General features: G+C 37.5%; 1 protein-coding gene and 1 pseudogene across 2 annotated transcripts; one reads left to right on the top strand and one right to left on the bottom strand.

The window, feature by feature from the left end:
• Positions 1-12,717: 12,717 nt before the first annotated feature.
• On the bottom strand, positions 12,718-13,248 carry LOC143580759 (uncharacterized). The gene has a single exon (XM_077063702.1). The coding sequence runs from the start codon at positions 13,246-13,248 to the stop codon at positions 12,718-12,720; it is 531 nt and encodes a 176-aa protein (XP_076919817.1).
• A 4,975-nt stretch (positions 13,249-18,223) lies between these two features.
• Positions 18,224-39,068, top strand: LOC143580758 (ATP-dependent DNA helicase Q-like SIM; annotated as a pseudogene). Its single transcript, XR_013143717.1, has 15 exons — positions 18,224-18,243; positions 21,093-21,470; positions 22,623-22,733; positions 22,800-22,989; positions 23,643-23,937; positions 24,007-24,176; positions 24,275-24,331; positions 25,290-25,387; positions 28,278-28,339; positions 35,658-35,757; positions 35,843-35,926; positions 36,026-36,113; positions 37,063-37,179; positions 37,405-37,497; positions 38,790-39,068. The product of XR_013143717.1 is annotated as an ATP-dependent DNA helicase Q-like SIM (transcript).
• Positions 39,069-72,089: the final 33,021 nt, after the last annotated feature.

Raw genomic sequence — 72,089 nt, 5'->3', positions numbered from 1 at the left:
GCGCTGGGGATGATAGTCCAGTCGAACCTTTCGGACCTGATTCGAGTCGCTCAACGTGAGGCGTTGAAAGAAGAACAATTGGAAAAAGGAGGGACTTTTCGGCAATGAGAAGAATTTCGAACAGCGCGTGGACGAAATTCTCTATTTCAAAAATCGGGTTTGGATCCCGACCCTCCATGACCTTCGTGATTTAATCATGGACGAAACGCATAGATCGAAATATTCCATACATCCGGGATCGGATTGGACTATTGATGATACGAATATCTGAAAGGATTTTATTAATGACCGAGTTTGGAGAAAGATATGGTTACGTATGTTGGTGAATATTTAAATTATGCAAGACATAAGATTGCACACCGAAAACCCTAGGGAACGCCACAACGACAGAAAATTCGCCAATGATAGTGGGAATAAAATTACAATGGATTTCGGGACGCAAATTCCCAAGATATATCCAAGGCATGAGGTAAATTGGGTAATCGCGGATCGATTAACCAATCCTCGCATTTCATCCCAATCCATGACGATTACCACAATGAATTCTCGCCCAAATTCATGATGGTGAAATGGTATCTCGTCGTGGAGTACCATTTTCAATTATCTCAGATCGAAATAGTCATCCTACTTCCATTATTAGAAGGCGGGGAAGGAAGCATCGAGAGCTTGAAGCTTTCTATGGGTGAAGTAATTATCACCAATTTGTTAAATTGAAAATGGGCGTCACTCAAGCCGTAAGATTTGAATTGATTCGAGAAACAACCAATCGGATCCATAATATTTAGGATAAGTTGAAAGCAGCGCGAGAGTGGCAAAGGATTTATGCCAACATTCAAAGGAAACCATTGTCTCCGGAAAGAGGTGACAAGGCATTTTTAAGGCATCACCTTAGAGAGGTGATATGAGGTTTGGCAAAACCGAAAATGGCTCCTTAATATATTGGACCTTATGAGACTATCTCCATGATTGGTCATTTAGTTTATCGATTAAAGTACTCCAGGGGCTAAGTACTATACATGATGTTTTGCCATGTATATGGATTGAAAAGTACCTAAGCGATGAGGCAACGAGAGTACTAGTAATGGAGGTACTCATAGAAGACATGCTTGATACCATAAATAATTCCGTAGAGTTGGTAGACGGGAAAACTAAACATTTTGGACACACCAAGCTTTATTGATTAAGATTAAGTGGAATTCACAGCGAGGACCAGATTATACCTGGTAACGCGAGGGTGAATTCTGAAGGAAAAACCTCCACCTTTCTCTCGGAAGGGGATAGTGGGCGTGTAAAATTTCGAGGACGAAATTTCTTAACGGGGGGAGAATGTAACGATTCCGACGAAACCAGGTATACCCTAGCCGGTAGACAATAGTTACATTATATTTAATGTCGGGTACATGAATTACCATAGTAATTATACGAGAATACAGGGTTCACTGTATTGATTGTACGTGAATATATAATTCATCGTATTGAATATGCGATTAATCGATCGATAGTTATTGAAACCCGAAAGAATCGAGGGTTCAATTATAGACGATATCTATAATATTTAGTGATTTTACGAAGTATTAAAGCTTCGGGATAAGTGAATTAAAGCACAGAAAAAGAATTTTCGATTTAATGGTACGTCGGTACATTAAACGAAACCTTCAATACCAAACCGAGCAAGAGACGATCAATCAAGCTGAAAAAGATGCGCAATTATTAATAATATGATGTTTTAAGTTAATAAATGTCATGGTTTAAGTTTTTAAAGTTTTTAAATCGGTTTTATATAAATTTCATTTTTTAAGCCGAAAACGACCATTTTAGCCTCGTTTTAAGCCGAATTAAACATTTAACCGAAAAACGAACTGAATCAGATTATCCAAAACATTATCCGGATTTCTGAAATCTAAATATGTGGCTAAGAATGAAAAGGTGGGTCTCACCCCACCCCTCCATGAGACCGATCGGACATAAGGGGGAATTATACCCCATTGTCTCATTTTTTTTATACAACCATGGCATGATTCTTCAATTCTCTCCACAATTTCACTCAAAAACCCGAGTTTGTGGCAAGAAAAGTAAGGTAAAAATCGAGTTATTTATGTTTCCATCTTCGTTTCTTGAGTTTATTTGCAAGAAAATGAGGTTTCAAAGATGAAAACCGATTCTTGCATAATCAAGTGATGTATACGGGTTATACAAGGGATCTTGGTCCAAGAAAGGAGTTAAACGAACCAAAAACGAATTTTTACGGTTTAAACTTTAGTTTTGAAACAATAACCGAAACTATAGTGTAAGAGGCTTGATTGTGAGTGTAACTTGCTTGGTATTGTGGTATGTTGGTTGTAGGATCTGTGTTTAGTGGTATATAAGGCGGAAAGACGAGTTTGTAGCTTGTAGTGGCGGAAAACGAAAGGTATATTCGGTTTATGTTCGGTTATGGATTTTTGGACAGATTGTGAACGTTTAGAGTTAGGTCATGAAATTTTACAGAGGTGTTAAATACATGAAAATAAGAGTTCTTTGAACTTTTGGTAATTTTTAAACAAAGGATGAATATTTGGTGAATTTAATGCTCGGTTTTGGCTAAAAATGGTGAAAAATAGTTAAATATCATGAAAAATTATGGAAAATTTCAGATAAGCTTTTTATATCATGTAAAAGTCACACACAAAATTTTAGGTCAGTTGAAGAAGTCTAAGTAGGCTTTTCGGTTAAACGAGTTCTAGGGTTTTCTAGATCGGTTTTAGTGAAAATGGCATGTAAAAAGAGATTTTGGTTTTGGAAATATTACAGGGGACTATGTGGATGGCAGGGGACATCCAGGAAAAATTTGGGATTTTTCTAAGGTCGTTTGATATTTACGACATATTTAGTGTTTAAATGGTGTTTAAAAATAGATAAATAAATTTTAAATATAAAAATTAATTCTGGAAATATTTTTATAAAATCCCCCACTGTCAAAAAGTGATTTGTGCAAAATTTCAAGATCCGAGGCAAAACGGATAATTATTTATGCAAAAACAAACTTTTAAAGTTTAAAACGCGTAAACCGGTAAAGTTCGCCTAAACGAGCTGACCGGTGTATAAAAACCCTAAAAATGAACTATTTTCATATAACTGAGTTAAACAAGTAAAAATAAATCATCCGAAAATAATTCGGATGATTTGGGTAATCTTAAACGATTTAACAGTTTCCGGTGTACTAAAGACGGAAACGGGTCCCGCAGCCAATCGGGGCGTCTAAACCGAGCTCTAATTTCACAACTACAATTAAATTATCAGTCAACCACTATTTTCGGGTCGTGTGTGACCAAACTCATTTTTGAAACGTAAAAACGGATAACCGTGCTAGGCACGCAAAACGGGAAAAACGACTAATAGAAATTTGACTAGTGAACTCGAAACGATATCACAATCTGAGTCCGGAGAAGTGTTTCTGGGTTAACATTGCCCCCGGAACGGGTACAGTATTGGGTTAACAGTGTCCCCAGATGTACCGGTTAACACGGTTAAAGCTATATTAATAGTGATTGTATAGTAACGATCGTAGGGATCATATTACAGATTGGACGTGTTAACTGATAATAACTGTTGTTACCTGCTTGCATGTGCTAAGGTGAGTTTCATGAGCCCCTTTTTCTGAATTGTTTTTAAATATTTTCCCTGGGCGGAAAGCATGTTACTATTGAAATGTTTAAGTACATACTGAACGCATGGATTTGCGTGTATTTATAAATATTTGATTGTACGGGAATCGAACGGAATGGGTACAGTACTGGGTTAACAGTGTCCCCGGATGTCCCTAGAAGTGTTTCTGGGTTAACATTGCCCCCGGAATGGGTACAGTACTGGGTTAACAGTGTCCCCAGATGTCCCTAGAAGTGTTTCTGGGTTAACATTGACCCCGGAATGGGTACTGTACTGGGTTAACAGTGTCCCCAGATGTCCCTAGAAGTGTTTCTGGGTTAACATTGCCCCCGGAACGGGTACAGTACTGGGTTAACAGAGGTTTCACTTGTGGGCTCAGCGTAATTACATCGATAATATTATATTTTGATAATGATTTATCATGGTTTACTCGAATTGTGAAACTCACCAACTATTCGTAGTTGACCCGTTTTCTCACATGCTTTTCAGGTACAATTAAGATGAAGTGATTGCTTATGTGCTAAGTGCTTGATGTGTGTAAGATTTGCGTGCGGGATGTTAGGATACATTATAATAAATAGAATTATGTATCGTATTGTATGATGTGTGTATCACCTAGACGGTAATGAAATACGAGATAATATAATTTGAAGTATATTAATGTATTCAGTTTTCTTTATAAACAATGTGGTTGATGTCAGAGGTGTCTGTTGCATCCCGTTTACGTTTCCGCTGCGGTTGCGGGGTGTTACAATATTCATGTGATTGCTCAATCTATAATTCTGCAATCACATTTGCATCAACACTAGCAGTGATCTGTGATACGACATTCGGTATCATCATCTGCTATCTTTGAGCAATCAACTGAATCATATCAATCTCCATCATTGGAGTTACTCTTTTTATGTCATTCTGCCGTACCCATCCCGTACGCAGTAATCAATACTAATCTCACCGTATAACTCGTTACCAGATTAATCATAACAGCAGGTACACATACACACCAAATATTATCATACATATTACACATACCAGTATCTAGTATATATGTCCCACAAATATAATAACATATGGACTTATCCTGACGTTGGTTAACGTTTAAATATGTTTCATAACCCTTGTCACCAACTGACATATAGATCTTTCTCAACAAAGATTAATGTTTAATATGCTTGATTTCAATATCCTTCTACATGTCAGCATAACCGATACATGCTCACCGTGAGCACCAAACGATTACGTACCACGGAGTTATAATATCCGTGTCTATTTGTATATCCGGCATCCGGCATACATGGTATACCACCTAAGAACGAACAACCAACTATGCTATAATGATTCCAACACCTCTTTGTGCATGGGTAATCATTCTATTCGAGTATACATGGGTATAGGCATCTAACGGATGTAAGGATAACATAGGGAGTTGCAAGGTTCAAGGTAATCGCGCAACCCATGTTGCCTTCAAATAGTATCAATTACTATTATGGGAAACTCTATCACTTGCTCAGTCAATGTCCTCAGGCGTTCTAGGTTCGCTAAAATCGGTAACTCTCGATCTGGAGGTGGTATGTCTCATATGTTTGAGAGTGAGAAATACACATATATATTTCTATATATTATTTTTATCTGCTCATTTATTATCAAATTTATTATTATTATTATTATTATTTATACCTTAATGGAATAAGAATGGGTTCAGGTACAGGTCCGTCCGTACGTGAGGGTCGGCGGTTCGGGTGAACATAGGGGGTTATTAAGATATACGGTACCGGTGTTGGTAGGGTAAGGGATTTATCAATTTTGGTCGGGAGTGACGGTTACTAGATATTTCTGGTTAATGTCAAACGGGAGATCTAACTTGGTACTATCATAACTATGGCCCGATAAGTCAGACTTATCACCAACTGATGGTCTAGAAATTTCAGCATCCTCGGTACTTTTATTATTTCATCCCCCGGTTCCTTATCCGGGTCCTATTTCTCAATACATGTACCCACAAGATATGTACATATATATATATATACACATTAGCACGCATAAATAATATTATATACTTTACACATATGTTGCCATTTTTACCTATTAATGTACCCAGCGACTTCCCCTGAATTCCCTCATGCAGACAAGTCTGTTATTATGTTCCGGACCATAGTAACTCACTTGTCCATCCAAGTTCATCCAGATCTCGTCACTATAAATTATTAGTTGATATTCAGATCCTATAATACTTGAGCTACTGGTTATATTTTAGGTATCTTTTAAAGACATCCTAATTCTTTATAACCTGGCTCTGATACCAAGTTCTGTAACACCCCGTAACCACAGCGGAAACGTAAACGGGATGCAACAGACACCTCTGATATCAACCACATTGTTTATAAAGAAAACTGAATACATTAATATACTTCAAATTACATTATCTCATATTTCATTACCGTCTAGGTGATACACACATCATACAATACGATACATAATTCTATTTAATATAATGTATCATAACATCCCGCACACAAATCTTACACACATCAAGAACTTAGAACGTAAGCAATCACTTCATCTTAATCGTACCTGAAAAGCATGTGAGAAAACGGGTCAACTACGAATAGCTGGTGAGTTTCACAATTCGAGTAAACCATGATAAATCAATATCATAATATAATATTATCGATGTAATTGTGCTGAGCCCACAAGTGAAACCTCTGACTATCCACATACAACCCCGTGGCATACTCCGCCCACGGACCTGCCCCAAACCGCTATGCCTAACATTACATAGCAAAAATATATAACAACAAAATAGACATGTGCAACTGGCTGGGAAACATCAGCAAATCCATGCCGGACCAGTTGGGTTTGTCAGACCAATAGTACTATTCACACTCTACCGGCTTTTAGCTAATCACTCGTGTTGCGGGGCCTTTCAATGTTAGCAACTCAGACAATTACCATCTTAGTACATTTCCGTACGATTCCCGTACAATAAAACATATATAAATACACGCAAATCCATGCGTTCCGTATGTACTTAATCATTTTAATAACAACATGCTTTCCGCCCCGGGAAAATATTTAAAAACAATTCAGAAAAAGGGGCTCGTGAAACTCACCTTATCGCAAGTGAGTAGGTATCACAGTACACCAGCTATTAGTCCGGATCTGTAATACGATCCCTAAGTTCGTTACTATACAATCACTATTAATATAACTTTAACCGTGTTAACCGGTATATCTGGGGACACTGTTAACCCAGTACTGTAACCGTTCTGGGGGCAATGTTAACCCAGAAACACTTCTCCGGACTCAGATTGTGATATCGTTTAGAGTTCAACAGTTAAAATTACTATTAGTTTGTTTTCCCCGTTTTGCGTGCCTAGCACGGTTATCCGTTTTCACGTTTCAAAAATGAGTTTGGTCACATACGACCCGAAAATAGTGGTTGACTGATAATTTAATTAAAGTTGTGAAATTAGAGCTCGGTTTAGACGCCCCGATTGGCCGCGGGACCCGTTTCCGTCTTTAGTGTACCGGAAAGTGTTAAATCGTATAAAATTACTCAAATCATCCGAATTATTTTCGGATGATTTATTTTTACATTTTAACTCAATTATATGAAAATAGTTCATTTTTAGGGTTTTTATACACCAGTCAGCTCGTTTAGGCGAACTTTACCGGTTTACGAGTTTTAAACTTTAAAAGTTTGTTTTTATTTTCTTTTTAGCACAAATAATTATCCGTTTAATCTCGGATCTTGAAATTTTGCACAAATCACTTTTCGACAGTGGGGAATTTTATAAAAATATTTCCAGAATTAATTTTTATATTTAAAATTTATTTATCTATTTTTAAACACCATTTAAACACTAAATATGTCGTAAATACCAAACGATCTTAGAAAAATCCCAAATTTTTCTTGGATGACCCCTGCCATCCCCATAGTCCCCTGTAATTTTTCCAGAACCAAAATACCTTTTTACATGCCATTTTCACTAAAACCGAGCTAGAAAACCCTAGAACTCGTTTAACCGAAAAGCTTACTTAGACTTCTCCAACTGACCTAAAATTTTGTGTGTGACTTATAAATGCTATATGAAGCTTTTCTGGAATTTTACAGAATTTTTCATGATATTTAACTATTTTTCACCATTTTTAGCCAAAACCGAGCATTAAATTCACCAAATATTCATCCTTTGTCCAAAAATTACCAAATTTTCACAGATCTCATATTTTCATGTGTAGATCATCTCTGTGAAATTTCGTAGCCAAACTCTAAATGTACCATAATCTGTCCAAAACACTCATAACCGAACATAAACCGAATATACCTTTTGTTTTCCGCCACTACAAGCTACAAACTCGTCTTTCCGCCTTATCTACCACTAAATACAGTACCTACAACCAACATACCACAATACCAAGCAAGTTACACTCACCATCAAGCCTCTTACACTATATTTTCGGTTATTGTTTCAAAACTAAAGTTTAAACCGTAAAAATTCGTTTTTGGTTCGTTAAACTCCTTTCTTGGACCAAGATCCCTTGTATAACCCGTATACATCACTTGATCATGCAAGAATCGGTTTCATCTCGGGTTTTCATCCTTTTTCACTTGAAACCTCATTTTCTTGCAAATAAACTCAAGAAAAGAATATGAACACGTACATAACTCGATTTTTACCTCGGTTTTCTTGCTAAAATTTTGGATCTTTAGATCATAGAATGGAGAGAGTTGAAGATCATGGAGATGTTTGTTTTAAAAAAAATAACAAAGTAAGGGGTGTTACCCCCTTATCCAATCGGACCAAAGAGGGGGGTGGGGTGGGACCCACTTCTCCATTTCTAGCCATTCATTCAGATTTTGGGAATCCGGATAATGTTTTGGATAATCTGGTTCAGTTCGTTTTTCGGTTAAATGTTTAATTTAGCTTAAAACGAGGCTAAAACGGTCGTTTTCGGCTTAAAAAATGAAATTTATATAAAACCGATTTAAAAACTTTAAAAACTTAAACCATGACATTTATTAACTTAAAACATCATATTATTAATAAATGCGCATCTTTTTCGGCTTGATCGATCGTCTCTTGCTTGTTTTGGTATTGAAGGTTTCATTTAATGTACCGACGTACCATTAAATCGAAAATTCTTTTTCTGTGCTTTAATTCACTTATCCCGAAGCTTTAATACTTCGTAAACATCATTAAATATCATATATCTCGTCTATAATGTAATCCTCGATTCGTTCGGGCTTCAATAACCGTTAATCGGTTAATCGTATTTCCAATACGATTAACTGTATAATCGAGTATAATCCGTAATGTGAATCATACATACTCGTATGAACGCATTATAATTCATATATTCATTATTAAATAACACATAAATAGTATATACCGGCTATGGTATACCTGGTTTCGTCGGAATCGTTACAAACAATCTCTGATACCACTTGCCGGTCCCCAATATATCGCTCACACTCACAATCAAGTCATAACCCACACAATAAATGTGTCGACAAGAGGGTTAATGACGGGTTGCTAATTTGGGTAAGAAATCTGTTTGTTAACGGTGGAATCAGAAACAAACAGAGTAGTTTCTAAAGAGGTTAATAAATGTAATAGACACAAACAATAACTCAAAAGATTTCCATTAACAGAAATGATTCGTACAAATATAAATCGATTAGGGTTTCTTGTAGGGAATGTATTATCAATAATAACCTAGGACATCTGTCACACTTAGTCAGGAATATTCGAATAGGTCTGAAAAGTGTAAAGTGGCAAATCCGTATCTCTTGTCGCTGGAGGCGTGCCCTAAATTATTCTATTTATAGGCCTGCCACCTCCTGACAGTTGTCATTCCTTCTAGAAACCCTAATGATTAGTACATAATCAAATTTCATATTCAAAACTGTACTAAGTGTAAAAACAGGTCTTCCAAGTAGACTTTGTAGCATTTGTCTTCTCCGAGTAGGCTTTGTGCCTTTTTGTTCTTTACGAGTAGACCTGGTAACATTGAAGTGTGCTCTGGAACAGTTCTCCGGGTAGACTTTACTTAGAGTATTTTCCTAAGAAAATACTCACCTAGCAAACTTCAATCTTCTTAACCATATCAAACTTTGCCCAATATGATCTAACGAGCAAACTTGTTCTTCAGAGGTCCATCAACTCTTTGCTAGAGAATAACTTATTGGCAAATCAAGGTGTGCTTGGAAACACTATAGCTTGCTCGGAGTTGAACCTTGCCCAATGAGTCCTTAGGATAATTCTTTTACTTCCATCAAGCATGCTCGGACCACTGTTTATTAATGAATACCTTGCTAGATCATCCAAGTACTTGGCTTCAAAAGCTTGGTTTAGCCAAGAGTTTGCTAGTGAGCAAACTGTGCTCGGCTATGAAGAACAATCTTGCTAGACATAGTGAAACCTGCTCGGATATACACTAAAGAAGACTTCATGAAGATAACCTTGCCCGATAGGCAAAATATCATGCTCGGCCAAGTAAAATCCTGCTCGGATGTCCAAGTGTGCTCGGTTCGATACTTAGCGATTTCTGAGGAGGTTGAGAAGATTCCAATCTTCCTTATACTTCTTTTAGGTCAAATCTTTGACTCAACATTACTTTTAACCTTTGCCACCCAGTTCTGACCAACAGAACCTTTCTTTTTATAAAAACTATCATTTTTCTTGGCATTCGAAGATTCACCCACTTCGAAACTCTTTTTGACAAGTTCCTTGTCTACACCTCTCTTTAAAATCTTTACAGGTGGAGGTGTATGTTTCACCACAAGAACTTTAACATATGGTTTTTATTCACCACATGTTTTTCTTCTTGAAAAAATATTTTAGGACACGAATAGAACAAATATCCTTCTTCATTACAACAGAAACAATTCCTTCTATCAACAAATCTGTTAACAAAATGAATATGATTCTCTTGACTCTCTCTTTCAGCTTTGAGTTTGTAAAACTCATCATTTGATTGCCTTGTAAAGATAGCCTCTTTTTGTGCTTCAGAGGTCTCAGCTTTCACAAACACAATATTTTGAACCATTTTGTGGTTTTTCAGGATTTTGGTTATCCACTTTGAAACCAATACCCTTTCGTTTATAATAAAAACTAGTTTTTAGCAAATCTTGAGTTATGATTATCATTTCTACCAGTTTTACCATTTGATTTGGGTTTTGTTTTCTCAGATTGATTACCACGTCTGAAACTTTCTTTAGATGAACTTTCAGATTCATCCAACACAACTTCAGCAGCCTTTTTTTCCAATTTCACTATCACACTTAGAACTATGAACAACTTGAACCGCTTGTTCATCACATGCATTATCATGGTGTGGTGAATCAGACACCACATTCAACGCCTTAAAAAAATCCTTCGGGTTCTTTTGGAACATAAGAAGTCCAAATTGGAGGCGGAACAACATGATATTTGGAACCTCTTTTGGAACAATATGATCCAAAACATATTTAGAAGCTGAATAACTTGTCAGTTTTGTTTCAACATGTTCAACTTCAATTTTAATCAATTCCAATTCTCTTTTTAGTTCTGCCTTTTCATCCACGTGTCTATTAATGGAAATTTGCTTATCTTTAACCATGTGAGTGAGCATAGTAATCGTTTTTTCATCTTGCAAAATTTTGTTCCACAAATTTTTCTCACACGATTGAAGCTTATTATAAGCCTCTTTCACATTTTGAAAATCAAGAAGCATTTTGTTATAATCTTTTTTAAGCAAGTTAAAATCTATTATCAACGAATTAATAACAAATTCTTTTTCTTCACGCGTTGAATTTCATAAGGAGAAAATTTTACCTGACCGACCATGTTAGCTTGAAGAATATAACATCATCCTCAGCAGGAATTCCTTCTTGATCAGCCATTTTAGAATTGTCACTAGATTCACTCTTTGATGCAACATCAGTCTCATTAGTTTCCTCCTCTAGCTCATCATCACTTCCAAAATCTATCTTCCCATGTGGCACTTCTTCATCATTGAACCAACCTACAAAACTTTCAAAGGCATCAGGTGGCAAAAATGATTTAAAAAATTCATTGGGAATTGATTCAAAACTTTTTGGAGAATCCTCAGTAGAAATTTCTTCTTCAGCATCATTCAATCCTTCATTTACATCTCTAATTTCTTCATCAATCTTGTCCTCTTGTTCTTGAGAACATTCACCAACTATCTCTGCCACATTAGCTTTGTGAACCACTGAATTCCAGTTGAACCCGTCATCAAGTTGAGCATGAGAAGCCTTCGAAGATGAGGCTTCTTGTTTCTTTTCAGCTTGTGTTGGTGAGCTTTGATGATAAATTTCTTGTCGATTGTAGTCTCGGCCAAACGGATTAGGAGTTGAATCCCCAACTTCAGGATTGGTACACTCCCTCTTGAAATGTCCTTTTTCTTTGCATCTACAGCATCTGACCGTCGACTTGTCAAACCCGAGCTTAGCAGTAGTTCAATCCAGAAAATTTTTTCCAGTGATTTCCCTAAACCTCTGAGCCCTCCTAACCACACTTGCCATGCACTAACGGATGTCCAGCATCTCCATCTCTTTTGGGTCAATCTGGTCATAATCTTCTTTTGTCATATTATAGTTGTCAGTACGACAAGTGATTAAACATTCATATGACTCCAAAACAGAACCCAAAAATGCCATGTGCTCTTGAACATCCTCCACAAATAATCTATTATCTTTCTTGAGATTCACAACAATATTGCATTGAAAAACATCAGATGTTGGACTAGTGGGTTTTGGTGATTGATCAGGAGCAGATGATGTTGTTGAACTGGTTCCAACATAAGAGCTTGTAAAGTGAGGTATGTTAGCTGGTTGACTTGATTGAGAATTTCCTCCAAAACCACTATTGGTAACATAAGCAGTTTGGATCTTCTGACTTGGGGGAATCACAGATTGTGAAGAGTTGAAATACAAACCAATGTCTTGAACATCAGATGAATTCTTCATTTTCTATTTCTTTCTCAACTCAAGTTCGTGTGCCTCTAGCTTCTCAATTAATCGAGCCAAAGTGAGTCTTGCATAAGCGACTGCATTTGATTGTTGAATCAATATAAAGTATTCTGATCATTAGGCAAAGCATCAGCCAGCTTATCAATATATTCAAAATATTCTTTGTTAATCCCTAATCTCTTCATCTCGTTCACAAGATGACAATATCTTTCAATCATTTGAGGCATCGTTTCACCTTTGAACATGGTGAATATATCAAACTCCTTTTTGATCAAATTCATCTTTGACTTTCTCATGTCAGCATTACCACGATCTTTGTTCATAAGAGCCTCCCATATTGAATAACAAGATCCATTATGTTGCAGGAGTTGAAAGATCTCAGATTTGATAGATTGCTTAAATAAGTTCATCATCTTTTTCTCACGCATGAAAGTAGCCTTGTCATCATCGGGTATTTGTGATAAATTATGACATGTGCCATTTTCATTCTTCTGTATGATGTACTCAAATTCAACGGCCTCCCACGCATCATAGTTCACGGCTTGCATATACGTTTCAAACTTATTGGCCCAGTTAGGATAATCTTCCATCCAAAGCAGCTTCGGTGGCTTGTTTGACGTCCCCATTTCATTTTCCAAGTTTATGCTCTAAATAATCAGTGAAGTATGTGTAACAAACGCGTTTAAATCGTCCATTTTTTAAAAGAACGATATCAAACGTATAACTTCACTCGTATAACCCTGAACCAGCGTATAACACTAGAACCAATGTATAACCCTCAAGAACGTATAACCATGCTACCCGTATAACCTTGATTCAAAGGATAACCTTCAAAACTTGTAACACCAACGTATAAGTTGAAACCAACGTGTAAACACAAACAGATAACCTCTTATACGTCGTAACAACATATGCGCTGTAACGCCTTATGCATTCAAACTTATACGTATGTGTAACTGCCTAACAGAAAACATATACGCCAGACGAAACTGTTGACCATGTTTGAATCTGAAACTTGAATTTGAACCAGAGATAATCTAATTCACTCTTGTAGAAACATCAAGTATAATCACGATCACAATGACCAATCGAATTGCAATATCTTCCTTTAATCAATGAATAATTGATGAATATGTGTTCGGTTTACTCGTTGACTTTGAAAACTTCAAAAATTCATCAAAATAACTTTGAATGTGCTGTAATCAGTAGTAAATATGAGCCAAATGCTCTTATACCACTTGTAGGAAATGATCTTTATCATGTTAAACATCATGTACGTTAAATCGTAATGATTAGGACCGATTCGTTTATATTTACTATACGATATGATATAGCAGAATTATATAATAAAGCAATCACAACATAATCACTCTTAAGCTTCACTTATATCGATATAACAATGAGAGTACACAACTGAATAATAGTCACAACTATAAAGAAATCTAAACATGAAAGCCTTATATACATATGATCAGTGCCAACGTATAAGGTCAGGCTCCGTATAAGCTTATACGGGCGTATAAGCTTATATGTCCCCTTACTTATACGGTTCACTTGACATGCTTTCATCTATTGACAGTTTAGCCCCTTACAAAATACAAATGACACATTTAGCCCACTAGACCTAGCATTAGACAAAAATGCTCTAACTGAAAGCTGTAAGATCGAAACTACCATCCTTGGGTAACCATAACCCAATGTCATGATTACCTCTCAGATAGTGGAAAATACGCTTCACAGCCGCCAGATGAGTCACTCGGGGACTCGCTTGATACCTAGCATAAAGACAAACAGCAAACATTATTATACGGACGCTATGCAGTTAAATACATTAACGAACAAATCATCGCTCGGTAAAGGGTCGGATCAATGGTATCCTCCAATTCGTCCTATGACAAATTGTGACCCACGGGAAGAGGAGTAGAAGGGACTTTTACGGCAGTTATCTTGAATCGGATCAAGACATCGTTCACATACTTCGTCTAATGATGAAGATCCCGTCATCAGCTGATGAACATGCAACTCCAAGAAGAAAGACATCTCTCCCATTGGGCTCATTTCGAACTTTGTCTGCATCAACTTCTCAAAGTCCTTACATAACTTGTCATTTATTGAGCCAAATGTGATGTCATCAACATAAATCTAGACAAGGAGTAAATCTTCTTCGATCGTCTTGTAAAAGAGAGTACAATCAGCAGTCCCTCATTTGAAGTCACTATCGATCAAATGGTCATAAAGTGTGCTATAACAAGCTCTTGGGGCTTGGTGAAGGCCATAAAGAGCCTTGTTTAATCAGTAAACATGCTCATGATAGTCAGGATCTTCATAACCAGGAGGTTGTTTCACATACATCTCTTCATGAAGTTCCTCGTTAAGAAATGCACTATTAATATCCAGTTGATAAACTTTGAAATTCTTAAAGGCCACGTAGGCTAAGAAAATACGTATACCCTCCAGTCTCGCTACCGGAGCATATACTTCCGTGTAATCCATGCACTCTTGCTGATTAAAGCCATGAACAACTAATCGTGCTTTGTTTCTAACAATGTCCCCATGATCATCCTTATTACATTTAAAAACCCATTTTGTCAGGATAGGCTTTTAACCTGATTGGGTTTATCAATGAGATCCCAAACACCTTGCCGCAAAAACTGCCGCAACTCTTCTTGCACTGCTTCTACCCACAAAGAATCTTCTAGGGCCATAGGAACACTTGTCGGTTCAACTTGAGATAAAAAGCATGTGTATCGAGTGATACTCATGAAACTCGAAGCATGCATATCCGCATATGCACATAATACCTTATCTTCGCATACATTAGCAACTTGTCGTCCCGTGCGAACACCGTCATTAACATTACCAATGACGTTGTCCTAAGGATGATACGAATTAATCCGAAAGGTCGGATTCTCATGAACTACAACGTTTTCTTGTATATTGGTGACATTTTCTTCAGCCAATTGATCATTCAAAGGTTGAGAAGATTCTCCGACATGTAACTCAAGAATGTCTTGTATATTAGTGACATTTTCTTTAGTTCCTTTTTTTTTACCAGTCACTTCGATGATCTCATTTAATAAAATGAATAATTTCTAAATTTTTCAAGTTTATTTTTCAACTTAAGAACCTCATTTTCGAGTTCAGTGATCTTAGTTCTAAATTTCAAGATCTTCTGAAAGTGTCAATCAATAATTACCCCTGAAACCTCAGCTTTGAGAACGTGATTACGATTACGATTACACAAAGCCTCAATTTTTACTTTATATCTTTGTTCAAGATCAGTGGCTTGTGTATAGTTATCACGAACTATAGCTAAATCTTTCACCAATGTCTCATAGTGATGATGAATCAATTCAAGTTTAGACTTGCTTTCATCACATTGAGAGCATTGTGAAATCACAGTTTCATTCACAACATCTTGAATTACATTAACAGGTTCAACTATAGCAGGAGTAGAAGAGTTAGAACTAACCTTTTTAATTTTAGCTATACAAGCAAAAGAATCCTGTGGCCCCTGGCTCAAAATATAAGAATCAGTCTTAGTCTCTGATTCATCATTTTCTTCAGTTAGCCCATCACCGCTCGCATCCTCAAATTGTTCAATTGTCTCAAACATGGCCAGATTCGCTTGATTACCATTAGGTACCTAACAACCTTTGATTCTAATCAATACTATCAGCAGCAACCAAAGCTTGTGACCCACCAACTGGTTCACCCTAGAAGTCTTCTCTTTTAACTTAGTAAAATTTTTGCTTGCCATTCTGTCTTGAGTTCGGGGTCTCGAATACTTTTCCTATAGCTTGTCACATTCTTTAGCAAAGTGACCATATTCTTAAAAATTAAAACATCGGCCCATTAACTTATCGAATCCAACACTCTTGTTTAAAGTTGGCAAGTCCTTCCCCGTTTTCTGCATAAACTTCTTCACTTTTCTTACAACCATAGCCATATTCCACTTTAGATACACTAATTCCCTTTCATTAGGATCAATCTGGTCATAACCTTCATCAGTAAACTCACTTGTAGCAATTTTGCTACCCACCAACTGTTCATAGGACATCATAAAAGCACTCGTGAAAGCAAATTGTTATTCTGCTTCTTTCATATTTATTTGTGGTGATGGTTGAGATATATGAGAACTTGACCTAGCAGAAGAATTACTAGAACCATATGACATAAAGCATAAATTAGGCATGGAATCCCCATCTTGTGGAATCTCTTGGCTATTTTGGGAATAGAAAACAGTGATAGGAACTGAATTGCTACTCATGGCAAGTGAACCACCATACAACATATGATCTTGATTATCCTTTGATGAGTTTTGACACCACATGTCATATTCTCTTTCTTCAATCTTTTTCATGAACTCCATGGTAGTAAGATCATCATTCATGAAGAATTATTCTCTTTTAGTATAAGCAGGAAAGTAGAATATGAACTTGGTAAATCATTCTTAATAGTTTAAAACTGATCGCATTGACTTGGTTCCATCTTTTGATTTGTCATCTCAGCTGTTAACTGGCAAAACCTCGTCAACATCTCTTCAACAGTTTCCCTTTTCAATAAACTAAAGTTTCGAAACTGCAAGTTAAGCATGACTTTGTTGCTCCCTTGAGTATTTTCCATACTCACTCTCAAATGCTGAAACAATGCAGCACAGATCTTAATACTCGCCACTTGATGAAAAATATTCTCGGCTAAAGCCATAGTCAAGTTTGAGTAAGCTCTTGTCTCAATTTCCAAAGCTTTCTTTTCATCATTTGAATAAGATTCAAACGATTTCTCGGCATTGCTTGTAATAGGATCACCAAGCATTGGAGTTAAGCATGGTAACTGATTTGATCGGATTAACAAGAAACCGTTATTGTAGTTTTCTCATATTAAACCCTTGATTTCTTCCATAAAAAAGTTAGCTAAAATGATTTATTACTTGATAAGAAAACTTTTAATTTTGAAAATTTTACTGATTTATATTTAAGGGAGAATGAAAAATTTACTGATTGAGCGTGTGAAGATGGAGATTCTCTTCCCGCTCCCTTTAAACACAATAAATATTACCATTAACAGCTATTGACCATGAAAAATTAATACCAATAACAAGATAATATGGAGACATAAACAAAGTTGAAGGAAACACAATCCATACATTTTGTTTTTGTTCCCTTTTGCCAACTCTTTTCGTAGATTATTGTTGGAAACGGTTATCAAGTCCAACCACATTAAAACTACCATAAGCTCGTAAATTGGTCAAGGCCTAGAAACATTACAATTAAAACTTCAGAGTTGATTTACAAAGCCATATAACGTCTTTCTAACAATGTGAACACAGAAAACCGTTTAAAAAATACCCGACATAAACACAATCAGTACCAAGTTACTTTACATGAGATAATAGGCTCGAGAATATGCCATATATCATTAGTTGTATACTTGGAACCAAAAAATGTATAAAAATAGTCTAATCAAAATGGGTCTATTTATTTTGATATTTACATCAATAAAGTCTGATAAAACAATATGAATGTGGATAGACTAAAACGAAATCACAAAACATAAGTCTAAAACACGTACTGGTGAATAAGATCACTACTTATGTAGATGATGGTTGACCAAAAACTGAGGTATATCCATTGTAGAAATAGTTTCCCATCCAAAAGGCTCCTTGAGCTTTTCATCACATATAACCATCATTGAATATGAGGAGCTATCAATGACACACAAAATAAAAGAAAAAAATGTTATAAAGCATAGGGCAACATAAAGAACAATAAACCAACTTTATAGTATATTTTACAAATGGCATAAATAAAATCAACAATAATTAAGAGTAAAAGTAGACTCAATTGTCCTCATCATCTTGACCGTTCTACTTATTATCCTAACTAGCTATAAACAATTTTGATAAAATGGTGAAATCACCAATCATGTCAAATTAAGTTCATAAATGCTAAAGATCCATACGAACCAAGAACATAGAGAAAATGATCAACCTTTAATTAGAAATTATAATGTGTAATTATATATATCAAGAAAACCATGGTCTTGGTCAAAAGTATTTATTTAAGAGCATAAATTTTAAGTAGTTATATATATATATATATATATTTGCCACAAACCAACATTTGTTCTTGCAGATAGGCCTAAAAATACCATTACTTTGCAAATCGGATAAAAATGGAACACTTGAACTGAATCAGTAAACTTAATAATCAAATAAATATCAACCCTAATTCAAATCACAAAAGGCAATAGACTTCAATCTCAAGCCACAATCGATAATAAGACAAACCTAGTTCAATATACCTAACAAGTTGTACAATTTCAAACCGAATTTGATTAAGAGCTATTTGGTACCTGATATGAAGAAGATCCTTTGGCTTCTGCAACAACTTCGAGGGATCAATCAACTCAATCTCTATTTCATCTACGTGGTAAAAGAAATGGAGCGGTGAAGTAATCATCGTTGGAGGTGTTTGGGATGAACCTAGGGTTAAAATTATGTTGAAACAAAAACAAACAAGGTTATTTCTGTATAGATCTGAATAATGTTGTTTTGGGTCGGGTGACCTCACCACGCGGTATCCAAATAACAAATGGGTTTAAAAAATGTGAGGGCTAAGAGAGTGACGTGTGGCATAGTGATATGTAAAAGTATGTATATCACGCGTTTTGGCTCGGCACGGGTCCATTATTTGGGTCGGAAAAGGTTTGGTGTTTAATCCAATGTTTTGAAACCCGGCCCAGCCCGGCCGGTCGGACCAGTCTGACCGGGACCCGGCACTAATATCGGTCCTTTCGTGGTGTATAACCCGTTTTCTAATGGGCCGGCCGGTCTTCACGGGCGCTGGTCATACCGGACTCGGTGACCCGATAGCCGGAGCGACAATTTTGCTTTTTTGTTGTTTTTTAAAGATAATATCAGATCGGACATGCATATTTTCACTAAACACACATATTAAACCCCATTCCCCTCCACCTACCTTCATCCAAACGATGAGTCGCCCGAATAGAGTTGTCAAGGTGTGTGTGTATCATCCGTTGATCTCCCTCATATCCTTTCTTCCTATCGATTAATGACCTTGAGGGCAGATATTGAAGGAGACCTCCGACGAATCGTTGCATATATGAATTTCCGGTGAATATTGAATGTGTGAGAGTTAAGCAGAGAGAAGAGAAGATAATCTGTAGTAGAAAAAGAGAGAGAGAGAGAGAGGTAAGAGATAATTGAGGGCAAGTAACTAAATATTCAGTTAGTTTTCCAATAAATCCTAAATTGGTCTCAAAATAAATGTTAAATTTATTATTCTCTCTATTAGTTGCAAAGTAATTTAGTTGTAAAAATGGTAACAAAGTTAATTTGATTTTATTTTCATTCCCCGTGTGTAAATAAAGTTGTGGCATTAGCTTATCCTTTATATTTATTAAATTAATTAATTAATTATATTAAATATAATCGATATGACGTGGCAGTTGACTAGTTAGTTAAGGGCATTTACGGGCGCCCTTAGCATTGGAGATAATTTAAGGGATTTTAAGAGTTTGTAAGGATATGATGTGGCGATGATATGACACCTGAGGGCTCCTAAGGGCACCCATAGCATTGTGGATAGTTTAACACGCGACCTTATTACGTTTTGGATTGTTGGATTGTGATGTTTGATTTGGAAGATTTATTTATGTTTTTAAGACTTATGTTTATATATAAGTAATTATATATATATTATTTACGACGTCATCCGGATCAACACCGGTCCCCCTTTTGTGTCGATCCGACCTTTGACCTGGTAAGATGTCCAAGTCAACGTTCGGGCCGGGTATGAAAACATTGGTTCAATCGGGTTTGGGGCCTAACAATGTAAGTCTTTTTTTATTTTATGGATGCTTCCATTTCATTTTATTTCCGATTCAAATTTGAAAACCTGAAATCGTGTTCTCAACGAAAGAAAGAAAGAAAGCAGTCTCCCGATCTTGTAAGCTTTCTTTCATACCTCAATTTACTTATACTTTTAATTACTAAAATAATAATGTTTATAATGTGTATATATATCATCATTGTTCGATTCTAAAACCTCCTTGCTTGGATGAACTAATTAATCATATTTCTGTCGACATTGCTTTGCTGTTGTTGGTTACTTCCTTGAAAAAAAAACCCTAATTAATTAATAACCAATTTGGAATTAATATATCATCGTTTAAATCTATTTGTATAGATATATATAATCATGAAGGGGCCCATTTAACTTCTAAATATTTATATATTTACTTGCTTATTTTTTTATTCACAAATATAAATCATTCACTAAAATTTGTATTTAAGTTTGTTTGTTTATGTTCGTGAACTGTTTGTTTAGGTTTTAAACGAACGAAAACGAACATCAATAAAAAAATTTGTTCGATTATATGTTTGTGTTCGGTCTGTTTACAGGAGCCATGGATGGGAGCAATTTAGCTTCTGATCTAGTGATTGCAGAAGCTCAATATCATACTCTAACGAAGATTGGGAAGTAAAAGCTGATGTGTTGCTGCAAAAGCATTTCGGTTATCACTCGTTAAAAAGATTCCAAAAGGAAGCTTTGGGAGCTTGGGTAGCACAAAAAGACTGTCTTGTCCTTGCTGCAACGGGATCGGGAAAATCTTTATGTTTTCAATTACCAGCGTTGTTAACCGGGAAAGTTGTGGTGGTGATTTCGCCTTTGATTAGTTTGATGCATGATCAATGTTTGAAACTAGCAAAACATGGTGTGTCTGCGTGTTTTCTTGTATCGGGGCAGATTGATCAGAGTGTTCAGCAGAAAGCTATGAGAGGGATGTATGACATCATCTATGTGTGCCCCGAGACAATCTTGAGGTTTGATCATTTGTTTTTGTAAATTTTATATGAGGTAACTTTGTATAATGGTATAGTAACCAAGTTTTCCTACTGTCTCACTAAAGTCACTAAACTTTAATTTTAGTTTTGAAATGCTTGCATCACGGTTAATCAGGCATCATGTAGTGGCGTTGATAGCTGAAAGATAAGGGTACATGCACCGATCAGCCGGTGTCCCGATGATTGAGTGCTATGTGCCTTATGTCCAAGGCTTGATGCAAAACTACTATCGAGCCGGGGGTCTCACCGGAAGCAGCCTCTCTATCCCTATGGGGTAGAGGTAAGGCTGCCTACATCTTACCCTCCTCAGACCCTACCATAGCTTTGCTATTGGTGGGATATACTGAGTACGATGATATGATTTGAAATGCTTGCATCATGAGCGCATAATGCGTGCTGCGCTGATGAGATTGCATCAGGTGGAGCGATGCACTGTGATTCTATGATGCGCTCTAAATCGCATAATGCGCAATGCAGTCTGATGCACACTTTTTTGAGTTAAAGTGAGTTCTTGCACTTGTACCTTATGCATAGACTAGCTGCACAGATAAGACTTATATTGGTTATGCATAAAACTTCTTCGGTGGTATTATGTTTTTTTAGAAGTTAATTTATTTTTATCTTTTATTGTAGTGTTTAAAAGTTAATCTATAAATATTTTTTTAGTGTTTTTTTGAATAACTAATGCATCAGATACGTGATGTATGCACATCGCACATCAACTTTTTAGATCAAGACCCATCAGAGCACATGTGCTTAAAACCAAACTTTCATTAGGTGTTCTAGTTTTATGTAATTTTTTTTATAAATGTTAAAAAAAATTCTAAAAGTTTACAATTAACTAAGGCAAATGTAATATACATGAATATTAATTACTGTTTAGTGATTATTTTTTCTCTTTTGACTTGAATTTAACAATTATGAAACTTGGTTATATTTAACTAAATCTTTTTTCTTTCACTATTGCCTCCTACTTCAAGTTAACTGGAAAACAATTATCACTTATTAATAACTAAGATTCATATATGTTTCATTTCCCTCACTTGATTTTTAAAAGTTCAAATATTTGTAAAATGTTACGTATGATTGGTGTATCAGTTTTCTGTTTTCAAATATTTCTTGTCTTTGCAGATTAATACAACCACTTGAAAGCCTTGCCGAAAATCGTGCAATTGCTTTATTTGCAGTTGATGAAGTTCACTGTGTCTCAAAGTGGGGTCATGATTTTCGACCTGATTACAGGTTTGATTTCTAAATGTTTTTTACATGAATCTTTTCTGTTGATAATAATGATATTATGGATTTCAGGCGATTGTCTGCACTTAGAGACAACTTCAATGCAAAAAAGTTGCCATTTCTGAAGTTTGATATACCCATAATGGCGTTGACCGCTACTGCCACAACACGTGTTCGTGAAGATATTCTTAAATCATTGCATATGTCAGAGGATCCAATCATTGTTCTCACCTCATTTTTCCGTCCAAATCTTCGATTTTCAGTTACTTCATTTCATTCTAGGCCTTACATATTATGTTCGTTAAATTTTGTTTTAAACATTGTTGTTTTATTATCCAACCACCAAATGTACACTTTGTAGCAGGGCTGCAAGTGAATTTACTTTGACAAAAACTAGGGGTGTAAACGAGCCAAGTTGCTCTTGAGCTACTCGAGATCGGCTCAAGAGCAACTTACTGAGCTTGAGTTGGCTCGCGAGCCCCAATTTTTTATATAATTTTTATTTAATGTATCAAGTATACATTTTTATAATTATTACTTTTGTATAAAAAGTTTATAATAAAAATAACTAAATAATAATCAATTTGTATAACAAATAATTACAAATTAATTAATAAAATAATAATCATTTAGAGCTAGGTTTTGGGCTCAAACTGAACCAAAAACCAAAAGTATGGTTTTTGAAAACCATTCAGTTTCTGTGCTTTTGGTATTTGGTTCACAATGGGTTTGATTCAGTTTTAGTTTTTTCGGTTTTACCATCTGGGCTTGAAAATTTTGTGCTGGAAAAAAAGGCTTAACATAATGCATTTGGTCCTGAAGCTTTGGATCTAATTTTTTGTTAAATAATGTTTAATTGATTATTACACATTTGGACTTAAAATGTTTTTCTTATTTGATTTCTGTTATTTGTAGGTGAAGCATAGTAGATCACGTTCATCCTCATATGAGAAGGACTTCTGTGAGTTGATTGAAGCATACAGCAAAACTAGACACCAGAAGTACAGTAAAAAGACTAGCCTGCCCCTGGAAAACATGTCCGTTGGTACATCGAGTCGAGATGAAATACACAACTGGGAGGAAAGGGCTTCTGAAAGTGAAGATGACGACGACGATGACAATGATGTAACTCTACCAAAGAAAAAAAAATTGTCGGTTGAATATCTTGAAGATGATAATGATTTGTTGATAGATGTTGATGACTTTGATGGTAACTTTTGTCATTAATGAGTCAAAACCTATATTTTGTCTGTGATTACATAAACCGTCATTAATGCAGTTACGTGTGGAGAATTTGATGGGCAATTATTCACAAAGGATTTGGATGTTTGTGAAGAGAAGATAGAAGAAGGGGTAACAATCGTTTATGTTCCAACGAGGAAAGAAACGTTAACCATTGCAAAGTATCTTTGTAAATGTGGTGTAAAGGCTGCTGCTTATCATGCAAAGGTATGTTTTTGCTATTCTATTAAAAAGTCAACATGGTCAAATGTTTGGCCACGACATCATTCTTATGAAACTCATACGTGCTTTTTTCTACTTATTAGCTGCCCAAATCACAACTTAGGCAGGTGCACAAGGAATTTCATGAAAATGCATTACAGGTATGGATCATGTATAACTTGATGAACAAAAGTTATTAGGTTTACTAGGTTGGTTATATTCCATTCATTATTATTAGTATTTAAGAAAACATTCGATTTCTTTATGTGACACCATGTAGTTCAAAATATAGGCTTATATTGATCAGGATTATTTTAGAACTTGCAAACAATTTTAGAACTATAAGAAGTTGTAACAACCAATGATTTTAATTGCTTATTTTATATGTTTAATATTATTTACAATATGTAATTTTATTATTACGTATATGTAATCATAAAATAACACACACACACACATGTATGTATATGTGTGTGTGTATATATATATATGCAGTGTTGTAGAATTCGCTAGTAGCTAGTCAGGCATTGGGGTACCGGCTAGCGATTAAAAGGGATTAATCGTATTACCATTTTTATATGTAGTTTTTCAAAACTATATATGTGTGTGTGTTTGTGTGTGGGTGGTGTGCGTGGGGGTGTGTGATATAATTTTGAAAGATTAAATTTATAGTTTCACATAAATACTTCAAACAGAAACAATTTAAGGAGCATAACAAACTAATAAGAAAACCACGGTCCAGTTGCCTTTCAAAAAATAAAAAAAGTTCAAAAAAATAAAAAAGAAATAAATAAGGTCCAATTAGAGCTGATTTTTGACCGACTACCGGTTAAAGTGTCCCATTAGTTGAAATCGCAGTGGTGGATTACTGTTTAGCGATTAGTCACTGATTAATCCTGATTTTTTCAACGCTGAATGAATGACAAAAAATTACACTCAAATTATATAAAATTAATATCAGTTAGTCAATTATCAATACCCTTTTGAGCACACTTCATGAACTGTATTCTTCCTTTGTAATAAACCAAACATATCGATCCTTAATATACATGCTCATATTCAATTTCATGAGGAATTTATCATTAATACGCATGTAACAGTGACAAAAATGTCCTTCAGGTGGTTGTTGCAACGATTGCATTTGGTATGGGTATTGACAAGTTAAATGTTAGAAGGATCATTCACTATGGCTGGCCACGGGTATAATTGTTGGGTTCGTAGGCCTTGTTGGCCCGGTTTATTATATGAAGTCAAAAGAGGAGACGGGTGTGGGCGGTCGGGCCCAAGCCCGGCCCGGTTTAGATTTCTTGCATAATAATTTACTAACCCTAGTTCAGTCTCTATATAAACAACATTATGTACTTGTAATATTTGGTCACTCAATAAAGAAATACCTAGTTGCCACCCGTGGACCGAACCACGTTAAATCCTCGTGTTCGTTTATTGCTTTCGTGTCGTGTTCAGTTTCGTGTGTGCGTTTAATCCTAACAAGTGGTATCTAGAGCTTAGGTTCGGATCACACGAAGAACACGGTGAACCAGTTCCGCGTGTCGCCGCCGCACCAGTGATCGGGGCTAGGGTTCCGCCGCGTTACCGCTAACTGCTGCTAGGGTTTCGCTGCCACCAGTTGCCACAGGTCAGATTCAGGTTGTCGATCTAGGTTTTCGGTGTTGGCAGCTAGCCGACGTATCCAGCGATCGACCGGAAGGTTGAAAAGAAGGCAGAAGTTTTGCGAGTCGAGATCCTACTTTGCAAAGTACGAGTCAATAACAGCGAATCAAGATCCTATTTTCGTTGAAGAACAGTTTCAAGTCAGAAGAAATTTAAAGAAACTTAGAACCAGTGCCAACCGCGTTTGTCAGGTTTATCGTTTCAGTTTAAAGTTTCGGTTTCTGATTTATAGTTCGTTATTCCGCTGCACATTAAATAGGTTGATTGTTTAACAGAGTTCAGTAGAACAATCGTTAAGTTCAGGCTCGTGTTGCTGTGTCTGTCTCTGTTTTTTTAGCCAGTTTTTCGTTTTAGTCATTGTTATGGCAGAAGACGGAAAGGTTTCGATACAGAAGTTTGACGGACAGAAGTTTGGTTGGTGGAAGATGCAGATTGAGGCACTACTTTGTCAGAAAGACTTGGATGTAGTGCTTGAGGATGAAAAACCAGAAAAGCTGTCAGAAGCAGATTGGAAGAAGTTAGACAAGAAAGCTAGGGCTTGTATTACTTTGTCGTTGTCGGAAGATGTGGCGTTTAACATCATGAAAGAAACCACAGCACGTGGTATGATGGAGGCGCTATCCAACATGTATGAAAAGCCTTCGGCAGCGAATAAAGTCTATCTTATCCGAGAGCTAGTGACAACAAGAATGAAAGAGGGTGGGTCAGTTACAACTCATATCAATAATCTTAATTCGATCTTGTCCCGCTTAGTGTCAGTTGACATTAAGTTTGATGATGAAGTTCAAGGCCTCTTGTTATTATCCTCTTTGCCCGACGGTTGGTCGCAAACAGTGACTGCAGTTTGTAGTTCGTCTACAAATATTACTTTCGATGGGATTCGAGATCTGATTCTGGGAGAAGATTCAAGACGCAGAAGTTCAGGTGAATCATCAGGCAATATGCTAGTCACAGAAGGTAGAGGTAGGGGAAAACAGCGAGGCAGTGGGAGCAGGAAGAGGAGTCAGTCTAAGACTCGTAAGGATATTGAATGTTGAGTTTGTAAAGAGAAAGGACACTTCAGGAATCAGTGTCCGAATGGTAAGAAAAAGGTGAACGTTACAGAAGACGACACAGATGACGGGGTCAGTAGTGATGAGGCTTTGGTTTGTAGTGTTGAGAGTAGCGTTGATGCTTGGGTGATGGATTCTGGTGCATCGTTTCATGCCACTCACTGTAGTGAAACGATGAAGAATCTTAAATTTGGGGATTTTGGAAAGGTTCGACTAGCGAATGATGATATTTTAGAGGTTACGGGTATGGGAGACGTTGATTTGATAACTTCAGCCGGTACTTCTTGGACTTTGAAAGACGTGAGGGTTATTCCAAGTTTGAAGAAACGTTTGATATCAGTTGGGCAGTTGGATGACCAAGGGCACGATGTTAAGTTCGGGAATGGGCAGTGGAAAGTAGTCAAAGGGAATCTCGTGGTTGCTCGTGGCAAGAAAATGGGTTCGTTGTATATGGTCGATATGTCACCGAATGGAGTGGATCCAGTTTTGGTGAAAGACAAAGTCCGGTTCACAGAATCTCGTGGGCAGAAGAAGGTTCGTTTTGCAAGTAACAAACCCAGAGCCAAAGTGAAGATTCAGGATGAACGAGCTAGGAAGGTTAAATCAGTTGGGGGACATCGTGACGGTGGGAGCACAGGTCGTGTTTCAGTTGCAGTTCCAGGTCGACAGTGGATTAAGAAAACCAGTATTCCAGCTGTAAAAGTCTCTCCAATGAATTACTTGCTGAATATGGAGAGTGTTTGTTCTCAGGTTATCTCAGGATCCGGTAGTTCGTTACAGTGGGAGCCGGTAGGGACAGAGAAAGGGTCAGGGGCAGTTTCAGCCATGACTGACGTGTTGGAGCTCCGGGGAGCTTCAACGGGCCTTCAGGTTAATTGATGAGAAGGCGGTGGCAACTAGAAGAAGTTTAATGTTCAGATTACAGAAGTACAATCAGGAGTGCAGACGAGAGTACTCAAGGCCTCCGAGTGGGAGATTGTTGGGTTCGTAGGCCTTGTTGTCCCGGTTTATTATTTGAAGTCAAAAGAGGAGACGGGTGTGGGCGGTCGGGCCCAAGCCCGGCCCGGTTTAGATTTCTTGCATAATAATTTACTAACCCTAGTTCAGTCTCTATATAAACAACATTATGTACTTGTAATATTTGGTCACTCAATAAAGAAATACCTAGTTGCCACCCGTGGACGTAGGTCAGTTTAGACCGAACCACGTTAAATCCTCGTGTTCGTTTATTGCTTTCGTGTTGTGTTCAGTTTCGTGTGTGCGTTTAATCCTAACAATAATATGTTCATGGACACGATTGGCTCCAATTTACTTATTAAATGTATCAATATTTTACACTATTATGTGAAAATAGGTCAACTCCGGTTATGCTTTGTGTACGGAGTTTGGAAGCATATTACCAAGAAGCAGGTAGAGCTGGAAGAGACGGAAAATTAGCAGATTGTGGTGAGGGATTTTTCATAAATTGAAGAGTTTCTATAATCATTAATTAAATGTAATAGAACATGATTATGATTATATGCACATACACGTGTATAAAAGCAATTGAAGGTTGTAATCTTTTCTGTGCCATTCACAATTAAAGGCCCTATATATAGGGAAAAATACAACCGTGAAAGAAGGAAAAGATATACACATAATTATATAATGATTATCTCTAAATAATGTAACATCCCGAAATTTCCAAAATGATATTAATTATATTACTTAATAATAGAAGGAAAGTTTACTCGGGTTATCAGGAAATAAATAAATAGAGTAGGAGTTGGTATGGGTCGGGCTAGTGTTGGGTAATGGATATGGGTTATGGACTTGGGTTATGAAAGAAGGAAGGAGAGTCCATGGGCTTAAGCCCATGATCCCTAAATATAAATACCATTAACCACCATTTAATCCTCATTCTCACATATTTCATACACACCCAAAACACACACAACCCGAACCAAGATCCGAAGGCGAAAACCCGAGCTTGTTGGTGCTGGAACGTTGTGACGGACCAAAACAACATCAAGGCTTAACCGTGTTCGTAGTTCGACTCGTTCAAGGTACGTTTATAGTTAGAAATCGTTCGCGTAGGTTCGGGTTGATTTGAGAAATGATAGATCTGAGTTTGTATGGTAAAAACGAATCCAACAAAGCTAATCTTACTGAAAATGGTTATGATTTGATTGGTTAATCGATTGATAAAAAGAACCCGTAACCTATATGCCTAAATCGCACCCTTTAAACATCGATGTTAGGTCGATTTGATGGTTGGGGTTTGTAGGCGCTGGTCAGACGATCCCGTGGGTACCTAAATCGAGTTATTTGGTTAAGAAACGAAGGTGATTAAGGGATTTAAGAACGAACAGTAGCTGCAGACGACAACTTCGCCTGCAAGCTAAGTTCGCCTGATGAACTTCGCCTGCAAGCTAAGTTCGCCTGATGACAACTTCGCCTAAAAGCCAAGTTCGCCTGATGACAACTTCGCCTAAAGCCAAGTTCGCCCTGATGACAACTTCGCCTAAAGCCAAGTTCGCCTGATGACAACTTCGCCTAAAGCCAAGTTCGCCTGATGACAACTTCGCCTGCAAGCTAAGTTCGCCTGATGACAACTTCGCCTAAAGCCAAGTTCGCCTGATGACAACTTCGCCTAAAGCTAAGTTCGCCTAAGGTTTAACTTCGCCTAAAGCTAAGTTCGCCTAAGGTTTAACTTCGCCTAAAGTCAAGTTCGATTAGAGAATAGATTAAAACGATAAGTAAAAGTAAGCTAATACTAGGCCACCAGATTAGATCAGGCGAGTATTGATACGTGTAACTTATACAGTCAGCCGAGCTCAGTTAAAGAAGGGATTTACAACTATCGGAGGAAGAAGCAGAGTTCAGGTGAGTTTCTAGCCCCATTCCTTGTTATGTTTTCGGGGCTGTGTGCATACTCGATGTGTTTGTTAATACATTTATCCTAAGTGATAAGTGTATGCCATATGTGATATATGTGATGGATATGAATGATTGCTTGTCGGTACGCGAACGATCTTCGGATATTGCGCGTACTGTCAGGTTAAAAATAAAGGTACGAATATTATATATCGAAGATGTATGAATATTACAAATGAATACTTGTCGGGGCGTGAACGATCTTCGGATATTGGATATTGCACGTAACGACAAGGGGTATGGTTGTTAAATGAAGGATGTAAAGAACGCCTAGAGTGTTCTTATGCTATAATGTAATTATTGTATATGTGAAGTATGTGTATACAGGTACACGAATGGCATGTGAGTTCTACGTTCGACATAGTAAGTTAGGATGGCAAATCCCTCTAACTTCTGTTGGACATAGACTTGGCAGGTGATGGCGTAGTTAAGGACTGCGAGCCTTATACGTGATGTAGATGATAGATGTAGACGTAGATAGGGACGGTGGGCCTTATACGTGTTATAGGAGATAGACGCCAACGTAGATAAGGACTGCGGACCTTATACGTAACGTAGATAAGGACTGCGGACCTTATACGTAATATAGATAGGCGTCAGCACAGGAAAGGACTGTGGACCTTATACGTGCTTTAGCATAGGGGAGGACTGCGGACCTCGTACGTGCTATGAATTAGGTTGCAACATAGGGAAGGACCGTGGACCTTGTACGTGTTGTGGATGTATGATGGTATAGGGAAGGACCGCGGACCTTGTACGTAACATGAATGGTGAACATAGGTAAGGACTGCGGACCTTTTACGTGTTCATGATCGTGAGTACAGGTATAGACGGCGGACTATGAACGTACTCTCGATAGACTGAGGTTAGTGATTGTAGATATGTATGTATGTATGGTAGTAAGTATGTATGTAGAACAGAAGGGTAACTAGTTAAGTATGGATATATATCTTCGGATATGTATGTATGTGTATGTATTGTATGGCGTCCGATTAACTAGAACTCACTCAGCGTAGCTGACTTTTAGTATGCACGCAGGTGAGTAGAATGAGACAGCTAGCTTGAGCGGGCACATGGTGGGCGAATAGGAGACTGGCATCTGAAGACTCAAGATGTTTTAATGTAATTGACGTTTATTTTGAAAGACAAGAATGTTTAATTAAGGCAAGTTTTGGATTGCTGTAAAGTTTCATGAAAGTTTTTATATTCCGCGAAAGTTTCAATGAACTCTGATTTGTAAGAACTGTGTTTATGAGTAAATCCGACGCTAAAGTAAGGCTACCGGGTTCGGGGCCTTACAAATAACAAACACTATCTATTCCTAAAATATAGAAATATTATCGGCTGTTAAGAAACCCCCTCAGTTTGAGCGAGCGAAGGACAAACGCTCAAGCTGGACCGAAATGACTGGAATAGTTCCCGAGATAATCCTTTGGTGAAAATATCTGCATACTGCAAAGCTGAAGGGACATGAAGAACTCTGATATGTCCAAGTCGGACCTTCTCTTGAACGAAGTGTATATCTATCTCTATGTGTTTTGTTCGTTGATGTTGAACCGGATTATTGGACAAATAAACTGCTGAAACATTGTCACAAAACACTATAGATGCACGCTGCAATGGATTATGAAGTTCGAGGAGTAAATTTCGAATCCACGACGTTTCAGCAACTGCATTAGCGACACCTCGATACTCGGCCTCTGCACTGGATCGTGAGACTGTAGGTTGTCTTTTAGCAGACCATGAAATAAGATTGTCACCAAGGAAAATACAATAACCCGATGTAGAACGTCTTGAATCCGGACATCCACCCCAATCAGCATTAGAATAAGCAACTAAATCATGTGAGCTTGACTTAACAATGCGTAAACCATAGTCGATGGTGCCTTGTAAATAACGGATTATGCGCTTCATAAACGCAATGTGAAGCTCTCGAGGCTCATGCATAAAGAGGCAAACTTGTTGAACTGCATATGACAAATTTGGCCGAGTGAAAGTTAAGTACTGCAGAGCACCCGCAAGACTGCGATACAAGGTCGGGTCAGAGAGAACAAGGGACCATCAGTTGCACTAGATCAACAGGTGTAGCACATGGTTTACAAGATGACATAGACGCGCGGGCAATTATGCCCTCACCGTGTTTCTGCTGAGTAACCTTGATCCCCAAAAAATGTTGTAAACGGCCTAAATACTTCATGGCGAACTCTCGTGAGAGTGTGCCAATAATGTCGTTCAAAAGACGATCATTAGATGCTGTAAGAACAATATCATCGACATATAACAATAAATAAGCAATATTCGAAGCATCCTGATGATAAACGAATAGAGACTAGTCGCATGTGCTACTACGAAATCCTTTGGATGTGATAAATATTGCAAAACGGGTGTACCAAGCCCGTGGAGCCTGTTTTAGACCATACAACGATTTCTTCAGGCAGAAAACATGATTAGGAAACCGTTTATCATAGAAACCCGGTGGTTGATGCATAAAGAGCGTCTCATTTAGTTCCCTGTGTAGAAAAGCATTCTTGACATCAAGTTGATGAATAGACCAAGCCCGTGACACAACCAAGGACAAAACTGTACGAATAGTGGCAGGTTTGACCACCGGACAAAAAGTTTCATCACAATCCACACCGACCGTTTGAGAATTACCATTAACCACTAACCGTGCTTTATAACGTTCCAATGTCCCATCTGATTTAAATTTGTGCCTAAATAACCACATGCATCGGATAACAGGGTGATCGTGTGGTCGAGGAACGAGTTCCCATGTTTCATTATCCTGTAAAGCCGAATACTCGGTTTGCATAACATGCAACCAATTTGGGTCAGTTAGAGCTTTGGCATAAGAGGTGGGAACAGGTGAGAGAGAGGTGGTGTGGTGTATGGAGGACAGGTTGGCACGGGATTTGGATCTTGTTGTCATCGGGTGTTGGTTTAAAGTGGTAGGTTGGGTAGTGGAATGGGCCGGGGTAGGAACAGTGTGAGGTAATGGGCCAGGGGATGGGATGGGCTGTGGTATTGGTACCGGACGGGGTCTGCGGGAATAGGTGAACGTGTACGGGGCAGTAGCAGGGTGGGCCTGGTGGACTGATAGGTCGGAGATGGGTGTTTGGACCGGTTGGTTAGGTTGGGCCTGTTGGGCTTGGGGGGACGGTCTATGGAAAGTGAATTCGGGTGGTGTAAGGTCATCCAAAAAATTATAGGATGAGGGTGAGTGAGGAATAGTGCAGGGAAACACATGCTCATCAAACGTCACGTGGTGTGAAATGTGGACCTTGCCTGTAGTAGGGTCAAAGCAACGGTAGCCACGAAAGTCGGGTGGATACCCGAGAAAAATACAGCGCACGGACCTATGGTGTAGTTTATGAGGCTGTGTGGCTGAGGTGTTAGGGTAACAGGCACAGCCGAACACTCGTAAGTGTTCGTAATTCGGGTGACGAAGGTAAAGGGAAAAGGTAGGTGTATAAATATTAAGCCTTTTGGTTGGTAGGATGTTGTGAAGGTAGGTGGCAGTGTGTAAAGCCTCAACCCAAAACGAAGGAGGGAGATTCGCATGAATTAAAAGGGCCCTAATAATATCATTAAGGTGTCGTATCATGCATTCTGCCCTACCGTTTTGGGATGATGTTTGGGGGCATGAGAAATGGAAAAGTAAACCGTTTTGATGAGCAAAATTTTAAATGCTAAATTGTCAAATTCACCCCCTAAGTCACACTGAAAAGTTTTTATTTTACGGTTAAATTGGGTGAAAATTAGTTGATGGAATTTTGCAAATGTGGGAAAGGTTTTGGACTTATATTTTAGGGGGTAAACCCACACGAAGTGTGAGAAGTTGTCAATTAGCACCATGTAATACTTATATCCTGTTTTGCTCGTGATTGGCGAAGTCCATAAATCGCAATGAATAATGTCAAAAGGAGCAAAAGTAAATGTATTAGATAAATGAAAAGGCAATCTTTTACTATTCGAAAGTTGACAAGAATTGCAAAGGTGACCTTTGTCCTTATTACATTGAAAATTAAAATTACGATTTAAAATATCTAGAACTTGTGCCCCGGGATGTCCTAGACGATCATGCCATGGTAAGTGGTGGGAAGCAATGAAGGTGGCTTGTGGCAGTAGTTGAGGAGGCGTGAACGTATAGAGAGTCCCGGTGCTATTATGGCGAGAAAGTGTCTTCTTAGTCTTGAGATCCTTCAAAGAAAAACCAAACGGGTAAAATTCGACAGACACTAGGTTATCACGAGTGAAACGTCTAACGGAAATAAGATTTTTAATTATTTGGGGGCTGTAAAGGATATGTGGGAGAATATAGGTGCGGTTAGGTAAGGGGTGAAAGCCCGTACCTGATCCTTTAATTGGTAAAGTCATGCCGTTACCTTTTACGACAAACAGGAAAAGTATCAGGGATGTGGATTTTACCATTTTCGTTGGTGACATGGGTTTCGGCGCCTGTGTCCATAACATTCGAAGTCCAGCCCGTGTTTGGAGAGTTAACCTGTAGATTGGCCATAGCAGCAGCTAAATCAGTTGGACACATGGGGTTATAGTTGGGCTGCTGAAATCCAGATGGGTATGGGCTGATCTGGGCCGAAGGAAAAGCTGAATAGTGGACCTGTGCTTCATGCTGTGGGGCTGCCTGCTTGTTTGTCCATTGTGGTTGCTGAGTAGGATAAGGGCATGGTGGGGTTGTCCACCAAGCCCAGTGTGGGAAAGACGACGGTGTTCCCTGATACGAGTTCGAAGCCGGCTGCTGTGAGCGGCCCCTTCGATTATACGAGCCACCACGTCCCCGACTGCCTCTACGATTGGAAGATGAATACGAATAGTCCTGTTGCTGCTGCTGATGAACCAGTAGGAGGCGGCGGCGATGGTGCAGTTGCAGCCAAGACGGTGTTCTGGGTTCCTTTTTGGGCTTCAATCCTGATAACTTCATCGTTTAGCATTGTTATGGCCTGGTCCCAATCAACACCCTGCTGATTAATCAAGGAAGCAGTGGTGTTGTATTCGGCCGGAAGACCACGAACAAGTTGAAGGACGATTCTTGATTCAGAGACGGGCTGATCCACGTCGGCCAATTGATTAGCTAAATCGGACAGTTTTGGCAATAATCATCAACCGAGGAACAAGCTGTCAATGTGAGGTTACAAAACCTTGTCTCGAGCGCCGCAGCGCGAGCCTTTTTATTACTCAAGAATTTCTTCTCGATTTTTAACCAAGCCGCTCTGGCTACAGTAGTGTCCATAAGGCGTTTCATAATATCGTCTGAAACGGTACTGTAGATCCATTGCAAGACCAAGGCGTCGAGTTCTTTCCATTGGTCATATTCTGGGGAGTTAGCGGCTGGAGGGGCTGAATCGTCTATGTGGTTTTCGACCTTGTAGGCGACAGTATGAAGGCGAAAAAGCTTAACCCATTGCGAATACGTAACCTTAGTTCCGTCCAAAGTCCGGATTTTGGATTGAATATTCGTCACAGAGTAGGCAGGGTGAAGGGGGGCGGGTTTGTTTGACGATTCAGCAGCATCGGCATCTTTTGTCATGATGACAGAAACCGAACGAATCCGGTGGGTATTGAAACGAAAAAAAAAGGGAAGGAAAATTAAGAATCGATTATGGCTGTGATACCATAAAAGCAATTGAAGGTTGTTATCTTTTCTGTGTCATTATTCACAATTAAAGGCCCTATATATAGGGAAGAATACAACCATGAAAGAAGGAAAAGATATACACATAATTATATAATGATTATCTCTAAATAACAAACACTATCTATTCCTAAAATATAGAAATATTATCGGCTGCTAAGAGTGTATACTGACTTTATGTGTTTTATATAATAGTTCTCTATGCAAATTTATCAAGAATGCCATCGCTTCTTCCAAATCGAAGAAGTGAAGAACAGACTAAACTGGCATATAAGATGTTATCTGATTGCTTCAGGTTCAAATTATGATAATCCTTTCAAGATTTTAGTTTTTTAAAATCTATTAACATTTTTACATGATTCCATTTATATGCTCTGCAGATACGCCATGCGTACTTCTAGATGCCGAGCCCAAATGCTAGTACAATATTCTGGGGAGGATTTTAGCGACAATAGTTGTCATTTGTATGTCAGATTCTTTCCTTCCAAGCTGTTAATCATGGTATTTTCATTTTTATGAGTATTATTTTAGTTTCGTAATAATATCTTAATCGTATTTTTCAGTTGCGATGTTTGCGTTAAGGGGCCTCCTGAACAGAAGAATTTGAAGGACGAAGCTCGAATTTTTATGCAGATGATTGCTGCTCAATATGTGAGTATTTTAGTGTAAACTATTGGTTTATTAATTATCGGCACCTTTCTCTTTTATAAACTGCAAATGCGAAGTGTTTATAGGGTACAATGGTGGGTAGGGCTGTAAACAAACCGATCAAGACCTGTTCATGTTCGTCTGTTAAGCTTTTATCGGACAAGTGAATGGTTCACGTACATTTAACTGAACTAGATTTCTTGTTTTTGTTCGTGTTCGTTCATTAAGGAAATGAACTTGTTCGCGAGCGGTTCACGAAATCAAATGAACAAACACAAATTAACACAATGTTTTATTTGATTTGGCTAACAAAGAATGGTCAGTATAAACAGTTCAGTCTGGCTACTTAGTTCGTGTTGGTGTTTATTTTAACATTCATATTCATATGTTAAGTTACATATAAAATCAACACATAATTGATAATACTCATATATAATATTGCTTTATATTTAATAATTTTTCGTATATCTATATGATAGATTAGAAAGCCATTAAAAAGTATTAGAAGCCTTTAATGAAAAAAACATCATCAAACAACATTAACGAACATACACACGTAAGCGAACACATTATTGAACTTTCACGAACAAATGTTACGAATATGGTCTTTGTTCGTGTTCATTCATTTAGTTAATCGAACACCCATGACCTATTGGTCTAGTGGTACGATGTCCCCCTTGCAAATGTGAGGTTGTGGGTTCAAATCCTTGCAAATGCAAGGTAAAGGTGGAATTTTGTTGTTAAAAAAAGTTAATTGAACGGAATTTATTGTTCATATTTGTTCATTTGTTAAACAATCGAACATAAACAAACTTCCTGTTGGACAGTTTACGAACGTTAATGTTCGGTTCATTTACAGCCCTAATGGTGGGTCATGAGCCAATATAATATAAAAACTCAAAAATTGGATTTCCATTGTTTTATAACTAATACTGAACATGCTAACATCCAGAATAAAATAAACAATTTGGAAGGCTGTTATGATGATGATGATGATGATAACTATAATCATAATATACGCATGGAGAAGCCAAATGTGAAGATGTTTGTTTGTAGAATTCGGGAACAGGTATTGTTTCTGGAACTTGATTTGTCATTTATTTATACCCTCAACCTGTGTGCAACTGTGCATATATATATATATATATATATATATAGCATTCTGTTTTTGGACTTTTTATAATATAGCGAATCATGTGGGGATTGGATGCTTGTGCTTCTTTGACCATGGTCAACCAAAATCTGAAACATGTCAGCAGCTATATTGTTGTTAACTGTGGTTTTGTATGCACAGGATCAACGATTTTCTACCACTGATCTGTTATGGTGGCGAGGTCTCGCACGTATCTTGGAAGACAAAGGGTTTCTTAGAGAGGGAGATAACTAGGTAAATATATGATAAAAGTTAGTTGCTTTTTTTTTATGCTATTATCATAACGTTCATGCTCGATCTATTGATTTTGGATTGACCTGTTTAAATGGTTTAGTTAAACAGGTCGACCAACTAACCCATTAATGACCTGTTTAACACTTTTGTTTCTACAACCCAGCAACTCACTTAACATATTACAACTTGGTGTCTTGGTTTTCACTCTCCAACCTATTTGACACTTTTAGATAAACGGGTAAAATGGCTCATCTTCAGGATACATGATTTTACGTGTGTGCAGGTTAGGGTCGATGTTTTTAACACAAATAAAAAATATGGTCTATACTCGAGTCCATCAATTCAGCCCGCTAACCTGTCACGTATTACTGTTTTTTTACGGTGACATTTTTTTTACTAATTGGGTAGACTTAACATAGTACTCGTATATTTTAAAAGGTTATAATTTTCTACAGCTTGTATACAGCTAGTTTTCTTTTTTTTTTATCCGGCAATTTTTAATGGTGTTTGAAAACTTTGATTGTGGTAGATGATTTAAATATACATGTTTAATATGTAGGGGTGTAAATCGTGTTGGGTTGGCGGGTTCACGTTGATGGGTTGAAGAAGCTGGCCCATCTACTTGTGTTGTGTCGAACCCACTTAATATCATGTCGTGTTAGTGATTTAGTAATAATTTGAACAATAAACTATTCCAAGTCATATGAAACGTTTTTGTAATTTATGTTATTTTAATTGTTTTATGTGCATTAACAAACTCCAGTTTATATTTTTCGCTCGAGATTAGTATAAGCGAATGCAAATAGTCGGATAATGGGCAGCTATAACTTATAAAACAAAATTCTTGGAAGTGAAGAGTAGAGAAAAAGGTTTAAACGGGAAACTAATTGCATTTTTATAACTTAATAGTTTTATAAAAAATTAAAAATCAGAATATTTACTTTGAAGTTTTAACGTTTTATCTCTAAGATCAAATTGTTAACTTCTTTAAAAATTCTTGAATGGGTTAACAGGTTAACCCACTTTTTAACGGGTCGTGTTTAGGTTGACCCATTTTTTTTATGGGTTGTGTTTCGGGTCGTGCCAGCAATTTGCACCCTTAATGTATAGGATCAGGATTATTTTAGAACTTACTAATAATTTGAGAACTCTTAACAACCAATCATTTTGTTAATTTGTTTTATATATTTAATATTAGTTGAGGGTAGTGATGATATTTTATTTATCTGGTACGTTTGGTGGGGCCCACATTGCTTGATGTTAATCGACTGAAAATAAGTGCATCTTTGCAGGCTCATGTTCAGATAAAATATCCTGAACCAACGAAACTCGGGTTGGAGTTTGTATTTGAGGAAACCGAGACGGAGCAAGAGTTTAATGTTTGGCCCGAAGCAGATATGTTGCTTGCTGAAAGCAGGCCCAGATCTTCTTCAGGTTGGGCTGATTCCGAGATTCGTAAGAGGGGGTTATCAAGAAATCGACCATGGAAACAACCACGCCGAACGAACAAGCAAACAGTTAGAGGGAGATTAGCTGCTAAGCTTTCAAAATAATGCATGTAACATTATGATATATACTCTTTTTCAAACAGCTTAAATGTAATTTTTTGATAAGTAATCAAATCTCATTTTCATTGAAATTATGACACATTCAAGATGGCTCATATAGTTTTTCTACCATTTCTATATACATGGGTATATTCCATCAATAGCAAGGCTATGGGAGGGTCTGGGGAGGGTAAAATGTAGACAACATTACCTCTACCCTATATGGATAGAGAGGCTACTTCCAGTGAGATCCCCAGCTCGATAGTAGTTTTGCATCAAGCCTTGGACATAAAACTCACAACACTCAACCATCGAGACATCGACCGATTGGTGCATGTACCCCTTTCTTTCGGCTATCAACGCCACCACATGATACCTGATTAACCTTCCGTCACTTTTAACATTATTTTCACGAGATTAGTAAAATAACGTCAAAATGTAGTGTTTTATTCAAGTGTGAAGATGAGGCGTAGCATTTGGACAAGTCTAGAATCTTGCTCACTGCTGAATTTATGATAGTTTAGAAATTCAAACTAGCAAGACGATAAAATCCACGTTCTAAGTATGTTTGCTAATCAATGACCTAAAGTTCATAGATGTTTGTAAGAATAACCTGAGAGAAATCTATGTCTTCAGATTTACGTTCTTGAGCAAACTAATCTTGTCTTTAGAGAGTTCAAGTGTCTTTAAAGAGTTCAAGTGCTAACGGGGCAACCCTTTTGCCTTTTATATCAATGTAAACATAACCTTTTATTGGAACTCAAGTGACAATTAAATAAAACCGATCACTATACATCACAACGAGGTTCCGCTTGTAACTTAAGTGATTAGCTTAAACATAAAGAATAAGGAAAACCCTGTAACATCTTAGAACGGTGAAGTGACAATAAATTATTTCTTGCATTTTCATGAAAACGATGACAACATTGAGTAGAGCTATGGTGACAGATAGTCGGGGGCATATGATACGTGTCTATTTTAGTAGTAAAATTTATTTAGTTAAGTCGGTTAGTTAGTTAACTAAATCAAATGTTAGCTATAAGTAGATGGGCCAAAGCACAAATAAGCTCGGTCATATTGATGATAAAGTAGTTTCATTTTCCCTCTCGTTTAAATTAAACTGTGTGTTATTGTGTGATTAGCAATCCTCAAGAACTATTCTCGAATCTTTGGTTTTTTTCTAGTTGTTAATTGGGTGTTTGACCACTACGAGAGGGATACAAAGAGAAAGAAAGTCGTCACAAAAGGGGATGGGGAAGAGGGCCAAGAATCAGCCACTATCTTGTAGGGTTATTAGTGCACGCACGCACACACAGACACACAAAAACACACATGGGCTTGTTTTTCGCAGTAGGCAAATTTTGTTGGCTTGTCGGTTTATTATCGCATCTTTATCGACCCATAAATGAAACCAATCTTGTTTTTCGCAGTATGGGCGTGAATCATTGATTTTCACCAAGATTGATAATTTACCTCCATTCAGTTTTATCAAGACAAACATAAGTCCCGGTTGATTTGAAAGGTGTACATTGTATGGATTTGATGGATCCGTGTTTACATATTTGGGATTAGAGTTTTGGTTTTGTTTGTCGTGGAAAGAAGAACAAGGGGCAAAAAGAGGTAGTATGAACCATGTAAAGAAATAGTAATTGCAAAAGCATGATATGAATGTGAAAAATTATTGTATTCAACATATAAAAATACAGAGAATATCTATACACAAATCTATATCTATATATTCTAATAAAGTAAAATAACTGTGTACACTTTTCATCTTTTGGTTAATTCTTACAATTGTTTTCCTCTAAAACTAAGATATTATTTGACCATAATATATGTAGTAGATTAATATTTAGTTACTTTCCATTTACACTCATATTATATCTATACATTTGTATAAAAATAAATGTTAACATACTATTTTACTATATACTCCAAAATATTTGGTGAAATCCAAAAATCAACAACAAACCATGTTTCTCAAAGAATATAATTTCAAATGTTATCAGTAACATATTTTACTATGTATATTGTAAAGAAAAACAAAACTCGAATATGTTTTCATTTTACAAAGTTACTTTTTAATCATTAAATTATAAATATATGCTTAAAAGTCAATCCATTTTTTTAAATTAATCCATTTATCTATTATTATTATTATTATTATTATTATTATTATTATTGTAAATTGTCATATAAATTTAGAAATTATAAGTATATGCTTTAAATTTATCAATTTATTTTTTCGGCTAATTTAATAAACTATATATATATAGGGGCGAGTTAACGTACAATAATCGCTTAACGTACATTACATACGCGAAATACGTTCCACTAAAACGTTCAAGGTTAAAAACACTAATACGTTCAACAAATTCACAACCTTTAAATGTTCATGTTTAAAGTTTATCAAAATTGATCGATTGAAGCTTCAAATTGACGATTACTTGGATCGATTTCAAGGTTAATTGATCAATTATGTTCAACAATTTCAATTGCTCAATTTGACAACTGACATGTGAGCAACGATTGATGCTTGTGTCGGAAGAAGATGGTGGTCACGACGGTAGACGATGGTCGCAACGGTGGATGGTGGACGGAATCATTGAACGACGGTGGTGAAGGTGGACGGAATCGACGGGAGAAGAGGTTGACGAAGGCCGACTCGTGTAATTATGATCTTAGGGTTAGCATGGTTATTGAAGATCGACGTTCCAGAATGTCGCGTACCTATTGTACGATAATAGATTAATGTATCGGATCTTTTACCTATATATATATATATACGAATCACTTTCAGATATAACAAAGTTTATCATATTTAATTTCTTAGTTTTATATTTATCAATGACTGTTTTGGGTTTTTTTTGGAACTTAAATTTGATTTTTGTGAGTCTGAAGTGGATAAATAGATTGCTTGGTACAAGTTAATTACATTTATGTCAAAATTTGTTACAAGTCAAAAATGTGAAATTAGTATTTTTTTTAAAGTTTGAGAATGCAAATAGATTTAGCGTCAAATTTTTTCTGGGTTCAAAGTGCTGACTTAAATGTCAAACAGATGAAAGTTGGAATTTTAAACATGAAACGGGTTTCAAATTTATTTTCAAGGCTATTTTTGAAAATAATCAAAAGGTTCGGAATTTGCCAAATTGACTATTTTCCATCGACTATTAAAATATAAGAAAAGATTGAGAACACTTTCGACATGTCACCCCCAAGCCTATCAATGCTTCTAACTTTTATCAAATTTGAATATTTATGTCAACATTAGCTTTTCCGTCAATTGTGATTAGAACGTAGTATAAGAATTATGTCATGCAAAACTATGTTCAAATGAAACACATATTCACAAAATTTAATGGGTTAACATGTTATTTTTTATGTTGTCATTATGACAAAGTCGAGAAGCCTGACGTGAGGTCGAAGACTCACTCAAAAATAAACCGATTACAACTAATTAGATAGCAGTAAGCGGGTGTCGAACACAGAGAGTTTGTGGAAAATGTGTTACTAAGTAGCCTTGTAATTAATATATAAAACTAAATGCAGAAAACAAATTCAAGTATTTGGTTGGTTTATTTTATTAACGAAAATAACTGAAAACAATTTAACAAGTTTAACTGAATTAATAAAAATAATGCCCTCTCCCGATTTCAAGTTTCCATTGTTGATAATGTTAACGTTTACTTTTGGGATAAACTACATAGACATAGTTCGCGAGTGTGTGTTTGATTGTGATAAAAGAGGAATAAATACTTGGATTGTAAAAACACAAGGTTGCCACTCGATAATCAGTTTTATATAGTTAACCTAATTCCCTTCCAATAAATCCCGATTGCCTATGGCACCGAGAACTGATAGTCAAGAACACGAATTATACCATACTAACAATTACTAATCGAACTCACAATCACCATAGTAATACAATAATAAGATCAAACTACTATCCCACAAATAACATAAACGAAAAACAAGTATTCAATTGAAAACCTTACAATTCGTGAGAACACAAAGAGAATTAGCCACACATAGTTTGATTCATCATCACATCAATTCGAGTATGCATATGAATCACAAACACCAAACTAATGATTACAATCACCAAAATATTGTTCTTGTACTCCAAATTCGTCTCTAGGGTGTTCTTGAATGAGAGTAATTGAAAAGACACCCAAAAACTGAATAAAACAAGCTGAAACGACAGTTAAGATTGTCGGACCGTGGCCCACGGTTCACACCGTGGGTCACCGTCCTTTCCACGTGGTCCATGAACCGACAGTACGGTGGGTTCTGGACCTTTTTGATAAGTTGGACTGTGGCCCACGGTCCAAACCGTGGGCCACGGTGGTCCTCAGCCACCGACTTCATTTTTTCTCATTTTCACGCCTCTCTCGAGTCTCCGGTTCCTTCGGTTGCTTCGTTATACACCATAATAACTCCGGAACCTCCTTTTAACCTTCAAATAACCACATAGCAGTAGTTATCCAGTTCCCATGAAATTAACACTTGATGCATAGATTTTATATCGATTAAGCACACTTACGGGTCATACTCCGATGCACCCGTCACATTCCCACACTTAACCATTGCTTTCCCCCAAGCAACACCTCAACAACAATTTTTTTTTCATTTTCAATTTATAACCGCCAATCATACCAACAATTCCGGTTCAGTAAAGGTCCCAAGTCATACCCTATTCCCTCATTTCTATCGGTTTGCACTAGTATACTTGATGTTCTATTTAAACCATAGAATTCTAACCAAACCTAACATGCTTTTGATTTTTACCCATACATAACACACATTTACACATTAACCCTCTTCATGGTGATCATACACACATTTTCACAAATAACCAATTCTCCTCGCATACGCTTGTACAATCATCAAATCTCCACCTATGTAAATGCTTTGACATAAATGCAAATCAAGAGGGCTTAACACGGGTTATAATGGGGCTGGTGTAAGGGTATGAAAGGGAATATTTAAAGTAGCTCAAACTATCCGATTCGGCTTATTACAAAACAACTAAGTAAACAATGAAATAAACAACTATATACATCACTAACTTCTCTTTTTTTTCTTTTTCTTTTTATTTATTTATTTTTATTTTTTTTTTCACCACATAATACTTGAACATTGAATCCCTAACACAACTTTTTTTAATAAAGCATAATAAACATAATGCTTAATACATCTTATTGATAAATACTAAAACAATTACAAAGAAACCTATTAATCCGGATCGTCTCGCAATATAACATCGGGGTTGATTGAATAAAAGAATAGGACCAACAAAGTTTACTAAAGGAACCAACCCCCTCTCATTATCCATGCTCATATATGTGACGTATGAGGCCCAACCCCCAAAACCCATACTCGCACTCATCCAGACGAGGCTCAACCTAATTGCCTCTATCACTTTTGCGCTCATGCCAAGCTAAGATCTCGAAATGCACTAATTGCACAAGTTCTATCGGAGAATATCAACTTTCTCACCAATCTTTACTTTTTCAATTCTCGAGTGTAAACGAACATGTTATGCAAATTATTGCACTGAAAGCATGCTAACCTTGATTAGAAAACTACATAACCTCCTTTTAGAAACAACTATGCAACATGTTATTTAGGGAATTGTGACCATGAAAAGGGACCAAAACCTTACCCCGCCATCTTACCACTTTTCGGTTTCTTTAAACATTTTTTAAAATTTTTCTGATTTTTTTATTATTTATTATTTTTTATATAAAACGAAAATTTCCCTCATCCCCACACTTGGGATACATTGTCCCCAGTGTACGGTTTTGAGAAAAAGAAAACAACAAACTACCACTTAAAAACACCCTTCTTCTTACACAACCCACAACACTAAATCATAAGTATTTCATCCTCCACCCATCCACCCAACAATAAAATAAAATAAAAAACACAAATGATAACAACTATACAGAAATATACAGAGCGGTGTTCCCCTGGTAAGACGAGACTCAATCAAAAGCAAGGCGGTTGGCCGGCCCGAAGATGGACGTCATGAAGTCCGAAAATTGCCCAAAATTAAACGCCCCATCGCCGCCGCTACTACCTTCTTCTTAGGGTGGTGGTGGTGCCATTGACTGCACTGGGCCAACCCACATTGAATGATGAAGATGTGGTTTAGCATAACGTACCGTACTGTCATATGGTGGTAGGGTCGTGTAATCACCATTGGTGGATCCAGTACAACCAGTTCACCTGCATGCCATTGATCATGCATGCGTCTGTTCCTATCATCCATATATCGCATGTTCATTTCGTGCTCCCGCCCCTAAGCTTGGGCACGGTTCCACATGTCCAATCTATCACGCCTCTCCTTTTCGGCCTGCTCAACATAAGCCCCCATGAAAGTCTTATGGTCGAATAAAGCACGATATTCTTCCAACCAATTTTCATAGGTTGAAGGCCTATTCCTTTCTACCACCTCGTTCATCGACCCCATATGGGCCCAATTGTTACCATATGAATTATAACCTGTAGAATAATACCAACCCCCGTGTTGTGAACCACTACCACCACCTACATCCATGTACTCCGGTTCACCTATATCCTCCACTTCTTCCACTTGTTCACCTACCTCCACTTCCACATCTTCTCTTATCACCCTCCATCTCACATTATCGCTCACAAGTTGATGATGTCTATCAGTTTGTGCATATATCCATCCCGGTAGATCCGACAACTTGAATTCTTTGAACACTTTAGTCATTCCCATAGAATTCTCATTAATCATACCATGATTCTTCAATAATGCGGTGATCAGTCGACAATGTGGTATTAACTTCCGCTTGTTGCTTTCGCGACTGATCCAGATGTTGTGCATCACCAAAAAGCGAAAAGAGATTAGTGGTTTCCCGCACATCTATGCGTACAAAACTGGAATGTCACTATTTCTTAAAATTGAAATGTCCCCCCTGACGGGGCACCACATTGTACAAACAAATCGACATTAACAGTTTCGTTTCAATATTAAGGTCATTTATCTTAGTTTGTGTGCTCAAACCCCGACCCCCTTTTAGAACCGTTGTCAACATGTTGTGCCATTGTGGATGCTTGTCGGGGCTTTCAAACAAATCTTTGACCGAAGGGTACACATACGAGTTACTCGGTTTACTATCAAATAAAGCAATCTGATTAAACGTGTCAAATGACATCCACAACTTCCCGTCCACCCACTGTTCCGATCAGTTTCATGTCTCAACTTTTCTTATACGCGGGACATCTCAACGTTGACACCCATTCCTAAATCTCCTTATCGTACAAAGTATCATGTTCTCCATCATAACACTCAAGCGCCGCTTCCCAACCTACCTGGCGTTGGGCAATGGGCGCAATGTGGCGCTTTGATGACGCACTTTGCACTTATCTCCATCGGATCATCAAGGGACTAAAAGTAAAAAAATTGAGTTCAGCGTGCCATCGCGATACGCGATGAGCCCAGAACAAGGGTCATCGTGATACGCGATGCACCTTAATGACTCAGCTAGACACGTGTCAGCATGTAGTATGGCGGTGGATAATATACGGAACCACGATACGCGACGGGATTGCCAAGGCCCATCGCGTATCACGATGGGTTGCAAGTTCAACCTATAAATAGAGGGTTCACGGCTCATTCATTTATCACACCGAACTTTCTCTCTCTAGAATATTTTCTCACTCTACCTCGATTTCCATGCCTATACCGACGATACCTAGAAGTGCGTGCCACCCGAAAATAGCTCGGCATTCTATCTCGAAGTACGTGCACGACACGGCGACTAGCATATGTCGCCTCGTTTTACGTGCCAACCTTGAAGTTCGTGCTAAGCCCCGAAGTTCGGACGATTTAAACACTAGTACGCGATATATAGTCGAAGTGCTGCTCGTACAAGCTTAGGCATATAAGCTCCAAAATACCCGTGTAAGGTAGGGGTTTTGCCTAAGTCATTATTTTATTATTATATTATATGGCTTAGACCATAGTCAGGGTTATAGCCCAAACCTTGATCATAATTATGTTTACATAAGCTTTAAACATACAAAGGATTATAGTAATGTTTCTTTGCAATTAAGAAACACCAAATTTAAATTAATGAGGATATAGTCAAAATATAGTTTCTTCACGATTAAGAAACATAACATTTTATATACAAGGAATATAGTTAAAACATTGTTTCTTCATGATTAAGAAACATAAGATTTTACATACAAAGGTAGCAGTCAATGAATGTTTCTTCTTGAAGAAGAAACATATTATAGATGTTTCTTCATGAAGAAGAAACTCAGCTTATGATTTGGTAAATAAACAAAAAGACTACAGGTCTAAATACTTTATTCAAACAAATGATCAATCAAGGTTTAAAGCTATCAAAACCAGACTAAAGGTCTGTAGCCGGATCAAGATACGATCCGGGTATTTATCTAAACCTATTTTATTATAGGTTAATCATCAATATATCAATCATTCACAGTCAAGGTTTCAAACGCACACCGACGGTACAGGTGAATACGTTAACCTTTATAAACAGTCAAAACATATTTATACTCTATAAGATGAATGGGTTGTTTGTCTTAAAGAGTTAGTCAACGTTTACATGAGAATGCAAGATATTTAAAACATTATAATACAAAGTAGAAAATAAAAGCAACTCAGACTGATTACATATGTGTCTTGATCCAAACATAACTGTTCAGCCTAAACAGTCAAAAACTACGTGGCCGCGGGCTAACAGTCATAACTAGTTCTCCATGGGCTACGTGGCTCGGGGAACACTTTTGTGTGTGTAGGGCAGTGTTAAAAATACTTGAAGTAGAAATATTTCCACTGAGCTTGTCAAGAAAACTATATTTATATTTTTAACGGTAATTTATATATTTTTGATGTCAACGATTCACCAGCATATCGCTGACGTATTTTCCCATGTTTCAGGGAAACAAATTAGCACATGTAGCAAGAAATTATAGTCATTCATGAAGATAGACGCTCGCAATGTAAAGATGGCTCAGTTTTAAGTTATTTGAATATTATAAACAAGATTTAAACATGATTTATAAATCAAACACTTGGGTATATTATTGATGAGCGAAAAGCTATATATAGATATTAATAACTAATTCTCGCAATTCAACACTAAGTCTTAAATTTATAAAACCAAACAATCCTAACTAAACTTCACACAAACGACAAGTGTACCGGTCGTGTAGCAGCACAGTCTAATGGAAGTCCGGATGTCGAACACAAAGACACGTGAGAACGGCTTAGATAATTAAACCTAATCTAAGTCCTGCCTAAATAATATATTTATTTATCTTAATTAATTAAACTAACTAAACTTAACTAACCTAACTTAGCTAACGGTGAAACTTAACGGAACTAACGATAATAAGAAAACGAACTACCTAAGTAAGATGACTTAACGGGTATAGGATGGATCAGGTGCTAAAAAGTGTTTGAAACCGACTTCTAAAGATGAACTTAGATAGATGCAATCAAAGCAACTGGGTCCCCACGGTCAGTTTTACCAGAAAACCCTAACAACGTCTACTTAGCTTTTAATTCACGGTTGTTTATTTACGTACCCTAATGATTTATTACTTGGTCCGTATCAAAATCACAATCCTCACTAAGGCTTGATCTAACTACAAACCTAGGAAGAGAGGGGTAATTCAATAATAAGGATAATATAACTCAACTTACAAACTAACCTAGTCAATTGCTATAAACCGCACGTGGTCTCGCAACGGGTAACTAAATCAACTAAAGCAGAGAGATAACTAACCCCTAAGGTCTTGGTCCAACTCAAAGGGGATGATCCTACTGACTTAAATGATTCAAGAAACACAAACCCTAATGGCACGCATCTACCACAATCAATCAACACACTCAATATTAACCGAACTAGCAATTAATGACTACACGAAACAAATTCATGCAATAATCAACTACTTGGGGCTCATGCAACCTAAAATACATCTAATGGCAGCAAGGTTCATGGAATAATATCACAAATCATGAACTTTACAATAGCTAAACAATCAAACACGAAATCAGCACCCGAAAAGTGATAAATCAACCGTTAAACATCAAACCTAGGAGATTATAACCAATCTAGCCAATCATAATCAATGAAGGGTAGAAAATATATATAAAAATGATGAACATGTTCATATAAATCTGATTACAAAAGGTTTGAATGATTAAAACTCATAAACGAACTTAAAATCGTTAAAACAATCAAAACCGACAACAGAAGGATAAAAGATATAACAGTAAGCTTGTCCTCATTTGTTTCTCCCTTAGAGTAGGTGTAAGATGGCTGGAAAATTCAATAAAAATCGTTCATAGGGTTTAGGGTTTTTAAATATATCATTAAGCACCCCTTCCTAATATAAAACATGTTAAAACAAGCCCACAAGGCCCACTAGAAGACAAAATAGACGTTTTTATGATTTCTCAACATTCTTGGAAGCCTTGGGACATGTTGGAATCCACCACATGCTGCTTGAATGGTATGACTTGGTCGCGTAGCGTGGCCAGGCCATTTTTTGACTTTTTTCGACTTCCGGCTCGTTTATCTTCGTACGCGTATACCGACTTCATTAGATTCCCGTTTAAGCTGATTTCTTCTTCAATTAGACTCGGTTTTTCGCTCTCTTCAACCTTGGAATCTAAAATAATCACAAACATGTAATTTCATGCAAGAATAATAAATAATCGTTAATGGTTTACGCACAAAACAACACAAAAACGGGATAAAACGCTATGTGATTTGCCACACATCAAATATCCCCACACTTGTTTTTCGTCCCTGAAAAAGAAATTTACACAGGATCATAACCAAGTGAATAACAACAAACTCCCACATTATTTATCATTACTAAAACACAAGAAACAGCTCGACATATTGACCGCGATTGCCGGTATATTTGTCCACTTTAAACCCAGCCACTAACCAATCAAGCACCCCATTGCATTAAGCGTTTTATGCTTAAAAGCTACGTGTAACGCCCTGAAATTCGATTGGTAAACTAGGATCGTGAAATCATCGGAAACTATAGACTTTGGGATTCTGGACGATAAGTTCGGAACCCATATCATTGGAAAAATCTGCTTTTATCATTTAAAATGTTTATTTTATAAAACGACATTTACGCCTGAAAAATATTAATTTTTATGCTTTCGAAAAATTAAATGTTCTTATTTAAAAAGATTTCAAATAATTATTCGGAAAATGGTTTTATAAAAGTTTTGCTGAAAAAGTTTTAGTTTGTTTAAAAACTTATGAACTCGACTAGTCTTGACCCGTCGGTAGCCTAAACCCGAACCCGAGTCACCCGAGTATTTAAGCGGAAAATCAAGTATTCTTACACCATCTCTTTCATTTCCACCAACACTTCCCACCCAAACACTCTCATTCTAGAGAGAGAAACTAGAGAGAGAAAGTCTTCAAACTTCAAATCCGAGTCCACAAATCTGTTTGTTGTTATTCTTGGTAAGATCTTCTTGAAAATCATCCATTTTCATAACCATTTTCGGCCTCAAATCGAGCAAAAACACCCACTTTCGTTTCTAGAGTTTTCGGGTCAAAAACCGTCTTGTTTTGGTGTCAAAATGCAGGCTTTTGTGTTTAAAATCACTAGGAATCGATAGCCCTTTCAATCCCGAGCATTTCCATGTCAAAAACTTCGATTTTGGGTCAAAAATCTGGAAAATCTGAAAAACCCGTAGGTTTCTCCGTCGCCCAGCTTGAAGGAGTCGAATCAGACTCATTCGATCGAACCAGTCGATCGAATCAGTCCAGTCGATCGAATCAGTCCAGTCGATCGAATAGGAAAGCAACCGAATGGTCTCCAACTCATTCGACCGAATGAGTTTCGTATTCGATCGAACGAGTGTCTATTCGATCGAACAAGTTCCATGTTCGACCGAACGAGTTTTTCCAACTGGTTCGACCAAATGTGTTTCTAGTTCGATCGAGTGTGCCACAGATTCGATCGAATGTGTGTCTATTCGATCGAACGTGTTCCTATTCGATCGAATCAAGCCAGAACCAAGCTGTTTCGTCTTTAAAACCCAGTTTTTGCTCGAGGCCGCGTAAGCTCGTTTTCTTAGACTTATAGCACGTTGTTAACCTTATATTTATGTTCAACTCTAGGCTAAGGAGGTCTATTGTAGCACCATCCTAACCCGAGATCAAGGTGAGTTCATAGCCCCTATTTAAGCTTTTCAAAACTATGGGGTGGAAACATGGTAACTTTACACGTTTGGATAAAAATCATTTATGCAAACACTCTTTAAACTATAAACTTTTGGATTTCTACACACGTGCGGAAATCCACCAGCTTTTTAAGAATCTATAAACTTTGGAAATCTATGAACATGGGGAAAACCCATCAACTTATGGAGACCTAAGAACATTGGAAATCAATGAGTATGGGAAATTCTATGAACATTGACATCATGGGAAATGGGAATCATATTCATATCATCATAGTCATTGTGTCAGCATGGAAATCTAGAGATCAAAGCATCATGAGTTGAATTGGACGCGAGAGTCTATTCTACTCTCGGTAGAACTCGCGACCATGAGTGGCATTCTATTCTCGGTGGCACTCGTAACTCATGGGATTTCATACTAGTCTCGGTGAAATCCATAACTCTTGAGGATCTATACTAGTCTCGGTAGGGACCAAGGGAACCCAGGATTCTTTGGGGAGTCTATCCTACTCTCGGTAGAACCTAGCTGAGCCCTGGATGACAAGAACGAGGTAGTCTTGGTTTAAGTCTTGCGTGGGATCAATCAAGTCTTGTGTGATCATTGAGTTTCATCTTCATTCATCATCATCATCATTTATTCACCATCATCTTGGATACTAGTAAACTGTGGGATCTTGGTGTTGGTTTATCTAGTAAACTTAGCATGCTCAAATCTATATGTCCTTATTTATGCTTAACTGCTATGTGCTACATGTATCGTTGGGAGACCACAAATCTTTGAGTAATCTTATCACAAACGACTCTAATGGGAGAATAATAAGCCCGCCGAGAGTCCAGGAGAACATTTCATGTTTTACTTACTACAAAAACCTCTTTGGGAAAACCAAGAGACCTTTTCTTACAAACCATCTTAAAACCGGGTATTATATCCAAACATAGTAGTATAAGTTGTAGGAGTGGTGGGTTAGCCGCAGGTACACCCTATATATAAACCCCTACAACCTATACTAGTATGTTTGTGTATAAACTCTTTTTCTTTAAACCTATGAATTCACTCATCTACTTTATGTAGTTGACAGTTTGTTACATGTTTTCAGGAAATAATGCAGCAAGAAATCCCTAGCAAGTTTAGAGGCCTTAGAGTGATGAAGGCTAGTCTAGGAGTTGTTTGGAAACTTGATATTTTGTATTAAAACAGTTTGTTTCATGTTACCTGGATGGTGTAATATTTGACATTTTGGTTATGTTTATGCATTTAGACTTTTATACTATTGTGCTCAACAATCACGACTTAGTCGCCGCGCCTCGATTATTCCGCCATCACGATCGGGGTGTGACAGATTGGTATCAGAGCCAGTGGTTATAGGGAATTAGGAAACCGACCTAGACTATAACCTAGGATCCTTGACTCTAGATAGCTCATGCATCACAATCACATGTCTACACTTATATACGTGCTGCGTGCTTATGTGTTGCATATTAACTGTTAATCTCTTGAGCCATGTCATTCTGTGTTCTTGGTATAATCTATGTCCTCTATTCTTAATCTTTGGCGTGTCATTGATTCTATTTAACGCTCGTTTCTTTTTTCGTTTTGTCAAGAATGCCTCCCAGACGTGCACCCGCCCCCTTGGACTCCGCTGATCTAGCCAACCTTATAGCCCAGCAGATCGCGGCTGTGTTACCAGGCATGGTAACAGCCATCAGCCAGGGGCTGAGGCAAGAAGGAACCTCTGGGGCCAACCAAATTCCAGCTCAGAACGCAAATGAACCAGCAAATAAGCCATTCAAGGACTTCATGGCTACCAAACCCACCAGCTTCAGCGGTTCAGAAGGCGCCGTTGGTCTCCTCCAGTGGATCGAAAAGATGGAGGCTGCCTTTGTTATTAGCTCGTGCCCTGAGACACTGAAAGTCACGCACGCGGCAAGCATGTTGTCTAAACGCGCGCTGACCTGGTGGAACAACGAGATAAGAACCCGCGGGCGTGAGGCTGCCTTGGCCATGACCTGGTCGGAATTTGTAGCTTTGGTTACCCGCGAGTTCGTACCTCGCAGTGAGGTGCAGAAACTTGAAGCTGAGTTTTGGGTGCACAGAATGAAGGGCGCTGATCACCAAGGGTACACGGAGCGTTTTCACGAGCTCTCCCTTCTCGTACCACACTTGGTCACCCCTCCCTCCCGGGCTATTGAGCTTTACATCAATGGCCTACCTGACACTGTCCGTGGAATCGTTATCGGGGCTGACCCATCAACCCTACAAGCGGCCATTGAACTAGCTGCCCGACTGACCCAGGACCAGGTTAAGACTGGGGTCCTAGCCAAAGGTACGGGCAAGGCCGCTGAGGGCTCATCCAAAAAGATCAACCGCATCAAAAAGCGTAAGGCTAGCAGTTACGCGATGGTTACTCCCGCAACCCCAATCAGCTCTGTCGCTCCTGCTCCCACCCCTTCCGGAAGGCCAAAGAGGGAGTACACTGGGGTTCACCCCAAGTGCGGCACTTGCCAATTTCATCACCCTGCCGGAACCCCGTGCTGGAAATGCACGAACTGTGGACGTTTGGGGCACCTAGCGGAACGCTGCAGATTTCAAGGTAATCAACTGGCAATACAGAGCAGCAGTTCCCAACCCAGCAACACTCGAGGCTGTTTCGAGTGTGGAGCCACGGACCACTTCAAGAGCAGGTGTCCTCGTCTTGCAAATCTTCCTCCGGCCCGAGGCCGAGCCTTTACTATTGGCGCTGCTGAAGCTCGCCAAAATCCTGACGTCATTACTGGTACGTTCATCCTTAACAATCTCTGGGTTTCTATTCTATTTGACACGGGTGCAGATAGGAGTTTTATTTCTAGCGAGTTGGTCCCATTGCTTAATCTAGGAACCTCTGTCTTAGACCCCGCTTTCTCTGTCGAAATGGCAAACGGAGAGTCTACCCAAGTGAACAAAATCGTTCGCAATTGCACGCTTACGTTTGATCAGACGTCTCTTAACATTGACCTCATCCCTATGCAATTGGGAAGTTTCGATGTAATTGTTGGGATGGATTGGTTGTCCATCAACCACGCGGAAGTGGTGTGTGCTGAGAAGCTCATTCGCGTTCCTTGTTCTTCTGGCGAGTCCATAATTATTCAAGGAGAAAGATCAGGTAGATGTCTGAAATTAATCTCCTGCTTTAAAGCTCGGCGATGCATTCGAAAGAAGTGTCTCGCCTTCCTAGCTCATGTCTCCATCAAGAAATCTTTGGGGAAGAAGCTCTCTGATGTCCCCGTTGTGCGTGAATTTCCAGACGTTTTTCCTAAAGACTTACCCGGACTACCTCCTAGCCGACAAGTCGAATTCCACATCGAATTAGTTCCCGGTGCAACCCCCGTGGCAAAATCTCCGTATCGTTTGGCTCCGTCAGAAATGCAGGAATTGTCGAGCCAGCTACAGGAACTACTAGACAAGGGTTTTATTCGCCCTAGTTCATCTCCATGGGGAGCTCCAGTCCTCTTCGTCAAGAAGAAGGACGGATCTTTCCGGATGTGCATAGACTATCGTGAGCTTAACAAACTCACGGTCAAGAATCGGTATCCATTACCAAGGATTGACGATCTTTTCGACCAGCTGCAAGGAGCCACTTACTTTTCCAAGATCGACCTACGCTCAGGTTATCACCAAGTACGCGTCATGGAGGACGACATCGCGAAAACCGCTTTCAGAACTCGTTATGGACACTACGAGTTCCTAGTCATGCCTTTTGGTTTGACGAATGCCCCTGCGGTGTTCATGGATCTCATGAATCGCGTTTGTCGTCCATACCTGGACCAGTTTGTTATCGTCTTCATTGACGATATTCTCGTTTATTCCCGCTCTAAAGCCGACCATGAGCTTCATCTCAGGCTTACCTTGGATCTGCTGAGGAAAGAGCAACTCTACGCCAAATTCTCCAAATGCGAATTCTGGCTAAGGGAAGTTCAATTCTTAGGTCACATCATTAACAAGGAAGGCATTCATGTCGACCCTGCCAAGATTGAAGCCATCAAAAATTGGGGAGCGCCTACAACGCCAACCGAAATTCGTTCATTTCTTGGTTTAGCTGGGTACTACCGTCGATTCATCTCGAACTTTTCAAAGATCGTATTGCCTCTCACAATGTTAACTCAAAAAGGGGAACCGTTCATTTGGAGCCAAGAGCAGGATGAGGCTTTCCAAACATTGAAACATAAACTCTGTCATGCACCAATCCTGTCACTTCCTGAGGGTAACGATGATTTTGTTGTTTATTGCGACGCCTCGAGCCAAGGTCTAGGCTGCGTCTTAATGCAACGCGGTAAGGTCATCGCTTACGCCTCGCGTCAACTCAAGAGTCATGAGAGGAATTATGTCACTCATGACTTGGAATTGGGTGCTGTGGTCTTTGCCTTAAAAATATGGAGACACTACCTATACGGTACGAAATGTGTCATCTTCACCGATCACAAGAGCCTACAACACATCCTCAACCAGAGGGAGCTAAACATGCGACAACGTCGATGGGTTGAACTCCTAAGTGACTACGACTGCGAAATCCGCTACCACCCTGGAAAGGCTAACGTAGTGGCTGACGCGTTAAGTCGCAAGGAAAGGACCCAGTTGCATGCGATCCGTATTCAGTCCAATCTTCCCTCCTTGGTTCTTGAAGCTCAAAAGCAAGCGATTGCTGGTGGTGATCTCAAAAATATGCTATCTTGCGGTGCCGAACGGAAGTTTGAAACCAAGTCTGATGGTATACTTTACTACTTAAATCGCATGTGGATTCCAAACTCTGAACCACTTCGAGAACTCATCCTGAACGAAGCGCACAAATCCAGATACTCTATTCACCCAGGCAGTGATAAAATGTATCAGAATCTCAAGACTCATTTCTGGTGGCCGGGTATGAAGAAAGTCATAGCTTTGTACGTCGGTAGATGTCTAACATGCTCGCGGATCAAGACTGAACATCAGAGACCATCTGGCCTGCTACAGCAACCGATCATACCGCAGTGGAAGTGGGACGAAGTCGCTATGGACTTCATTACCAAACTCCCGCGGACACCCAGCGGTTATGACACGATTTGGGTTATCGTGGATTACTTGACCAAGTCTGCCCATTTTCTCCCTGTCCGCGAGGACTACACTACGGAGAAGCTGGCGCGGATTTACATTCGTGAGATCGTAACCCGTCACGGTGTGCCTAAGGGCATCACGTCAGACCGTGACCCCTCTTTTGCGTCAAGGTTCTGGAAGTCATTTCAGAAAGCCTTTGGGACAAGTGTGAAACTTAGCTCTGCCTATCATCCTGAAACGGACGGACAGAGCGAAAGGACCATACAAACCCTGGAGGATATGCTCAGAGCCTGTATCCTTGAATTCGGTAGTAGCTGGGAGACTCACCTTCCTCTTGCAGAGTTTTCATACAATAACAGCTATCATGCTACCATCAAATGCGCACCATTCGAGGCACTCTATGGCAGGAAATGTCGTTCTCCACTGTGTTGGTCCGAGACCGGAGATTCTCAAATCCTCGGCCCGGAACTGATACAGGAAACCACTGACAGTATCGCCATCATCCAGCAAAGACTTAAGGACGCCCGCTGTCGACACAAGTATTACGCTGACAAACGCCGCAAACCTCTGGAGTTCCAAATAGGCGATCACGTAATGCTCAAAGTTTCCCCCTGGAAGGGCATTGTTCGCTTCGGGAAAAAGGGAAAGTTTGCTCCAAGGTACGTAGGACCTTTCAAGATCATCGAAAAGGTCGGACCCGTAGCCTATCGCTTGGAATTGCCTCCAGAACTCAGCCGTGTTCACAACGTTTTTCATGTGTCGCAACTCAAAAAGTGCCTCGTTGACGAGACCGCTCAAATCCCGATCGACACGGTTCGCATCGACGACAAGCTACACTTTGTTGAGGAACCTGTCGAGATCCTAGATCGAGAAGTCAAAAGGACTAAGCGAAGCCGGATACCCATAGTCAAGGTACGTTGGAACAACCATCGTGGACCCGAGTTCACATGGGAGCGAGAGGATAAGATGAAGGAGGAATACCCTCATCTGTTCGCATAGTCATCATCTTTGTAATTCTAGAAATCTTGGAGTCTATGTAATCGTAATCATGTAATCAGGGACCAATATCAATCAATGAAGTATCATGTTGTTCCTATTTGCTTATAAATATTCTCTTATTTGCATAACACCAAGTTTGGCTACCCATGACTCGTGCTGGAAAACACAAGTTGTGCATACTTAATCATGTAAACATTTGGGGTAAACTATGTATCATTGAGCCAAAATTTGTCATCATTCTAGCATTCATGAAGCATGGTTGTGTGTGTGTGTGTGGTGTCGTGTCGATTTTTTCTAGCCGCACACAATGGAGTTTATACATTGATACAAGGTGAACTCGTAATTATAGTCCGGAATATAATTACATCAAGTTCACAGGTGTATACGTGTATAAACAATATGCTATTGTGTAACTATGAGTCGTGAACTCAAGCTTCGTGTAGGGAATTTAATCAATGAATGTTGAAGGAGTGGTGGGTTAGCCGCTGGTACACCCTATACATAAACCCCTTCGGCACAAGTTGATTATGTCTGAAGCGAGACTTGGAATTAGGGACTCATAGTTAGCGTGGCAGCTGTGAGGCGTTAAATTCAAGAATTATTGAGGGAATTATTCATTGGAGATTGAAGGAGTGGTGGGTTAGCCGCTGGTACACCCTATACATAAACCCCTTCAATCCGAAATGAATATGTCTGATGTAAAGCTTGAAGGTGATGCCTTGTAGTGGAAAATAGTGTGTCGTCCTGTGTGTCATTGAACTAATAAGAGTCGAAAGAAACACCCAAGTGGAGTTGAGGGAGTGGTGGGTTAGCCGCTGGTACACCCTATATATATAAACCCCTTCAACTTGATTTGGGTGGTATCCAAGACGAAAATTAGGGGTAGTGGCGCATAGTGGTCATCATGGGATCATTTGATCTAAAACATCATTGCATCAACTATACTAAGTTCTAAATTTCGGGACGAAATTCCTCTAAATTGGGGAGGATGTAACGCCCTGAAATTCGATTGGTAAACTAGGATCGTGAAATCATCGGAAACTATAGACTTTGGGATTCTGGACGATAAGTTCGGAACCCATATCATTGGAAAAATCTGCTTTTATCATTTAAAATGTTTATTTTATAAAACGACATTTACGCCTGAAAAATATTAATTTTTATGCTTTCGAAAAATTAAATGTTCTTATTTAAAAAGATTTCAAATAATTATTCGGAAAATGGTTTTATAAAAGTTTTGCTGAAAAAGTTTTAGTTTGTTTAAAAACTTATGAACTCGACTAGTCTTGACCCGTCGGTAGCCTAAACCCGAACCCGAGTCACCCGAGTATTTAAGCGGAAAATCAAGTATTCTTACACCATCTCTTTCATTTCCACCAACACTTCCCACCCAAACACTCTCATTCTAGAGAGAGAAACTAGAGAGAGAAAGTCTTCAAACTTCAAATCCGAGTCCACAAATCTGTTTGTTGTTATTCTTGGTAAGATCTTCTTGAAAATCATCCATTTTCATAACCATTTTCGGCCTCAAATCGAGCAAAAACACCCACTTTCGTTTCTAGAGTTTTCGGGTCAAAAACCGTCTTGTTTTGGTGTCAAAATGCAGGCTTTTGTGTTTAAAATCACTAGGAATCGATAGCCCTTTCAATCCCGAGCATTTCCATGTCAAAAACTTCGATTTTGGGTCAAAAATCTGGAAAATCTGAAAAACCCGTAGGTTTCTCCGTCGCCCAGCTTGAAGGAGTCGAATCAGACTCATTCGATCGAACCAGTCGATCGAATCAGTCCAGTCGATCGAATCAGTCCAGTCGATCGAATAGGAAAGCAACCGAATGGTCTCCAACTCATTCGACCGAATGAGTTTCGTATTCGATCGAACGAGTGTCTATTCGATCGAACAAGTTCCATGTTCGACCGAACGAGTTTTTCCAACTGGTTCGACCAAATGTGTTTCTAGTTCGATCGAGTGTGCCACAGATTCGATCGAATGTGTGTCTATTCGATCGAACGTGTTCCTATTCGATCGAATCAAGCCAGAACCAAGCTGTTTCGTCTTTAAAACCCAGTTTTTGCTCGAGGCCGCGTAAGCTCGTTTTCTTAGACTTATAGCACGTTGTTAACCTTATATTTATGTTCAACTCTAGGCTAAGGAGGTCTATTGTAGCACCATCCTAACCCGAGATCAAGGTGAGTTCATAGCCCCTATTTAAGCTTTTCAAAACTATGGGGTGGAAACATGGTAACTTTACACGTTTGGATAAAAATCATTTATGCAAACACTCTTTAAACTATAAACTTTTGGATTTCTACACACGTGCGGAAATCCACCAGCTTTTTAAGAATCTATAAACTTTGGAAATCTATGAACATGGGGAAAACCCATCAACTTATGGAGACCTAAGAACATTGGAAATCAATGAGTATGGGAAATTCTATGAACATTGACATCATGGGAAATGGGAATCATATTCATATCATCATAGTCATTGTGTCAGCATGGAAATCTAGAGATCAAAGCATCATGAGTTGAATTGGACGCGAGAGTCTATTCTACTCTCGGTAGAACTCGCGACCATGAGTGGCATTCTATTCTCGGTGGCACTCGTAACTCATGGGATTTCATACTAGTCTCGGTGAAATCCATAACTCTTGAGGATCTATACTAGTCTCGGTAGGGACCAAGGGAACCCAGGATTCTTTGGGGAGTCTATCCTACTCTCGGTAGAACCTAGCTGAGCCCTGGATGACAAGAACGAGGTAGTCTTGGTTTAAGTCTTGCGTGGGATCAATCAAGTCTTGTGTGATCATTGAGTTTCATCTTCATTCATCATCATCATCATTTATTCACCATCATCTTGGATACTAGTAAACTGTGGGATCTTGGTGTTGGTTTATCTAGTAAACTTAGCATGCTCAAATCTATATGTCCTTATTTATGCTTAACTGCTATGTGCTACATGTATCGTTGGGAGACCACAAATCTTTGAGTAATCTTATCACAAACGACTCTAATGGGAGAATAATAAGCCCGCCGAGAGTCCAGGAGAACATTTCATGTTTTACTTACTACAAAAACCTCTTTGGGAAAACCAAGAGACCTTTTCTTACAAACCATCTTAAAACCGGGTATTATATCCAAACATAGTAGTATAAGTTGTAGGAGTGGTGGGTTAGCCGCAGGTACACCCTATATATAAACCCCTACAACCTATACTAGTATGTTTGTGTATAAACTCTTTTTCTTTAAACCTATGAATTCACTCATCTACTTTATGTAGTTGACAGTTTGTTACATGTTTTCAGGAAATAATGCAGCAAGAAATCCCTAGCAAGTTTAGAGGCCTTAGAGTGATGAAGGCTAGTCTAGGAGTTGTTTGGAAACTTGATATTTTGTATTAAAACAGTTTGTTTCATGTTACCTGGATGGTGTAATATTTGACATTTTGGTTATGTTTATGCATTTAGACTTTTATACTATTGTGCTCAACAATCACGACTTAGTCGCCGCGCCTCGATTATTCCGCCATCACGATCGGGGTGTGACACTACGGCTACACCTACCCCATCTCAGAAAAAGAGAGCTAGAAGAACTAGAGTCGAAGCAAACTGGTTTTCATATTATGGTAATCCTCCCTAAGCATCGAAATTCGGTTTCACCGTTTTTCAAATTATTATATATATAAAAACTGCTAAAGAGGACTATCAAAGCTAGTTGGGCCTACCGACACATCCCAAATCAGATATGCAGACCATCTCTTCTTTTATTATTATATAATATTTTTCAAAAGTTCCAAGAGTTCATTAACACAACGGCAATAATATCATTTCCTGCTTAACGTAGAAGAAAAACAATTTTCAAGGGACATTTTTCTTTAATTTTTTTAAATATTAACTCCCAAGATTTTCAATATTCTTTTATTGTTCTTAAAAATGAAAACGCCAGTTCCCCATCCCCACACTTAAATTTCACATTGTCCTCAATGTGAGACAAGCAAAAGACAAAACTAAACATAAAGAAAAATAAAGTGGAACAGACTCCCCTGGTATGTGTGATCATGAAAGTTTGCGGTGAATCATATTCCTCGCCCTCCTATTTGAACGCAAGCTTAAAACTCCAATGCTCTCTATCAAGCTATCACTCACGAACGAAAGCGGCAATCCTTCAAAACAAGTGGCATCCCCACACTTGTTTAAAACTCTAGCTCATCAACCAGCATCAACCAACCATAGCATAACCTGCAAACAAGAAAAGGAGCAACTGGATTATCGGAGAAACAAAACCAAAACTAAAATAAAATGAAACATATTACCAGGTTGCCTCCCGGAAAGAACTAAGTTTACACAAAAATTCTTCAGCCAGACTTGCTCCCGAAACCTCAATCAGGAGGCTTCTCCTTTATCCGCTTCCCATCAATACTCCTCAGCACTCTCCTCTTACAACTGGTCGGGAAGAAACCAACTGAACCGCTCTCATGGGCCCAAACATACAACGTGAACTTGGCCCACCAACTCGTAGATTCCCTCAAAAGTGATTCCTTGAAGTGAAACGGGAGTGACGAACTATTCTGCACACCATGATCTCTGAGCCTAGATGTCCTCCTTATTCTTTTAACCAACTTTTTAAACCTCGACACTTCCCGAATGGAGATTGAGTACGGTTCATGTTTCGGTTTTTCACAATCAAAGTGCAATGGTGGGAAGACTGAATCACCAACCACCTCATGGCTCTCCTCACAAGGCTCCTTCTTGACCCCCACACTTGGCTCGTTATATAGTAAATCTTCGAGCAACTTCAAATCACCAAGTGGGTCAAACTCTCCATCATCCATCACTGTAAAATCCACTAACTCGTCACCAAACCACCCCTAAGCTCTTCCTCCCATGAAGGAACATACTCCTCTGACCGCTTTTCCATCCCCAAATTCTCAAATTCGATAATCGGCTCAGTAAGTTGTGACTGACTCATTAAACCAAGCCGAATTCCATCTAAAGCATGTTGGGTCGGAAATGGAGAATTTGGATTTGTATCATGGATGATGCGCAACCAATCAAACATTACCTCATCCGGACCTGGTATTTGCTCAATGAATTCATCGGATGAGTTTTTATAACCCAGAAGATTCCCCCTTAAATCAATCATCAAAGGTAACCGGGGTTTCACTCGATTTTCTCTTTGCAATCCAAAATCCTCTTTATCTCCATCTGCCAGATGGTGTAACGTTTTTGTTTATTGACTCTATTCCCATAAGTCTCCATTACTGCACACTTAAACAGAAATGGATCACGGGCACCAGATAGTAGTAGACGAAAATTAATTAAAACTAAAATTAAACTAATTTAAAGAAAACTGAAATAAACTTATTAATCTAAATTTATCTACAAAACTATATAAAAGCAAGTCCTCAACTCGGGTCGTTCTCCAATCGCCTCAAACCGTGTCCCCGGCAACGGCGTCAAAAACTTGATGTGCGAAAAGCTATATATAGATATTAATAACTAATTCTCGTAATTCAAAACTAAGTCTTAAATTTATAAAACCAAAAAATCCTAACTAAACTTCACACAAACGACAAGTGTACCGGTCGCGTAGCAACACAGTCTAATGGAAGTCCGGATGTCGAACACAAAGACACGTGAGAACGACTCAGATAATTAACCCTAATCTAAGTCCTGCCTAAATAATATATTTATTTATCTTAATTAATTAAACTAACTAAACTTAACTAACCTAACTTAGCTAACGGTGAAACTTAACGGAACTAACGATAATAAGAAAACGAACCACCTAGGTAAGATGACTTAACGGTGAAACAATTATCCGTGAAGTCTTCAAATAAAATAATATTTTATTATAACCAAAGTCTTCCACTAAAATAAAACAGAGTGATCATTAGTTCTTGTTGCAACCGCTTCAACCTATTTCGAAACATAATCAACCGCAACAAGAATGTATAAGTACCCACATGAGTTCAGAAACGGGCCCATAAAATCTATGCCCCAAACATCAAAAATGTCAACCACCAAAATGGGTTGTAAAGGTATTTCATTTCTTTTTTATATACCCCCCCCCCAATCGTTGACAATTCAAACAATGTCGGGCATATTCATTAGCGTATTTAAAAAGTGTTGGTAAGTACTTTATACCCCGTTTTAGAGCCATTAAAATGGTCCCCACATGCAGACGAATGAGCATGTGTCAAAATCTCTTGCACTTCATTCTCGGGTACACATATTCTATGAACTTGATCCGCTCCAACCTTGAAAAGGTCCGGTTCATCCCATATGTATTGCTTGACTTGAGACATGAATTGTTGCCTCCGTTTCTATGACCAACGTTCCTGAATCGCACCTGTGGCTAAATAATTAACATAGTGGGCATACCATGGTGTGGTTGAGACGTCGAGCAACTGTTCATTCGGAAACTTTTCATTTATCTCCATCGGATCATCAACACCTTCAAGTGGAATCCGATACAAGTAATCTGCCACTACATTCTCACAACCTTTCTTGTCCCTGATTTCAAGATCAAATTTTTGCAACAATAACACCCATCGAATCAACTGAGGTTTTGCGTCTTTCTTCTCCATTACTGTCACACCCAGACTAGGTAGTTGCGGAAGCGTAATACGGGAATGAAACAGATAATACTGGTATCAACCACATTGTTTATAAAGAGATTCAACAAACTAATTTACATCATATTAAATTGGTAGGTACTAAGTTTACAAACTAGATGAAAATCACATAACAAGTTCTCGGTTCCTTATTCACTAGTACATATTTGCATTTATTCACAGCTATTCAACTTTCCTTCTAACACCAAGCACGTAAGCAAATCATTCCAACTTTGGCTCACCTGAAAAGCATGCTAAAACGGGTTAACTACGTCTAGTTGGTGAGTTTCAAGTTTCACGAGTACAAACAAAGTCAGTATAACAGTTCGTAAAGTTCATGGTACGTATGTGTATAAGTATGTGTATGATGTATTATACTAAGCCACAAGTGAAACCAAGACAGCTCGCACGCATGGCCACCCTTGCCCATGTACTCCCGTTGGCATTTAACAACCACTTTGCCCCAAGCATGTACTATGTCTAACACCACATAGCAGAATGTAATAAGTATAAATGACAATGTGCAACTGGGTTAACATGTTCCGGCATACCCCACCGGCTCTGTCAGTTGGGTTTTTCAAACCGATAGTACTATCCACACGTCACCGGCACGAAGTTAATCACTTGTGTTTGTGGGGACTTTCAAGTGTTAGTACTTAGATAATTCACATCATCACAAGTTTTCAAGTACAAACGTATATGTAAACACGCTTTCCACCCCAAAAGTTCGTAAAACAGTTTAGAAAGTGGGGTCATGAAACTTACCTTATCGTAGTTCAAGCTGGTAATATGTATCAGTAAGTAATGTTCCTCGATTATAGCTTGACTCATATAACCGGTATCGTACTATTAATACTAGTACAGTGTTTAAGCTAAATCTTGCTGTATAACTAGTCTGGGTATAGCTATAAGGCCCAGAACATGACCATAGTCTTAGATTGTGACGTTGTATACTATGAAATGTTCAAAATCAGACTTGGCTCAATTTCACCGTTTTCCGAGCCTAGGCAAGTTGATCGTTTATGCGTTCGGGATTAGGTAAGTTCACACAAACTTAAGTAAATATATTTATTGAATAAATGATCTGATTTATGAAAGAATTTTGAAGTTTCGGTATCTGGATTGATCGCAGGATTCGTTTCCGTCTTCACACGATTTTGATTATACAAAACGCATACAATCCAACCGAATTGTCCGGAATTCTCGTAAAAAGTTCGTTTTTATCAAATTCATATAAAACTATGATATTTGACCACTTTTGAGATTTTGACATACCAGTCAGTCCGTTAAACACGAAACTGCCGGTTTCGTTAAAACAATTTTAGTTTAAATCTTTGATTAATCATAAATAATTATGTACTTATATATAAATTATGAAAGTTTTTGTAAAAATAAATTAAAATATGGAGAATTTTATAAAAATATTTTCAGAAATTTTATGATTAATTATCTATTTATAAAAATTCATTAATGTGTTATAATTAAGTAATAAATAGCCCATTTATACCAAATGACATCCGAAATATCCGGTAATTTTTCCAAGTGGTCTCAATATCATCACATAGCCCCTGAAAAATCTTCAGAATCTAACTTTTTGGCCAAAATGCCTTTTTGTGCGTTTTTCGGCTATTAAAACTCGGTTAAAACACAATTGCACAAAAATTCTTAGACATCTCCAAATGTTCTAAAATTTTTCCAGGGATCTTAAAATTACATTTCTAGGTTCCAAACAAAATTTCATAATTTTTCATGAAGTTTACCTATTTTTACCGAATAAACGCCAATAAACGGTAATAAATTTGCCAATTATTCTTCGTTTGTCGAAAAATTACCAAATTTGAACAGGGACTCAATTATATGATCCCTAATGTTCCTGAAAGGTTTCATATCCTAAAAACAAGCACGTCACAATCAAAGCACAAACAGCCCCTAAACGAGTAATATGGTATTACCTTGTCGGTTTTCGGTGATTTTCGATAGTTTAAACGACTCTCCGGGACTTGGGTTGCAAACTCAGTGTATCTAGATATCATATAACATCAAAAAAATCATAAACCATCCATAGAACAGCCTTTTTAATAGGGTTTCGGTTTTGGTTTCAAACCGAACTTTTGAACCGTAAAAACGTTGTATTCATGTTCTAATCCACGTTTTTGGACAAAAATCTATATGATTATGCTTTGTAAACATGTTTAACATCAAAAAATGATTTTAGTTGATTTTTATGGTTTTTGAATAGTTAAACATGTTTAAAACTAATCAAGACATGCTTTTTTTTATTATAACATGATTAAAACAAGATTAAAACCTATAAGAATTAAGGGATTACCTTGTGTTTTGTTGGCTGGAACTTTGAAGAACAAGGCTGGTCAGGTGTGTGTAGAAAGGTTTTTCAAAATATCTAAGTTAGCAAACTTAGATAATAAGGAAAAGTGTGGAGAGGGGTGCCCATGGGGTGGCGGCCGCAAATATTAGGGGCCCCATGGGTCCCTTGTTGGCCCATTTTTCCTTGGTTTTTGTGCCGAAATGAAATCTCGATTCCAATTTTAGTTCGGTTTCGGTTTTTCGCGAGAAAAATAGTTCTGGTTTAATAAACAGCATGAAAACGAACGTTTTTTGGCTTAATTTTGCAAAATAATAAAAACAAATTAAATGGTTGTAAAAACCAAAAATATTTTCACGAATTGCTTAGAACATGTCATATAAGTGTTTTATAAATCTTTTTCGGCTTAACGGATGCTACAATGCTGGTTTTGATGTTAATGAGCGCGTTTAAACATATAGCGTATCGATAAACGAAACATTTTTCGTTTAAAGAGTTTTAAACATATCGGGGCCTAAATATCCATATGTTAGCCTCTATAATATATATATAACTCGTATATGACCCCTCAATATATATACAGGCCATAGTCGGTATCGGTCGGTTACTCGTTTAATCACTACGAATTAACCAATTTATTGTTTACTCGCTACGTAGTAAATAAGGTATACCACGTTTTGTCACGAATGTCACAATTAAATATCGGACCGCGCTATGATCTGAATACACCACCACGTTACTTCCCAAAATATACGACCGAAATTTGTCCAAGGCATACACCACCGCAAGTAACTCTTTTTCGGTAGTGGTGTAATTCAATTGTGCCTTGGATAAAGTTTTGCTCGCATAATATATCACCACCGCTCCCACCGTGCTATCACTAGCATCACACATTATTTCAAACAGATTTGACCAATCCGGTGATTGAAAAATGGGTGCTTGTACCAACTTTTCCTTCAAACTGTCAAAAGCTTGCAAACATTCATTAGTAAACTCAAAGGGGACATCCTTCAATAAGAGATTACATAAAGGTTTTGAAATTGCACTAAAACCCTTAATGAATCTCCTATAGAATCTGGCATATCCCAAAAATGATCTCACCCCTTTGACATTTTTCGGGGGTGGTAAAGACGAAATTACTTTTATTTTAGCTTGGTCAACTTCCATTCCCCTACTTGAAACCACATGGCCCAACACAATTCCCTCTTGCACCATGAAGTGACTCTTTTCCCAAATCAACACTAAGTTTGTCTCAACACAACGTTTTAAAACCTTTTCTAAATCATTAAGACAAGACTCGAAAGTTGAGCCAAAAATAGAAAAATCTTCCATAAAATCTTCAAGTAAATCCCCGACCATGTCAGAAAAGATGCTGTAACATCCTGTTTTATGGTAAAAAAAATAATAATATATGAAACTTATATTATATATATTAAAAGAGTACCTGACGAGTAAATTGACTATTTAAAACAAGAGGTATCTAGATGAGTATTTAGTGTCATGCTAAAGGGAACGTTGTGTTTAGTATGGTAGAGTTTGTAATTCAGAAGGGGGGTAGCGACGCAGCTTGTTGCCCGTCTATCTGCCGTTAGTCTGTAATTGTCTATGCTATTTATAATTTGATAAAAAAAATAATAAATCACGCTACCAATTAAATTATATTTGGCACTGCTCTGCTTTTAATGAAACTTAAGTTGATACATAGAGAAAAATTAGCATGTTCCAACGACATATTTCTAATTTCATAAAACGTTGTATTTTATAAGTTGTAAGACGAAAACAAGATTTGAGCAAAAGTAAAAATAATATGAAATTAGTTAAAGAACTTTCATATGAACTCTGGTATAAAGTTTGATAATGATAATAATCTCTATAGTAATAAAAGAAAAGCCTTTTTGGACATATGTCTTCTTTACAGCAAGCCTATGCTTTTATCTTCACTTCATATTAATCTGACACGTGGTTTCACCACAATTAAGCATTTTACAGTTACCTGTTACGGTTTCAGCTATATATTTCGTAATCCTCCGACACTATCCTTCAACGGTTTCACCACAATTAAGCCGGATATCTTCAATTTACGCTTTGTTTATTCCTCACCATCTATTACATATAATCCACCTGTTAATTAGTTCCAATCATTAATCTACAGTTTCATATATGTTTACAGCGCCACCAATATGTTCAATTGCTGATTCAATTATCACTTGCAGATAATCAACCTCCTCATAATCTCTCATTTTTACTTTTAATTATTGTACAATAGATGCTAATCGAGTAGAACATTTTTAACACGTTTGTTGTTTATGTTATGGCTTTAGGGACTGTCGAAACCCCTTTTTGACTTTTTCACCCCAACTAACTCAATATGCTTCACTGAAGGTAAAGTATTCAATATATAATTTTTTTTTTTTTGGGTTATAAAATTTTGCTTTTTTGTTTAGATGTTGGCATCATTGTTTATGATGAACGTCATTTTTTATAATTGCTATATAATTCCCTTTTTCAGTTTAACGGATTTTTTTAATGTTATGGTTTCTTGAGTACATGATTATTATTATTATATCATGAAAATATTATATTTTTGACATAATGTTTCCGAAACCTTGGATGTTTTATTCAGTGGATTAGTTCACGTTTGCTTGATGAGTTAATACTATCTCTATTCCAAAAGAGATTAAAACAAAATTACATTTGTTAAACTGTTGTATGGTATTTATGTGCAGGGCATTTGGAGTTCTATAACACTAACATGCCTTGTAATATACAATCGTGGTCGGTGTAGGTAATCGTAATCTTGAATCTTAATATTAACTGTGCTTTAAGTTAACCAATTAAAGATATTTAACACATTGCAAAAAAATTTCAGGTTTGTATCCAAATTAGAACAACTAAGTTCTCTAAAACCTCTTCAAGGTAGAATTTTGTGTGTTTTATGTCATATGTTAGTTTATATATAATGATCGTGTTTATTTGGTGTTATTTCATAGGGATTAAAAGGGATGTTATGGTGCTAACCTAGAAGGCGCGTTGCCACATATAAACCATGGGTGATCCTTGATAGTAGTACACTTGAACCCCGGCCTTTGCAGGCAATATTTGATATTCTACCAAATGAGGCATACTTCTTTAACTGTTAACTTGTAGCTGCAACTGCCTTCATAAGTTTCTCTAATAGTAATAATAGTATAATTGAAGCTTGATCTTTCGATCCTTTTTACATTAAAAAAGATTTTTTCTAATATGGTTCTGGTATGTATTTTATGCATCTTTGTTTCTTAATGTATCTTTAGATGCATGCATATCTTGGTGTAAATAGTTGATATGTGTTTATATACTTTTTAAGTTTTAATATCTCTGTAACAAGTATACATTTACTTTTTCACCGAATGTGTTTCGTTGTTTTTTATGTGTTTATTTTGACACTTATAATATGTATTTATAGGTTGTTAAGTAGTTACATATGATGGGCATCTCAAAGAGAATAGCTTCATTTAACTTGCATTTGTTTTTAACTTGTGATTGGCCCGTTTCTAATTAATTTACATTTTCAGACGGATAGCTTTTGGCCTGTGTGAAATCAATCCAGACTACATTCTCTTGCTGGAGAAGGTTATGTTTGATATTGGTGTGTCATTACATGCATTTCCACTATGATCATTTCAAGTATTATCAATTTTTTTGAGCATATTAGTAAATATATTATTCAAAATATTATTATAAAAATATTTAGTAATAGTTTCATATTGGTGCTTGCAGGTTGCAGGGTAGAATGACAATTTGAGGGTTGAAGGGTAGAATGGGAATTTGGAATTGTGAAAGCAAATTCTTCGAATGAATCAGCAACAATGAAATGGAGGTGTCTTAATTTATTGCACCACCAGACCTACATTGGATAGGGTTGAATTTGGTTAACGATCATATAACTTGCTGATTGGTGATTACTATAAATGCTTCTAATGCGGGACCAAAAATCACAAGTATATATTACCACTACAAAGCCTCAGGTGTGATCATTTTGAATTGGGGGTCATACCTAGGTTATGTATGTTATTTGGTCTTGATTTTGATGCTGATTGTCAATTGGTGTTCTATAGAAATATATCAAAAAATGTATTTAAATTTTAAAAGCCTAATAGGTCATCTTTTAAAAGTCTTACTATTAACTATCCATATGTTTTCAATAAATATATCATAAATGCTATACTGATCTCAAGTTGATAATATGTGATATTTCATCTTATAATTGTATAATATCATAAACATCTTCATGATGTGTATCTCAGATGCCATTTCTACTTTGTCAAACTTTCATAAATCTCAGGGTCTTGTCTACCTGCTTTATTCTTTTGGTTTTCCACAGTAACTAGGATTTAGGAAATTTCTTTTATTAACAATTGATTTTGTTCTACAACATTATTAGAATTAAAATAATTAAGTTAGATTTATGAGTCAATAAGAGTATTGAGTCAAGCCAACATGTGTAAAAAAGGAGTCCGTCACTGTGCATGTTGTTACTCGTAACTCCAGTTTTTAGTCTTCTGAGTTGATGTTAAACACAAAGTCTGCTTGTGAACCAACTAAGCAAATGGTGTACTTGCCCCCGATGAATATAATTATATAAATATTCGTTTTTACATCATGATCAATGCACTGCTTAACTTTATGAAACCAAATCTCTCATGTAATGGGACTTTATCGATTTATCTTTTTTCCTTTTAAGATTATAACACTACTAACATAGTACTTGGTTGTTTTTCCATTTAAATGTGTAGCTAAACGTTTGTAAATTGTAAATATAGGTAAAATATTCAAATATATATGTATGTATTTATTATTATAAGTATTATGTGATCCGTCCAAATACTTGTTAATTGTTTTAAGATGTTATAGATAGGGGTGAATTGAACCACAATAATTTTTGGGTCCATGCTATCAAATGATTTTTATTTATATATTCTAACTTTTAATTACGTATTATTTGATCCTCTTATTTTTAAACATAATTAATGATGTTAAGTTCAATTTGTTTGTACTCAGACCCGTGTAGACACGGGTTTATAACCTAGTAATAATAATAATAATAATAATAATAATAATAATAATAATAATAATAATAATAATGTGCAGTACACGTGTGGCAAAAGTAATTGTGATGTTATAATAATGATTTAACAATATATCAAAGAAGAAGTGCATTAGAGTTCTCTTTCTCAAACCGACTTACATGAGTCGGTTACAATTTTTATATAATGTGATTAAGTAATTCATATGTTCACATTCATTTTTACATTTAACATCTGAAGACGAAGACTAATAAGGTATTTCTATTTCCTTTTCTTTAATAATTTTATATATTAATTAACTAATTAATTCTAAGACAAATATATATTTATAAATATTATAAGGAGAAATTAGGAACCCCGTTTGCAACCCATAGGGTAGAAATTGTACCCATTTGATATCTTAATTATAAATTATCCAAAGACTTAAGAGTAACAACTTACTAGAGTAGGGCATGTGACCTTAAACATAACATGTCTAGTATGTGCACAACTGGCTTTGTGGTATGGTATGACCACTTTGGTTATAAATGGTTAAGATGAACCATGAACTGTAAACTAGTGGTTATGGTTGTAACTATAACACTATTTGTATTTGAATAGTTGTGCACGATAATGACAGTTGTTGTGTAAAGGGCCTGTGAGTATTGGTATATAATTTTCTAGACATGGATAAATAAATTAGTATATTAAATCATAGATAACAGTTAAAGTGGGAGGGGCCAAAGTAGCTGAAGAAAGTCTAT

Source organism: Bidens hawaiensis, unplaced genomic scaffold, assembly GCF_021521415.1.
Source record: "Bidens hawaiensis isolate Kalapana, Puna unplaced genomic scaffold, B.hawaiensis_p1.1 tig00030588_1, whole genome shotgun sequence".
Lineage (NCBI taxonomy): Eukaryota > Viridiplantae > Streptophyta > Magnoliopsida > Asterales > Asteraceae > Bidens > Bidens hawaiensis.
This window is presented reverse-complemented; position numbering and strand designations above follow the sequence as displayed.

Excerpts from the sequence above, each read along its gene's own strand:
- LOC143580759 (XM_077063702.1), bottom strand. The coding sequence starts at position 13,248 with ATGGGGACGTCAAACAAGCCACCGAAGCTGCTTTGGATGGAAGATTAT.